We start from the raw sequence: 71562 nt of genomic DNA, 5'->3' as shown, positions 1-71562 counted from the left end.
TGTGTTCTGCGCTCACACACATGATTGACTGGGTGGGACCGCCTCACACACACTTGCATACACTTATGCAAGTACACTCACGCGCATAACTTTTAGCACATACATGCAGACGAATACTTGCACATATAAATGCAAGCATGTAGACTGTACATTCCCTCATGGCACACTCACAAGCTACAGCACACAAATACAGAGAACAGGAAGAGGGTGCCTGCTTTTGCCAGTTGACTGCTGGATACACAAGAAGCAAAGAAAAGGCGAGTGCAACATGCTCACTGCATGGATGCTGCTGAGCGCCAAACTCTACTGAAGTTTCACTTTTCCATGTGCAGACAAGCTCAAAAGCTAGTTTGTTGGAGACGTTTGTCTTCATATTCTGTCTGTTTCTCTTTTCCCCTTTCCCACACTCTTTCACCCCGTCGCTCTTTACACCTCCCTCCATTTAATTTCTTTATTCACCGCCCCCCTTCTGGTGCTAGAGCCGTTTCTGTTTCAATCTTGTACACATGGATTTCGCTGGTACAACGCAGTGTAACAGGAAACGTGGGTGAAAAAAAATGGGAATCTCCAGTTACCAATCAAAGGATGACGTGCACCTGAAATGACCCCAAAAACCTGCACCACTATCTACTGTACCTATTATTTACTTCTTCTCTCTTCCCAACTTTGTTTTCTCCCCAAAGCCTCTCACATAAGCATAAAGAGGGAGGGAAAGATAAATAAGCTGAGGGATCAGATGCTGGGGGGAGAAAGGATGGAGGGCTGCGGAAATTAAAGAGAAGAACTGAGAGAACAGGCAGCTACAGAAATATTGGCAGAAATAACAGGAGAACAGGTGGCAAGCTGGTTGTGAAGGTCAGTAGACGATGAGAGTTGTGTGTGTTACAAGACCACTTGCAATCTAAGCCAAGGCTTGTGTTAAACAAACAGCCAGCCAGACCCAGACACAGACACGCACACACACACACACACACACACACACACACACACACACACTAAAATCCCTCTTGTGCAGTGAGTTCAGAATGAGTTTAACTCACTCTGTGATAAAAACACACTTCAGGCTGATTCAACTAACCCGCTAATCAAAAGCAACAAAAAGCAGCTATCCGTCACTGACTGGACAGGCTACAAATTAGTGGTCACCAGGGATTGACAGGTTGTCAAATCATTTTATTTTCAAGCTACTTTATGCTGACACTCTATTTCGGCGGGAAACGTATTTTAGCTGCAGAGCTCTAGAGATTCCAATGTCGGCTGTTGGACCGCCACTTTGGCCCCCCTCGGATGACTTGTAGTAACTTTGGTGATTCTTTAACTTTCTTATAAAATGTACTGTAAAACTATTGACATTATAATCAGCTTCAACACTACTTTGTTTACTACTAATTAGCAAATGTTAGCATGCTAACCCACTATACTAAGATGGTGAACAGCATGTTAGCAGTGTTGTTGTGAACATGTTTAGTAGTAGAATTGTTAATCTTACAGCTATAGTTAGCAGTTACAGATTTACTTTCTATCGACATTAATGGATACATTATTGAAAACAGCTGTATGTCTGTCTAGACTAACAAGCAACAATTCAGGGCATTCAAATGTAGGGAAGTTGTTACACATCAGACAATGGACTTTGTGGGAAGATATGTGGTTCCAGTGCAGATCCCTGTGGAACACCGTATGTAACTTTAGGAGCATGCAACACAAAACTTTGTGTTCTGCCATTCCGATATGAGCAGAACCCGCTAAGCGCCAGCCCCTTGACACCCGTAATGTTCTTAAGATGCTCCACGAGGATGCCACGGTCCACAGTGACAAAGGTTGCACTCAGATCTAGTAACAAGACACATGTGAGAGTTCAGAATAACACAAGGCTTATTCCCGATAAAGTGATGATCAAGTAGAAATGAAATCACTTACTAAGAAAATAAAAGTATGACTAGCTGAACTGAATAAATGGTGTTATTTTTCTTTGCATGGAAACAGGAAGCAGCCTAAGGTCAGTGTTCAAAGGAAACTTCAGACCATGACTGAAAACAGGAGTGCAATTGAAAGTCACTGACGCATCACAGTGTGAAGAAGGTGAGGCTCATGTGCTGTTGTTGTTGTCGGGCAGACTGAACTCTCTGTCCAGTTGTGTATGTAGGCAGCCTCGGGGCCTGGGGTCGAGGGTTTGGGATCTAAGAGCTGTCTGCAGGTTGTCAACATATGCCAGTCGAAGTATAGCATGTGTGAAATATCAGGAACAGTTAAAACAAATAGAGGGACTAGCTGTGACGGGGGCGAGGGCTGGGAAATGTACACTTTAACGTACAGACACACACATATAAATACATGGAGGAGAGGAGAGGAGAGGAAGACAAGTGCACAGGAAAAGGAGGAGTCCAAACTTTACACATGTGCACATTCCCACTTTCACTGTAAATGGCTCAATGACATAACTATGGATTTAACACACGTGTGCAGGAAATGGACTGTGTCTAGATACATGCTGTGTCTACATCAGTGTGTATCTTACATCAATCATCATTACATAAGGGACTTCTCGATGTTCCTGAAAACTATTTACACACTGAAACTGCATTTCATCAGCAAATAAGACTCAGGATTTGTTGAAATGTCTGGTATTTGGGCCAATTATAAGGCTTAAAGGTAGTATAATCACCTGAAAATAATAGTGGTCATGTTTTGTGACTTTAGACTGAGACGTTGTTATGCTGTGGGTCGCTATGTTGAACTGCTATGTTTCTACAGTAGCTCAGAACAGACAAACCAAAGCCTGGCTCTAGATAGGGCAGTTTGCTTCTTTTTTTTTGCGTGTTTCAGAGCCACCGTAGCTTTTACCTCCCACTTGGACAGAGAGGGTCAAATAAGTGAGTTGCGATCTGCAACTACACTGCCAGATGCCACTGAATCCTCCACACTTAATGCTACTTATTCATTTTGGTAAAAATAACAAAACAAGTACCTGCTAGCAATGTCTATCCAAAGATTTGAGCTATTGCTGCAAAAAACTAAAAAAGAAATGCATGAACACACATGTACGTCAACATCTTCCCAGCTCTGCAGCTCCCTCCGGGCCACCTTACAGTAGGGCTTTGTCTACTGTCCAATCTCACACACAACAAGGGAACACAGCCATGCATAACACTTAACGTTCCCATATACACGAATACACCCTCAGAATAGCCCCGAGTCCCCTCAATGTGCCCGTTGTTTAGTTCTGGTGCTGGTATGTGTGGAACAGGGTGACACCGCCACACGGGTCAGCTCACTGCGGGGACGGGGTGTTGGAGTAATTGGACCTGACCACAAAGGGACAAGTTCCCTCAAACCCTGTGCACTCCTGCTGCTGCCCCCCCTCCCATCAGGGAACAATGGATTGGTCTGACTTCACAGTCACAAAGTCTTCAGTGAGCTTCAGTTTAGCGGGCTACAATACTCAGGCCTTCGTAACACACAAACAAAAAAGGTTATATCTTTTCACACACAAGCTTCTATTTGGTTACTTGACACCTCTGACATTCAGTACAATGGAGCACATAGCAGACTATTTCCTATAACACATCTGAAGGAAATCAACAGCATATCCGTGTTTGTCTTTTCCTGCTAACTTTCCTCTGGGATTACAACCAAAGTTATTTTCCCGAGAAAGTCCTGAGAAAATAGCTAAAACATTGCCTGCTGTGCCTCGTGTGTCCAACTTCTTTTCTAATTTTTCAACGCAGAATGCAGCAAGGTACGAGGCACCTGAGCCAAAAGTGCTTATCTCCTGACTGGCATTCTGTCAGTGGAAACTCTAATGGCCATATCCCCCAAAATGAAAGTGTGGCTCTCATAAAGAGGAGGTCAAAATGAGCTTACTTTTTTTCTCAAGATGTCACATTTTGCCCTTTGTCACACCTTAGCTGCAGTAAAAGTGGATGCACGTAAATTCCTCAGGTCTCGCACAGGAACATTTCAGAGTTGTTTTCCTACAGTGTTTGGATGTAAACAAACCTCAGGCCTGCTCGTCTGTCTGTGATAGTGATCGACAAGGTGAAATTACAGCAATTTAAGCACTTAGCCAAAACACAGACTCCTGAAAATGACTTTAAATAGCCAAAGAGATCAAAGGTCAAAGTTAAAGTAAGGCGGTGGCTGCTTTCTTTGGCATATTAAGGTCACGACCCCGAAGTCAAGTCATGCATTCGCGATATGCTTATTCTGCGTGGTGAAAGGATTTCCGCTCACTCGTCCTGCAGAGGTGTTACGGCCGGTCCTAGCAGAGGATTATACAACAGAGCGGGGTCGCCTGCTTCTGCTGCAGACAGGTAGGTGAAGGTGAGACGTGTGTGAATGAAGGCCAGGAGACAGGTTTATGAATAATGCAAGTGCTGCGACAGGTGAGACAGAAATGAAGTGCTCACTATAAATGCCAATATGAGGCTGATATTGGCTGTCTGCAAAAGCTGTATTTTTCTTTGCACTGTATATTCATTTCACATATCATTTGTTGTTTTCTAACTTACTTTAATTTGTCATCTTAATGACGATTTATATCCTGTGTCTACATACAGTTTCAGGGGCTTAAACTACTTTGAAGACCCCTCCCAGATATGTATTAAGACATATATACAATTTTCCACTTCTAGCAGATGAATGTGAAAACATCCTTCTAGTGTCAAACTCTGCACATACATCATTGTGTACAGTGAAGATCAAACATCCAGCTGTAGGAACAAGAGGAACAACAGATTTTGACTGAAGGGGGGCTTTAAAGTTTTGGTACATGTGAAAGAGGTCTAATATAATGATATCAGTCGGAGATATTGTCTGAAACATGGACTTCTTGGAGAAGAAAAGGCATTTTAAATCAGTGGAAACATACCAAGAGTGGATGGGTTTTGCCAGGATGAGCATGGGTATTTTAATAGGATCAAAGGCCAAGCAGAATGGAGAAGAATCCACTGTAAACCACCTGTCATGTTTCATTAGTTTACTGACTCTCTGCCTTCCTGTCCCGAGGCTGCCTTAGAGGCATCTGGATAACTGTTTCTATGCCCGCCTGACCCAGCCTGCCCTGCCAAAACCCAACCACCGGAGGATGGCACCGTCTTCTGCCTGGCCTCTTCCAGTCATACCCTACAGGTGTAGAGGCAACAGGGTCAGTAAGATGCCTGGCACACGGGAACTGTGCCACTTTGCCAGCTCGCTGACCTCAGGTATGCGCTACCGCAGTCTTGCCAATGCATGACGGCGCCAACTTCGAAGCCGTTGCCAGGAGATCCGAGGTAATACCCCCCCCACGCTCGCTTTTCCCGTCCAAGCCTCGACAAGACCCTGCATGAGCACCGCAATCCAAGGCGAGCTCTATCTGACACGCCAAGTGGAGCTAACCACCATGAAGCCACACCCGGAGAGGTGAAAAATGCTTGTAGATCTGCTGCTGCCCTGCGGCTTCCGACCGGGGCGGGGAGAGGGAGGGAGGGAGGAGAGAGAAAGGGATGGTGAGAGGAGGGATAAATGAGTGTGGTCTCGGTAAACGTACGGCTCCTCACAGGGTGGATGTGTTTGTTTTTCTGACAGCTCCCAGCCCCAGCTGACAGAGCTGGAAAAGTAACTGGGAAAAAATGTGACTGGAGTGATGAGAGAGAGAGAGAGAGAGAGAGAGAGAGAGAGAGAGAGGGGAAGGGAGGAATTGCATGGCTGGGATGACTACCTAATTAACTGCAGTTTCAAGGGAGTTTTAGGGATATTTCTGCACTGCACCCAGCAGCTGATTTCAAACATACCCTGGGAAGAATTTGTGCGTGCACGGGGCCGGGCGGGTGCGCGCCTCACATCACACAGACTCTGAGGCTTTTTTGGGCTGTCAGGGGACTGGGAGGGGGGCAGGAGACAGAATAGAAAAACACCAGCCGCAGGAAATACAGTTTTTACAGCCACTGCACGCCAGATCCAGCAAAAAGGGAAACAGAAGGATAAAGGCAGCATATACATCAGGGTTGGATTTAAGCAGGGAGATGTGGGAAGCAGCTTTAATCTCTGATTCACAACACCCCCACTGTATGTGTCACTTATCTGAGACAAACAACGCGCAATTAGACTGTTAGAAACTATATATATAACTATATATATATATATATATATATATATATATATATAAAAAAAAAAAAAGGTGTTGTGTGTCAGTTATTTTTATTACAGGGTGTGTTTTTGGAGTTTATAGGTTATTTGCAATAAGCCACCCAAGTCTTAATCTGCCAGCTGCCACCGCGTGCACACTCAAAACAAAAACAAACCGTGGCGTCACTCCGCTGCCTTGGCATCACACCGGGGAGCTAAAGCCGCCTCTCCTCCGCCGCGTGGGGCGGGAGACCGGGCGGGAGGAGAGGACAGGTGGAGGTACGGAGGAACACAGAGAGAGAGAGAGGGGGGGGTTTGTTTACCTGCCTGGTGAAGAGGATGGCGGCGTCGTGGTGGTGCTGGTGGTCGTCGTCCAGCGGGTTCTGCTGGTTCTGCCACTTGCAGAAGCTCTTCAGCGTCGCCGCCGCGTTCTTGGTCACCTCGAGCCCTTTCTCCCTCTCGCCGAGCGTGGTCACCCTCACCACCGACAGCCGGATGGGGTTCTCGATGCTCGCGTGCCCGTACAGCTTGGAGGCGACGGAGGCCAGTGTGAGCAGGTAGTGGTTCAAGTCCTTGCCGTATTTCTTGCTCATGGTGTCGTCGGCCACCAGGAGCAGCTCCACATGCCGGGCGCGAGAGACAGACCTCTTGCGCCGCGCGCCGGGCTCCGGAGCAGCCGCTCTCGAGAGCTGGCTCCACCATCTCCGCCCGCGCGCGCCGTGCTCACCTGTGTCCCGTCTACCTTTCCCGCGACCTCTGTGCCGGCGTTTCCGCGCCGCATCCCTGCGTCCTCTGCGCCCGTCGCGCGTCCCGCAGCTCTCGTGCCCCTCGCGCATGGCCTCGAAGCTGAAACTCTCGCGCGTGAACACGTGGAGCGCGCTCTCCGCGTCCTTGTCCTGCAGGGCGCGCACGTCGTGTTCGTGTCCCTTCGCCCTAATGATAGGCGTGATGGTGTAGCGCGCGTGGCTCACGGCGAAGAAGCCCTCGAGACCCCCTCCGCAGAGGTTGAAGACGGCCAGGGACTCCGGGTTGGAGTCCACAGTCCCGCGGTACACGCATTCCCGATGCAAAGGCGCGGGACTGTCCCCCATCATAGCGAGCACATACTGGGGGCTGAAGTGATGCGACAGCACGGTCTCGTCCCGCTCCATGTCCAGTTGAAACCGGCTCCCATCCAGGTACACCAGGTAGCCCACCTTCCCTCCTCCGTGGTAAATCCGGTCAATGGTCCGCACGACCCCGTCTGTCCTCCGGGCAGGTGCGAGAAGCGACCCGTTCGCAGGTGGAAGATAGAAACCCTGGAAAGTGGAGAGCCCGGCTCCCAGCTCCAACTCCACGACGCACAGCAACAGTAGCCGAAACCACAGCATGCCCTCAGCCAGAGCACCAAGGAGCCGCACCATTGTTCATTCCAGCCCGAAAAACATCTATGTATCCACTAAAACAACCCCGGGGTGGCCGAAGAGACAACTTTGAGTGTTTGTTCCTGCCAAAAGCGCATCCTCCCGGTGTCCAAATCCCCCATGAAAACACACACACAGGAGTAACCAACAGGCGAGCAAACAAAAACCATTGAGGGAGAAACAAAAAATGGGAAAAGAAAAAGAGCTGCAGAGGAACTGTGTGCAGGCAGGAGGGCACTGAGCTGAACTTGGAGAACAAAAACACAAAGTTTGCTCTTAATAGGACCCGGAGAGAAAAAGTCCTGCCCCCTTTGCTCAATCACCACTCCTCCACCACCCCCTCTCTCTCTTCTCTCTCCCTCTCTCTCTCTCTCCCTCAAATCAGAGTAAAGTCAAGTGCTGGAGGAGAGGAGAGGGAGAGGAGAGAAGAGAACCTGAACAATGCTGTTCACTGGAGGCTCAGTGAAAGGCAGAGCCGAGCAGGAGGTCAGGAGTCACTCCTGGTTGGGAATAAATCAGAGGATCTGCCTCATGATGAGTGACAGTTTTTATGTTTTCAGCAGGTTCAGGATGTCAACATCACTAACCAGCAACAGCCAGGACCACGGCCACTCGTCTCAACTCCAAAACCATTAAACACCAGCCTGTTATTTTTACACTTTTACCACTTTGACTCCTTTAATAATTGAAGGCTAAAAGTCTAACAGGGATTGACTGGAGAGTTTGGGCAAACTAGAGGGGGAATAGATAATTTATAGCAGTTCCCGAATAAGAGTTCTGGGAGTTTGCTGCTCCCGTGTGAGACGTTTAATGGTTGGTGTGTGTGTGTGTGTGTGTGTGTGTGTGTGTGTGTGTGTGTGTGTGTGTGTGTGTGTGTGTGTGTGTGAGAGAGAGAGAGAGAAAGAGAGCAGGGGAAGGAGATGGAGGAAAATCTGTGAGCATGCATACAGTAGGTGCACTTGGGTGTGTGAAAGCGAAGAAAAAGAAGTGTGTGTGTGTGTGTGTGTGTGTGTGTGAGTCTGCAGGTGTGTGACTGGGCCTGGAACTGCCCTGGGACCTGTCTTGGTTATTTATTGTACCTTTAGGGGAAGTGTGTGTGGTGTTGCCAATGGGATGTCATACTTGTGCGCTGAGAGGGATTTAGCCATGCATACCTCACTGGAGCTGAAGTCACTGTGTCTCTCTCTCTCTCTCTCTCTCTCTCACTCACACACACACACACACACTCAAGAGGGCAGCCAACAAGAGAGTGGCTTTTCTGAAGTCTTAAGAGGTCCAAGACACTGCTCATTTGCTGAGTCACCTAACAGCTATTACCTTTGCACACTACAGAGTGTGTGTCTGCAGGCCAAGAGGGAGGTCTTTGTACACACACAACCCCCCCCCCCACGCAGAACCTGAGAACAGTATATTACGTTTCAATTTTGCGTCAGAAAAACGGCGAGAGCCCGTGTCGGCTCTCCCAAAGCGCCACGCTAATCCAAAGCCCCCTTCTACGTGACTGAGCGGTGTGGGTAGCGAAGGCCTGGTGCATGCAGGGATGCAGCCAGGGAGTGGGCGTGAGAGAGTGTGGGCTGGCGGCGGAAGCCAGAAAACGGAACACGGTGTGCTGCCACCGTAAGCCTCGCCGCCCCCCCTGTCAAATCCCACCGTGGTACGATCCACACCAAGGATACACAGTTCCTCAACACTCAGAATGTTTGAATCTGACTGCCTTTAGGCCTGCAGAGGGACATTTTGCACTTTCTGTGTCTCGTCAAAATTTTCCTTGGGGGGGGCGGCAGTGTTGCGTGGGGGGGCTTGTTGGTTCTAAAATCTCTGCTACGGCCCTGCTGCCAAATATCGAACATGAGAATACTGTGCCCCTCATCTCCGGCAACTTCAAGACGGTGACCACTGCAGTGGATCCGGTATCGAGCTGAACTTCATGTCCAAATCAACCGTTATGCAATGCGCCTCCCACCCCCACCTCCCTGCCTCTTTTTCCTCTCTGTCCTCGAGTCTCCAGCCACCACCCCCCGCTGCCGCCTGCGTCTCCTTTACACCCAACTGTCAAGTGTATTACCTGCAGTAAAAAAAAAAAAAAGAAAAAAGAACGGCCATAAAGAGAGAGAGGGAACCAGAGCTGTGTGTGTGAGAGAGAGAGAGAGGAATGTTTGATCAGGACAGTGTGATGTCAAGACAGCCCTTCGAGTGTGTGTGTGCGTGTGTGTCTGTCTTTGAAAGTGTTTTTCCTGCTTTTTGCAAGAGTTCCTGACATTATTCAGACACATGAACATGAAGTATGTGAAGTTTATGTACACAAAAAGGATTTTAATACATGTGGTGAAATGTATTGCAGCTGCAAACTAGTGGCACCGAGCCTGAGCAGAACATAGGCAACTTTCCACAGCATCTTTCAGTGCTATACTGACACAACACACACACACAGGCTCATACCCCTACAATGTCCTCCTCTCCCTCCCTCTTCCTCTCTCCCCTTTGAGTCTCACACACTCAGCCCATTGGATCATTTTTAATCCCCATCATCTGAAACAGAGATGTATGCCAAAGCAACCATATGGACATAAACCGCCCCCGTTATCCACACACACACACACACACACACAATTACACAGTAACCCGGATCACACGTGCAAAGCGGGCCGCGTACAATATCGAGCGTCACCACAACAACAAGTTGTGTGCGTGAACCCGCGTGCCGAGCCACGTGTGTGCGAGGGGGGACCAGCCCACTTCCTACGGTGGCTGGGAGGGGAGGGAATCCAATATGGTTAATTGACAAGCCGAGCCTTTTACATAACCGCCAGCCTCTATCTAAGTGGTGGTGTCAGAATTCACCCCCCGCCAGCGCTGCCTGCAACCCTCCCTCCCTCTTTTAGTCTCCATGACTCCATCTCCTCCCCTGCGCACGCACACACACACACCATCCTCCTCTTCCATCCCTTCATGGATGTTAAACCAGTAATTCCCACCAGGATGAAAACGCTTCAGATGAAGGCAATCACAGCGCTTGTTCTTGTGATGGTTGAATGGCTGATGGTGTGTGTGTGTGTGTGTGTGTGTCTGTGTGTGTGTGTGTGCTCCCACTACTCTCTCTCCTCCATCTCTTCTGCCTTTCCTCTCGTTCTCTCTTCCTAGAAGCCAGGTGTGTTCTTAGCATCTGTTACCATGGCGCCGAGGGAGAGCGCAACATCTCCCGTGTGACAGCTAGCCTCAACCACAGGTATACTCTGTTCTGCGGAACAAAAACACACACCTGCACACACACACCTTCTCACTCAACTTCTTTTTGAGAAAAACAACAACACAAATAAACAATGTATATATATATATATTTAAAAATTAGAAAAGAAAAGAATGATACACACACAAAAGCCAATTCTAAAATAAAAAGGCACATCTATACAGCTGTAAACAGATTATAACACACTTGGATCAACTGGAAGTGAATGAAAGCCCGTTATAAAGACACCAGATGGGTTTAAATTAATCTCAGAGGAGCGTTTGAAAGATTTTCAATCAAAAACTCCATCCGGGTTTGGATGACGGTGCAAGGAAAAACAGCAGTTTGAAGTTTGCATTATTAAACACATCACACTCACTCAAGAAATATTCCTTATCCCCCTGGTTCTGGAGTTTTCCCAGCGAAGAGTACATTGTGTCCTAGACTTAAAGTACAGTAGGTTAACGGTGATTGCACAACGTGAACCACACTGAGACTGCGAAGACCTCATGATGAAAAAAGCAAAGTCAGATATTCAAAACACCTTTTTCTCCTATATGAAAAGGAACATTATGAATTTAAATTTTACTGCTAGAGAAAAAGACTAATCTCTAGCTGCCTTTTATTTTGATAAAACAGCAGTGGTCATTTTGACTAGCTTCCTGCATCAGGAGGTCATTGAAGGAAAAAGACAAACGAGATATTTCTATAAAACTGACATGACTCTTCACATTCATGAACTGCATTTTCCTCTGAACAATATAAACATCCCTACAGTGCATAGAGGTAATTTATTCATTTGCTAAGATCTACTGCATGTCACCATTCGCATACTACAGTTAAGAGACGCTGTAATGTCCTCTACAAAGAGAATCACACTGGAGTGGCACCAGTTATTTTGCAGTTATTTTCTTATTTAAAAACGTTCATTTTGTCGACACAGCAGCGACATTGTGATATTGTATTCATACATGCTAATTCGGGTACCATGATTGCATGATTCCCAGCTTGACAGTTACTTTTGGTACAGTGCAAAGACATGCTTGTAATGCCTCTTTTATTTTGCAGCATCTTCACCTTGCGCAGCAACTAAACAAAGAGTCTAAATAACTTTCCTGCCCGCTTTCTGAAAAAAATAAACGTGTAGAATGCATGAAAACAGTTACTGCACATATCAAGCATTAAAGTTGTAAAGTTAAGCTCTTGATATATTGGCAGTAAAAAGTATTTGGCTAACGCAACCTTTGCATTAGAACCCCTTGGTCTGGGTGTTAAGGCATGTTATGAACCATTCGAGCTCCATGATATGGCAATAACCGAGAGCGCAGCACATACAAAAGACAAATCGTATAAAACACATCCGATTCATAGTCATTTCAGATGATAACAGAAATCAGCCGGAAGCTGCAGAAGTAGCAATCTCTCATAGAGAGTTAAGTGGTGGACTAAGTTACTCCTAAGTGCTGGCCCAAAAAAAAAACAAAAAAAATCAACCGAGAACATCATTGTTATCAGAACGGCTGTAAGGGCCGTTATTAAATTGTCCAAAATACAGTGATTCCACTAGTGAATAACAGAAAGGTTTAGGATAAAAGCAGATGATGACAGGAGTGTGCATTGTTTTACAATAACTAACTCTGGCAGCCGGTAACAGGAGGTGGGGCAGGGCTTAAAGGTAAAGTGAGCTGCGTCCCAATTCAGGGACCTGTATCACCTTTATGAATTGATGAGGACTGTCTAAACAATAGACCACTGGAGGATCTTTTGAGTTAAAACAGGCCTCTGTGGTCTGTTACGACATATCTGTGTCTAGAAATGTGGAGTAACGAGGATCCAGCCCCTTATTTGGGATCCAGCAGCGTTAACTCTACCCTCGACCCTCCCCTTCACCACGCCTGATTGGCTGACCAGCATTATATCGTCGCTGACCATTATTAGGCCGTGTGATCCTGGATGACGTTTGTGATCGGCTCCTTTGGCTTCTCAGTCAGGGGCAGTGCAGGGCTGTAGGTGAGCGCCGAGTTGTTGGTGGGGAAGTGGCGGAGGGCCAGTGACGATTTTTTGGCAGGGCTGCACAGAAGCTGGATGCGCTGGGGGGGGGGCAAAAAGTCACAGTTAATTGATTGTTTCAACATCATTACATCCTTGTCACTCTGAACATTTATTCTACCTTCAGTTTTAAAATCATGTTTCTTTATCTGACAAAAAAGAATGGATTTTTTAACCTGTCTGGGTTAATAATATATTATCAGCAGCACAACCTGTGGCAGAGTTCCCGGGGTGGTGACCAGGGCGTAGATGGCCCAGATGGGAAGCAGGGAGACGGAGGAGAGTGTAAGGAGCCAGCCCAGCGTGGTGGCCCAGGCTGGAGCCACCAGGCCTTTCCCCAGGCTCAGTGGAGTCCAGTGCACCAGGGAAAACATAAAGGTAGCCTGCAGGAGACAGACAGGAGGGGGACCGGGTCAGTTCTGTCTTTGCAAATAGGAATCAGTTTGACACAACATGGGCTCAGGTTTTACGCCAGAGAGGTGAAACAATTCAGTATTTCACAATTAAACATGCTTACTCGCTTTCTTCGAGTTATACGAGAAGATCGATATCACTTGGACGGACGCCTGTGTGGTAAATATGAAGCTGAGATAGCAGCCAGTTAGCTTAGCTTAGCACAAAGACTGGAAAAAAGGGGCAAAGATCTAGCCTGGCTCTGTCCTAAGGTAACAAAATCCACCTAGCAGCACCTCTAAAGCTTGCCAATTAACACGTTACACCTTGTTTGTGTAAGTGTAAAAACCTGGTTGCTTGGCAACTGGTCTCGCCCAAGAAATAGTCTGGCACACTTCAGTTTTGGAGGCTAGCCGCAGCCAGGCTAGTTGTTTTTCAGGGTAATAAATCTTCTCACGTAACTCTCTCAAGAAAATAAATAACCGTAGTTCCCAGAATGTTGAACTATTTCTTTAAAGAGACACTTAAACTCTCCTGGACTATTCAAACTTCATAAAGAACACATAAAATAGAAGAGAAGATATGACTGAAACATAAGAATTACATATAACACAACATATTCAATGTATTAGATTCCATGTATGTAATATTACATATAACAACATATATAGATAATAAATAGATAATAAAATAACTTCTGAATAACATTCATATTGTGATGCACTGAAAGGCAGTGAAAATCTATTAGATATCTAAAGATATTATCATTATACTTTTACATTACAACAGAACGCAGGATACATTCTGGTGGGGGGGGGGTGTCAGTACTCTGGATTTGCCTTCCAGATACAGAAGTGCAAACAGTTATGGATTGAGTATGACATAAATATTCAGACACATGGAAAGGCCGCATAGGAGGTTGACCGATTGTCAGGCACGAGTAGGAAGTGGTATGATACCCCAAACATGCGTTTATGAGTATACTATTTCACAGCAAGCAGACACTAAACAGTGTGAAAGCAGGTCAGCTGGGAGGGGGTCACTCACAGTGCATACAGCCGGGGTCAAGTATTTCCAACACAGCTTGAAGACGGGCAGGGGGCTGTAGCCGGTCATATCCCTGATGTTGGCACTGAAGCGCTCGGCTCCTGTGGGCAACAACAACTTCACCATGACTGCTTGTGGTTTGCTTCAACATCACGGTTTAGAACTTGTTGTTTTTGGTGGCGGTGGCTAACTTTGGTTTCTTTTACCAGTATCCACCACCATAGAGGAAGGTAGTAGAAAGAAAGGTCTTCAGAAAGAAAACATGACTTTAATCTGACATTGGTTTGTACTATGTAGCAGCAGGAGGAGCAATGGCAGCAGTAGAGACAAGTAGTAGTGGTTGTAATTGTAACAAGTACAAGCACTGACAGGAGACGATAGTACAGTCCCTCCAGGAAGTTACAAATTCAACCAATCCCCATGAATTCTGCACGAGAATTTACTAAGATAAACTGACTTATATAAAAATCAGTTATATTCCACTTTTCATCGATATGTACTGTATGTACAGTATGTGGACATACGAGTAACAACCCGTCCTGTATGTATTATCTGTGAGTAGGTTTCAACATCTTAATGACTCACTCCTAAAAGTAAAGTAGGTGTCCCTTTTCTAAGACAGCAGTACCTGTGGAGGGAAATTCCTTCAGCCCTACATAACCAGCAGCAGAGGAGTGTCAGCGTATGTTAGAGTCCTTAAAAAACTGTAAAATCCCACAGTCATAAAGAAGGGGGGAAAGGTGCACTGGAGTCCTGACCGCTGTGTTACCTAGTCCACTTTAACCTCCTCTCCTCAACTCTGCTGCCCCACTCACCTACTGCTGGGAGAGCCATAAAAACAGGCTTCCTTCTCATTCATATTTACACACACGCACAGTAACACACACACACACACACACACACACACACACACACACACACACACACACACACACACACACACACACACACACACACACACACACACACACACACACACACACACACACACACGCTGTGCTAATCTACTCGACTTATTGGTTATCACCTGCGATGGCACTACCATTTTTACATTTCTGGTCTTAATTCTTCACCAGATACAAAGTTAACTGTCTAAATGCTCGAGCACTCAGTGTATTGTCCTGAGGAGCGTACATGGCACATTCCACCCATCTCACACTTTAAACAAACAACGGTTTTGTAAATGCTCTAGAGCCCCAGGTCTGGCTGGGATAGGGGCTCCCTGGGGCCACCAGACTGAGACTAAGAGGCGACGGGGGTCCAGGGGCTGATTTAGGGTCTGGAGGAGACAGACAGGGGCCTGGCTAGGAGCCAGTCTCCTTACAACAGTGGGTAGCAGCAGCCATGTTAATATACTGTCTACTGACTCCAACTGGAATTCAGAAGGAGGGGAGGAAGCGGACCAGTTGAGTGTGTTTATCAGATTTTAGGAACTACTTTCATTAGTGGAGTGATACAAAGTGTTTTACTCTTTCCACTGCTGTTTCATTTATTTTTCTATAAATGAAAGGAGAAGAGAGGAGGAAAAGAAATGGGAAAGGAAAAGAGATGAGAGGGGAGGAGAGAAGGAAAGCAAATGTAATGTTAGAAGAGAGGAAATGAGAGGAAAGAGGATGAGATGTTAGAGAGAGGAGAGAAGAAAAAGAGACGGGGCGGGGGGGAATGAAATGAAACAAAAGGAGAGGACAGAGAATATATGAAAGGAGGAAAGGAAAAGGAGAGGAGAGAAGGAAATTAAATGAAATTAAAGGAGAGGGCAGGGCAAAAGGAAATGAAAGGTAAGGTAAGAAGAGGAGAGATGGCGGGGAAGCAAAAGAAAGATAAATGAGAAAAGGAAAGGCAGGCAGGGGAGAGTTGGGATTTGTACCGTAGACCCAGCCGATGGCCAGAGACTGGAAGATGGAGAGGAGCAGCAGGCTGGCTCCGCTGCAGGAGAAGTGGTCGTAGATCTGGAACACATACAGACCACCCTGCGAACGAGAGAAAACTCCATCACCCTTCAACATAAAAAGCAAACAGGGTAAAGATCACGGCCTTGTACACACGCCCATCCACTTACCGGTGTGACCATGACGAGTCCGACCAGGAAGCAGACGACGCAGACGAACAGCAGCAGCAGCTCTCTGCGGTGGCCCCGTCGGATCAGATGAGGGTAAAGGTCACTCACCGACGTCATCAGGGCCTCCAGACTCACAAACTGAGTGACAGAGGGGAGACAGGGTCGAGCGCGTACGCCGTCAGTTTTACTAGTGATACTCCATCAATGCCATCAATAGTAATCCATCATCGGCGTGTGCGGCGTTCTCTACCTGCGTGTCCAGCCCCAGCATGATGATCATGAGGAAGAAGCAGACGGCCCAGAGTTGGGGAAACGGCATCATGGCTACAGCTCTCGGGTAGGCAATGAAGGCGAGGCCAGGCCCTGAGAGGACAAACCACCACAGGAGAAATATGAGGAACAAAGTAAATACAGGTCATTCAAACATAAAGTCTCTCTGCATTATATAAGAATTTAAAAAACACAACAATGAAGCTCGTGTTGGTCTTAAAATTTGTTGAATCAAAAACATGGAGAATCATCAGATTTATCTGTTAAGTGCCTGGTCACATCACAAAGTGGCACAGCGAAATTCATTTGCCTGCCCTCATCAATTACGTGGTGCTAAGCTTTTGGGGGGGGAAGGGGTGATTACTGTTGGTTGTGTCTAGTTGTATTAATAACAAAATGAACATTCAGTAGAAAACTTTACTTGAGTTGCTTTTCCTTCGGCAGGACAGAATTATATAAAACTGGACAAAGCTAATATGTTAGCTTCTCCCATTTTGGATTTGTTCTGATCCCTCGATGCATCAAAACCGTTTGCAATTAGCCAATAGCATAAATTGTGTGTCAAAGTTCACAGAAGTTGACCTAATAAAATGACTTACTAAAATTATTACTACTACTCTAGAACGGGGAGGAGAGCATTAGTTTAGCTGAGTCCTGTGTTTGTAAGTAGCCGTTCAAACAAATCATTTGCATTTAGACATTCGGTAGGCGCTCAGATCTCTGATTGTCTGGTGCGAATATCTGGAGACTAACCTGACTGGGCCACGGTGGCTATGTCCACGCCCTGCTCCTCCGCCATGAAGCCCAGCACAGAGAAGATGGCGAAACCTGCCAGGAAACTGGTGCTGCTGTTCAGGAGGCACAGGAGGAAAGAGTCCCTGGAAAGACACACACACACAACACAATTAATTTAGCATTACAGCGAGACCCAACTTGAAGGAATACATGCAGAATTAGGAGAAACAATTCAAACAATGCGACACAAAAGCCAAAACTAATGAAAGTGGCTTTAGTAAAACTGGCAACGTAACAGAATTCAGTGAGGTCTTGATCTTGGTCTTTGGCCCTGTATTGCAGAGTTCTGGCCAGTTACTGTAAATACAGTCGCCAGGAGTTGGCTGTTTCTGTGTGTGTGGGAGTCCTGGAGTGTGGGAAACATGGCAGCGAGGGCTTTTCTTTAAGGTGTGGCTGTATCAGTGTGTTTTCTCTGTCCATTCCAGCCATTCCTTCTGGAAGCCATCTTACATTTCGGTGACTACGGTTTGTCTGAGGAGTGTAAGGAGGCCCTGTGTGGCCAGAAAGCTGCTGTTTGTATGTTTTGTGTGTTTTGTGTGTCTCACTTATAGCAGTCATTGTTGTATTTGTTGTAACTGCCAAGCGCTGTGAGACTTCCCAAACAGATTCCATATGAGAAAAATATCTGGGTACCTGCATCCATCCATACCTAGAGAGAGAGAGAGAGAGAGGAGAGAGAGAGAGAGAGAGGGAGAGAGAGAGGCAGGGAGAGGGGAGAAAATGAAAATGACATGTTATACAGATGTGATATTCTGTCTTTACCTGATACACACACTCAATCCAGTATAATACAGCCATGGGTTAAAAGATATTTTTGTTCTTTTGTCCTTGTAGCATTGGTTGTATATAATTGCTCCAAATCTAGTACATTTTTATTTTCCTTTACAACTTATCTGACACTTAGTTAAAAGTTAAAAAAAAACTAAAAAAGTTAAAAATAAACTAAAAAAATCCCTTGCAGGCCAAAAGATACAACCAATGTGTGTTTGGTGGTGACATATTAACTGTTCTGTTCCTGTGTGCACATGATATATTAAACATGTCCTTAAACTGCAAAAAAAAAAAAGTGTGCAGACTTATGTAAAGCTTGTGTATAAAGATTCTATTGTTTCTCAGTGTCTAAGCTGCACTGACCTAACAATATGACTTTATGTGTGTATGTTTGGTAGGCACCTGTTTGGTATTTTTTTTTTTTCCTTTTCATTTTTAATTTTAAAGTTAACGATTGGCCATCCTAATGAGACAATGTTGTGTCTTTCATGAACTCCAGTTACTTAAAATAGGACACAAGCTGGTTTTTTTTTGACAAATAATTGCTGAGACCAAACACTTCATTTTAGGAGGATAAACTCTTGCAGCTGCAGATGTAAAACAAAAATATGAAGGAAAAAAAAGTCTACTGGACTGCACATCTCACCTGATGGGGCCCCATACCTGTAGGAGCTGCTGTACCAGGGACTTTTGTAATGTAGTATATCCTACACACATCTCTAGTGTGCGTGTGTGTGCGTGTGTGTCTGTTTGTCTGTTTGCACCTGTGGGTCTGCCAGGCGGGTGTGGTTGGGTTTGAGGTAGTAGATGATGCCCTGGGTCGCTCCAGGCAGGGTGGCACCGCGCACCAGCAGCACAAACAGCATGACATATGGGAAGGTGGCTGTCAGGTACACCACCTAGAATGTACACAGCGCGCGGGGATGTGGTCAGGACGGCATGGAGAGCGAGAAAACAGGAGGGACACGTCTGTCTGTGATGTCCTCAGACAGAGCTGAAATACTGAAAGAGGGAACCCTGGAAAATTGGAGTCTTAAAACCTGTTGACGGATGGTGGCCGTGACACAACAAACAAGACCTCCAAAATGACTGCAGTGCCCAGTCCCTTATTTCATTTGCTAGCCATATAAAAGATTTATGTTCTGTTTCTAACTTTGAGGGTTTTGTTGTCTCTAAAAAAGACTGCTACTGATGTGGCCTGGTTTGTAGAAAATTAAATGATTTCTTGGTATCTAATAGTAAAGCCTCCAAAACGGAATGATTCAGTCAGACGAAGGAAGGAACATGCAGCCCTGTATGCACTCTCTCTTTAATTAATTAAACATACATTCAAAAATAGAAACTGAAAAAAAAAAATTTCCACAGACTTTTCAGGAAGCCATTAACCTTTTTTTTTGAGGAACTCTAGCAACTTTACATTGCATTTCGACCAGAAGAAGAGGAGTTTACATTTAGTTCCGGGACCATGCTTTAAGTAAAGTTCTTGTGTTCCTAAAAAAAATTCCTGGAAAACTTCCTGCTGTGGAAAAATGTGCATTGGGGTCACAAATCAGCATCTGCTCTTCTCAAAAAGCCCTTGAGCAAGACACTGAAATACTACCGGCTTCATTGACAATGCTATTTATCTGACCTTGTGCTCTCTGCTCTGAGAGGAGCCAGGCAAACAAAACGAAGCCTAGAGCCCCCAGTTCTGTCAAACAAGCACCATATTGAATTTGCCGAATTATTAGCAGTTCAGTCCAGCCTTACTACAATAAATAACTTCCAGCAGTCACTTTCAACTGCACCTGCTTCTCACCAACGTTCTTGCTGCCACTACTTGATGTCTGTGAATTGCTCATGTAAGAAACAAATCTATTACCTAGACACTAGACACTCTAGAGCTTCTAATGTCCTCACACATGGACTGCAATGATGTTGGTGTGTTCTGCTCACCTTTCCCGTGGACTTGACTCCCTTCCAGACACAGAAGTAACAGACCAGCCAGACGATGGCCAGACACAGAGCCAGCTTCCAGCTGATGGGGCCCAGCTCGTCTAAACTGCTGGAGAGACGGAGCACCTCTCGCCTAGAACACACACACAGTTGTTAATGTGTGATCAATACAAAACACTCATGGGGGACCAAGAAAGCTACACTCACTCCCAAAACTCCATTACAGGGGAAGTGGCATTCTCAGGCAGGCTGCTCCCATTGGCTGACTGGTTGTGGTGGTCAAACAGGACACACGCCGCTGCAGCAGAACACACACACACACACAAAATAGACCCTAGTTACCCCTTAAAGTTTTACACAGCGGCCTCACAATGCAATGACAGAAGCTTCTAATTTCCTGTCCTTACTGACCAGTGTTCCATGTGTTGTTACAGTGCGACCAGGGCAGCTCTGCCTGGAAGCTGTAGGACAGGTAGAAGAGGGCCCAGGCCAGGATGACGATGTAGTACACGCAGCCGTGCAGGATCATCACCTGACTGGCATAGCCGAGACCTGCAGGGACAGGAGAAGGTGCGGACGGACTGACATTCAGGGTGTGGTGATTTACACAAGCAGGCTATCATTGGCTGATGTGCAGCAGGATTACAGTGTCTCAGTAACACAAACAAATGAGCTTCAAAGCATTCATGCACACACATTCTGTTATCACATCCAAGTCACTTGAGTTTCAGATGAAAGCATCCATTTATTGTGACACTCGACTCGCAGCCCACATCGAGTTTATCTTCATTAAGAATGAATAAGGGTCTTATGAGGCCTTGAGTGGGTTGGAGAGTGTAGGCTGCAGACAAATAGCTGTTTGTGGTGTCCTCTAATGAAATTCAGTCCTTTCTGATGATGGCATATTAAATGTGCAAACCAGTGAGGAATTCCTTACAGAAGCATTTCTTTGTTAGGGTGAGTTTGACTGTATACAAGCACATGTGCCCTAGGAAATGCTGCGTATTCTCTGCCACAGCACAGTTAGACCCCGTGCTCAACACATGGCCTTCACACGGCAAGCTGTCAGCAAAATACTGGTGACCCTGTGAGGAGCATGAGGAAATGTGTGTGTGCATCTGCAGGCCATATGGACCAAGGGGCAGAACAGCACATGCTGGCACACTCATAAATATTTGTCATTGAGCAGAGTAAAAAAAAGAAAAGAAAAAAGAAAAGCAATATGGCGCAGCGCTCACACACATTCTGTTTACAGTGCGTCTCCCAGGTGGTCCAGATAGCATGCTACTGGCCTTAACTACACCTGCACATGAGAATGTAAAGACCTGCTTTACAAAAGTGAGCTTAAGTGGAACATTTTGTCTCTATAACCTCTTTGAGCCTCCTGAGTAGCTCAACCTTGGCCGAGAGGCAAAAAGGAGTTCTGTGTACGCGGCCTGAGAACAAAAAGCTACCCTGCTGAAGTGTCATTGAGTGAAACTGAAACTGCTCCAGGGACGTTCTTGAAGAAGATCCATGTCTTAAAATTTTGATCCAAGAAAAAAACTTCACTGCAAGGTCCCTTTAGTAGCTGCTTTGGATAAAGATGCACCAATCCACTTTAATCTGATTCCGATCTGCATTTGATTGGTACTGTAGTGTGACAACTTCCACCGCTCAGAATGTTTGCTGTATACAAGTTGCTGTCTTACCTTTCTGTGTTTCAAGACTAAAATATCTCCAAACTAAGAACATGTTGAGGCTGCCAACTGTTACTAGCTCACTCAGTTGCTGACTGTCTCATTTTTCATTATGGAATGTTTATGGTCCAGTGCAAGCTACGCCTGTACGTCTAACTCTTCTGGAAGAGGTAGATATATGGCCACTACTGGATATCTTTTTGGAATTGTTTACTAAATACTACTGCTACTATTTCTAATCAATTATTAATTTGCACTACATAATTTTGTCACCCGATATCAATGTTGGATCAGATCGGTCCGACCTCTAGAAGGACCAGAAAATGTATTCTTTGTTTACTGCAGAAAGGAGGGACTGGAAGACAGAAAAATATCGCTTACAGCACCTTTAAGGCAAAGTAGCATTCCAGTATAGTAAAAACTGTCCACAGTGCACATGGAGAGGGAGGAAGAAGAGGGTTAATAGGGGTCCAACACCGCGTACAGCCATGTCTGACCCCTTGAAGGCAAAAATAGAATTTCCTTTTTAAAATAATATCAATAATTAGCTTTGGCAACGTGCTGTGTGGAACTAAGTTACTCTTAAACATCAACCAATCACAGCTCAGTCAGTCGTTTCTGTGTGTGTTGCTCAATGACAGGGTAGCATGGATGTTGACTGCTGCGGTTTAAATTCGTATCATTTATCCACCAATTAATCATTGTACTGCTCCTGGACCAAAGGTGGACCAAAGTCCTCCTTTACTGTATGACATCCAGAGGAAGACTGCAAACAGCTTGAGTCTGTTCTCCAGGTCTAGGCCTTTGATACTTCAATGCATCCCTGCCATACAAATGTTTAATTGTCTAGAACAGCTTCCATTCCTGAAGGCTTGGGATCATCCAGGATCATGTGTACAACTTCAGTAACTCCACACAGTGTTTTATTTCTCTTCTGTTTCGCTGATGTTGTGTTTTGAGTTAATGCTTAACTGTAATCTTTTGTTGGGATAAAGAGATACCACGCAAAACAAGACAGTCAACCTCAAGTGTGTGTTTTTATTGGCAGACGGGGAGTGTGTTGCCTTCTGCACCCTTGAACTGTGTTGATACATGAGCTGAGATTCAATATGAAGAGCAGACACACGCTGCTGCCAGGGCATGCCAAATCTTCTGATTTCAGTCAGATTGTTATTATGTGTTTTGTATTGACGTGGGGATAGGAATGCTTTGAATGTAGAAGAACGTGAAAAGACAGTGAGAATAAGAACATGAAGGAGGGAAAAGAAAACAGTGGTTGCGGACTGGTTTCAATGTATATTTCAGTTTTTCCTTATCGATGTGTTTGAACTTATTCTTACTAATTCAGCTGCTTTGCAAATATATGTGCCAGCATGCATATCATTCAAGTTCTTATCCTGTGTCCCTATGTTAATCATCCTGGTATCTCGTTATATGTCAACTACCTGTCGGTTTTTAACATATCTATATATGAAAATACACTAAACACTAAAATATTATATATATATATTTTATATTTTATATATATTTTAGTTTCTGTCAACTTGTTAAAGTTACAATGTTACGCAAAGTAAAATGACCACTTTTTTCTAAGGAGTCTGGTGGTGAGCGATTGCGATATTATGGCTGTTTCTGGTTAAACAAAAGTTCTATCTCTGTAAGGATCCTTTCCACAATGTTTTCAGGCACTTGGAATAACAATTTGAGCCTGTCAGTGGCAAAAAGCAAGCACTTTTGGAGGCTGTACTTTTTGGGCAAATTTGTCCCAAACCATTAGCTATGGTTACATGGCAGCCTGCTTCTCTATTTTCTCATCCAACTTTGTGAATTGAGGGTTTATTTGGACAAAACCAGCGTTGGTGATTTTGTTGGAAAGACTGTGGAAAGGCTAACAAAGACGGTTTTGTTGAGTTATATTTTGTGTCTGTCCAGTTTGAAGTGTGTTTTACGATTATCTGCTAGGTAAAATTATTAGGTTTTGTCAATGGAGTCTGGTTGGTCGTAGCAGAACAGCACAAACTGCAGTCTACTGATAACATAATTAGATAAGATTACCTCCAAATAACGGGCAGATAGTCCTCCAGGCGCTGACCCCTCCCAGGCTTGTGTACTGTCCCAGTGAGGTCTCCAGGAGGAACAGGGGGATGCCGCACAGCACCAGGAACAACAGGTAAGGTACAAAGAACACACCTGGACAAACACATAAGGTGCTATTATTAATAATACTACTATAAGGACCTTCACTGATTACAATCAGCCCAATATCTTACCCTAAATTAACTTTTTCCACAGTTGTAACTGTATTCTAAACCCTACAACCAAGTAATAATGCATAATTAACCCTTACATTGTTATAAAACTTTAATCATTTTGATATTAACCCTAAATTAAATTCCTGGTCACCAATATGACCTGGAAAAATAGTAGTGCTTTGTATTATATAATAGATATATTTTGGAATCTTTCTTCATCTGTCCATCTTTAAGCTGTAACAAATACGTTGCAAATTTCAGCACTACTTTCAGAGAATCATTAAAAGATGGCAAGAGAGGAAAAGAGGAAACCAGAGAGAGACAAAGACAAACGATAATTTCAGCTGAAACTTTGTCTCTTGCCCTCCCCTCCTTTGCTATCCACCACGCTTTACCTCCTCCGTTCTTGTAGCAGAGGTACGGGAACCTCCAGACGTTGCCCAGGCCGATGATCTGCCCCGCCACGGCCAGGAGGAACTCAGCCTTGCTAGCCCACTGACCCCTGGCATGCAGGCCGTCGCCTTTGGTGACCTCTATCCCGTTGTGGAGGCTCCCTTGGTGGAACTTATCCAGCAGCGCGTCTCCTTGCTCTGGAGGCATTTTATCGGCCATTATCGGTTCCGGCAAAGACACACACACCCCCCTGAGGAAAGAAAAACAAGAAATGAAAAGAGAAGTTGGAAGGAGAGAAACCAAAGAGGATGCATGTTCTGTGTCAAAGAGGGTAACTACACAATGCAAACAAAAATAATGCCGGACAGTAAACGTATTCTAGAGAGAAGAAAGAACAGGTTCACTCACATCTTCGCAGTCGGGCTTGAATAGTGACAGTTGACTGCCTCACTTATCTTTTGTGTGTGTCTCAAGGATGGACTTGTGTGGGTGTGTGTGCTTTATCTGTACTGCACAGCACACTCAAGGACTACATTTGTCAGTTCATGCATGAACATGTGGATCTTTCTGGGGACTATTTTTCTCACAAGATCACTCAAATGACCTCACTTTTGCTATTTAGGACTTTACTTGTGTACAACATACTTTTATTATGGAGGAGACATTACAAGTAACTGAAATATTGAGTTGACACTGCATAACACATCTACATCCACATTGTTTTTGTATTGTATTTTTTTTATGGTGTATTTTGAACAGAACACTCGTTTATGTAGTCTTTTATCCGGTCTTTCAGATCCATATATTTGAATTATGAAAGGTTGGGGGGGGGTTGCATTTGCTGCGACCTCCGTTGCCACTCTTCCTTTTCTTTCACATTGTCCCCCTCTTGTGCCATGTGACCACATAACGTAACGCGCGCCAGCGAGCCTTTCATAAGCCACCTTTCACTATCACTGGCACACCGGAGGGGGGGAAAATAACGGAAATGATACTGTAGCAACCTGTACTGTCAGTGGTAGCAACACACGGGCTGCTGTGAAGGCTCAGTTATCACCGTATTGAAGGCAACACGTCTTCATACAACAGTTTTTTAACAGTTTCACGAGAACAGGCGGTATTGAGCAGCACAGGTGGCGCAATTAAAGTCTCACACGATGCTCTGTAAATGATGCTTTAAATAAAAACGGTGAAAATGTGCATTATTCCTCGCCAGGTGTGTCGTGTAAGAGGATAAATCGCAGACATTTCGACATAACGTTGCCTACCTCCACGTTGCCTGCCGGTCTCCACACCGCGACCACCCCCGTGTCCGGCTGGTGAAATGGTTTGTTCCGGCCACTGTACAGCTGCCGGCCGGTGCAGCGCGCGCCTCACACACACACACACACACACACACACACACACACACACACACACACACACACACACAGGGACTATGTTTGGACTGAGAGTGGCGCGTGAATATATACCAACAACGAAGGGGTTACACAACTACTGTTTAAATGGCTATTTAATTTGAGCACTTAGCTCTGATATTGACATTATATATTATTAATGTTATTAATGAGTAGTTATATTCCAAATGCAGGTCTTTATTGGCAACACCTTTACCTTAAAGTAGCGGTGCGATTGCACTTACGTTATTTTAAGATTTCATAATGCTGTAATGCTAAATTATGACGTCATCAGCGAAAGGTCCTCCCCTTCCTCTCTTACTTAATGTATTATGAAGAGAAGCATGAAAACATTGCCCTCTGTGTATATTTATATACGGTTCCTTACACCCCTTCAAATCAAGAAGTGATTGATTCCCCCTGTGAGGCTTTGGCGATCCCTCATGGGGGTCCTGACCCCCGGGTTGGAAGTGTCAAGCAAGTTGCAAGAAATGTTTTCTTGGGCAGGCCAAGTCGAGTCGCAGGTTAAATCAAGTCAAGTTGAGTCCTTAGTTCCACATTAAAATCCTTAAAAAGGCATCTGCTCCTTCTACTGAGAATTACAATTACTGGCCCGGCTGTAGGCCTCCTCCAACCAGTCATGTTGCAGTTTATATCTATGTCTGTCCAGACTCATATAATATGTGTGACAACCCAAAAACATAATGGAGGCGCTGAGTTGAGGAGTGACTTGAACACTGGTCACACCACAACTCATCTGCATGGTTTAACCAGATTCAAAATCACTATTTGTTTTCATCCACATACATTAGATTGCTGAAACATGAGAGAACCACCAGCCTCCGAGCTCCCAATTGTGGACTCTGTCCTGTAAATGGTCTCGGCGTCTTAACCATTTAGGCCACCTCAAGCAGCTCTCAGCACATTTAATGGGCTGTGTCATTGCCTGTGCTCATTCAGCTGAGCATTTATAGCCACAGTAAAAAGTCCAGGCTCCAGCTAACACTCTGCTCCAAGGACTTCATTCAGAAAATTGCATTCCACTGTATAGACATATTAGGTTAACTTACTAGGTGTATAAATCACAAGCAAACGTGGAGACTGACACATGCATACCTGTGTCTCAGCTAGAAGGATTATGCTATAAATGAATCATACTGCCTCAAACTTTCTAAAAGCCCTCAACCTTCCAAAACCAAACCAATCTGCCACTCGAAACACTCATCCAAGTAGTTGAACAGTTCAGCCTTTTTCTGTTGTCTTGGCAGGTCCAATGTGATGTGCTCACAGACTTTATGAGAAGTTGGTTTAACTGCTAAAGGACTCCCTATCGTTGGAGTCAGTTCGATACAGCATGTTCAGTACATCTGAATGTCGTGTCTCCTGGTTACTCTACATTTGAGTAGAGGGAGTACTGCTGCCAATTGTACAGAACGGACAAATTAAACAAAACAAAGGAGAATGATTCAACACTTTTGTGTTCATGCGGTTCATTCAAGGATAGCGCGGACTGTGGCCCTTTATGGTTATGTTGATAAAGGCATGAACCTTTACATAGATTAGATAACGTTCAAGTGCTCAATGTGAATTGCAGTACAGTAGCAAAGCCAATAATGGCACAAAAGCGTCTATACATACACACTCCCACACTGCAACCACACACAGACACACATATATATGCACATACCTAACAAAACACAACCTATTACCTACATCCCCGGGTGCATATCCCAGTCTCCACAGCTAGTGAAATGCAAACGTCTGGTGGTGATAACAGTCGATTCCAGCTGCTAACTACAGCACAAAAGCAGTTCATTTCAACAAAGCTTTGGAACTCATCTGCCATACTGTATTATTTATATTGTTAAATGCCTTCTTAATGAAGTGAATCATTTTTGTGTTAAAAAATTAAGATGTGTTCTTCAGCCTTAAACTATTTAAAATTCTAATGATATAATCAAATATTCAGAAATATAAAAAATTACTGTAAATTCTTTCAAAAGTAATAAAATCATAAAATACACAATGATACCTGAGTACAATGCTGACATTCATCAAGCTAAAGATATACTGACTCGTTCAAATTACACTATTTCCATGGGTCGGTCCTTATATGAATTTATGTCAGAAATTACTTTAGCCTCCCTCATTAGTAGAGACTCCCCCCACCCCCCAGAAAAAAAATCTAAAAGTCAAGGGGTCAAGAGTCAGGAAGTGGTAAAAAGTCTTGCAATCATATACAATGCACAAATTCCTCAACCGCACGTGTGCACTCCACTGCATATCCTCTCTTCAAATGCAGACTCTGCTCTGCTTCCCAGGGGCCAAATAAAACCCCAGCGTTAAGGGTCCTTCTATACAGTCGCCATTGTTCTGCCCTGACAAACCTGTAGCCCCTGTAAACGTGGTGCCACGGGGTGTAACTCAGACCAGCCGTGGCAATTTCTGCATGCTTTATGGCAGCTTTTATTGGTGTCTGGCATCCAGGACAAGGGCAGTGGGTCACTGATATACAGCGGTATGCATTGTGAAACTCCTCCAGCCTCCGTCTATCCTGTTGTATAACTGCAAGGTTTTCAAAACTTTTAATAGGAAGTGACACTGTGGGGGAAAGAAAAAATCTGCTTTGGTTATGATATCTGCTGAGTTCTTCCAATGAGCACAAGCTGAGCTACAGTACAGCACACAGTAAAATACTTATCTACATATTACACACATGCAGCACAGACAAGGGCTCAATATACACAAAAACATTGTAGTTTTATGACACTGTAAATTTAGCCAACAATATCTGAGCCAAAAACAAGTTCAGGTGTTAAATATCAAAACTTAAAACTGAAATTTAAAGTGATCTGAACTGTGTTGGTAAGCAAGACCATGCCTTGTGTGTAATTGTGTCATGATAAAGAAATTGTTAGTATCGAAATCCTTAAATTACATTACCTCCTTACGCCGGTGTGAAACTAATGTCTGCAAGTTTTGGGATTGGTTACAGAGATCATCCGACAAGCAGAAGGTCTCAGGTTGACTATGGCGTCCAACGCTCAAGTCTCTAAACGTAGGGTCAGCACAACAGATACCTGACACCTGCCGGCTCATTCATTGTAACCCAACCTGGTTGCTAGCCACATGTCTACGGCTGTACATACACACTCCTGCTTACTGGCCACAAACATTCCCGCTTAGTGCGACAAGAGCTGCCTTAATCACTTCTGTTCTTTGAATAGGTCGCCTCACAAAAGCTATTGTGTAGCACAAAGGATGGTAAGATAAAGACAGCACAACAGGTTTGCTACCAGTGACTGGTATTTTGTACTACGACATTGTTGAGATAACATGAAGATGTAAGGGGGTTTGGTAGGTTTGACTTAAGGAAACTATAACAGAGAAGATACTAGCTATCTATCTGTATCTATCTGCACACGGTACCCTTTAAACGCAGGACTTTGAACCAAGAGACCGGTGTTTTTGTCCCGTGTGAAATCGAGTCATTTAAAGGTCCAGTGTTTAAAATTTTGAAGTGGCAAAAATTGCCTTTTACATCTACAGACGTCACGTGTCGCCTTTCACTGGAGCCATGTTGAACAGCCATGTTTCTACGATAGCCCAGAAGAAACAAACCAAACGCTGGCTCTAGTTAGTGGTGTTTTTGTTTTTTGTGTGTTTCACAGCCACTGTAGTCCCTCCTACGCGCTTGGAAGGCGAGGGTGAAACGAGGGAGTTGCAATCTCACTCTCAGGAAGAAGATAAATAAGTGGAATTCCTTTTACACAACATCAGCATCACTTGCTCTTTCTGTGGTACCAACTGGATAGTTGAAGCCAAGTCAGTTCTTTTTGAATTAACAAAATGAATAAAATGGGTTAGGGTAACATAAAGTTTGACAGCTTAACAAAGGATTTAATGATTTAAACCAAGTGAAATAAATGGGTTACTTGGCAGATTTTCTTTTTCCCCTTTGAGGGAGGTCGGAGGTTAGGGTCAGTACAGTGTAGCAACCCCGCAGCTCAAAAGCAACTCAACGGCGTGGATGTTTGACAACACAAGGCCATCCATTTGATTATAGTCGGCCAACTATCAGACCAGAAAGGTGAATACAATTAAATATTTGGAGGATGATTCTAATTTTTTGAGCAGAAAGACCAGACCCATTAATCTGCTGCCTTCAACCTTCAGGTCAAACACACTCAAAGTGGTCTTCTTGCCTCGTTTGAACCATTTAAAAGTGGAGGTCCTGATGTGGTCAACATCAGACCTCTAACTCCCCATCTCCTAAATAGGTAAACATTCCTGTGGCTTAACCCCTTCCCTCTTCAACCTGTGTGAAAAATATACCCTGTAAAAGAGGAGTCACTTAAATGTAACCTCTGGCCTTATGTCCACACTGTACAGGGCTCTCCTGAGGCTTGTGGTAGGCCAGATATTTGATGCTGATAATCTTTCCTTGAGGTTTTATGGGAATGTTTTGAGGGGCAATCCCCTACATGAGTCTTTTAACTATAGTGAGTTGTCCCGTGATGTGTATGTGCTGCTTTCAGAGTTTTATGGGGCGTCACTGGAAATTTAAGGTACTTTATCCTGATCCCAGTCTATGCTCATTTGTTGTTAGTTTTTTTGTCTTAATTCATATTTTCTTTTGCTTCTTTCCCCATTGATTTCCAATTAGAATATACTAACTGTGAGATGAAACTGCTCATCATTTAGGGTGGAAAGTTTGCTCAGCAGAGTTCGTCAGTCTGCACCAGTGGTGAAATGCTTCAACAAATAGGTCAACGTGTCTATGAACATTTCTTTGTGTTAGTGTAACCTAAGCCGTCTTTACATTTCTTACAGTCAACCATGTGAGCGTTGATGAATGGAACAACGACCATTTTACATTCTCTCACGTATTTATAAAGGCATCTGCTCTCCATGCTGCTCAGAAGGACCAATAAGTGACTGCAGCACTGTGCCTGTGCAAATGTACGGTAACAATTAGCAAAATAGTGCAAATCAGAAAAATCACCAGTCGCCTAACGCTCAGTTAGCTCCGTTTAGTCTGGAAGCAGTGGGAGAAAGAAGTCCGCTTACCAATACTAAAGCTAACTTAATTTATTAAACTGTACAAAAATTTAGATTTTTTTTAAACCTTTGGACAGAGCCAGGCTAGCTGTTTTCCCCAAGTTCGCCGAGCTTTAAGGCCAGTTTGTCATAGTGGTATCCAGTTCTCCTTTACACTGTCTGCTGGCTCCAGCTGTACAGTTAGCCTACAGACATGAAAATGCTATACATTTCCTCATCTAACTCTTGGCAACAAAGCAAATCATTTTCCAAATGCCTAGCTATTCCTTTAATATTTTAGCTAACACATTGTCAAAAACAAAGAAAATACACCAAGAATGCGATTTATAATCCCGCTCCTGTCTACATAGCAAATGCAGCACTTTAAATCCCCTTGATGGATCCAGATTTTTGTGGTTTCATTAGTGTCATAATCAAGAAACCAACTGCCTTTAAGCACAGTATATAAAGCTGCTTATGTCATCATTTGACCACCATAATTCTGCTTGAATTGATGCGTAGTTGGATCTAAGGACCTGACTTCCTAGAATGGCCAATTAATCGGTCATATTGAAATGAAACTTGAATTGTTTCTAGACAACAATGCGCAAAATTAATGCAGTAATAGTTACACATATTATTTGGTTAAGTGGTACAAAATAGATAAAAACATACAAAAAGAAGGATGTAAAAGATATTTTGAGAATGTGAGTCTCGAGGAACACTCCTGTCCTTATGCTGAACTTACCTCTGTTTGTGTGGATTCTCACTAAGCCTTCAATGTAGCCCCTTAATGAGATTAATCAAGACTGTTCGTCCGGATCATTTTACAGAAAAGTGAGTACGACCTTGCCTCTCCCTCGCCCATCCAGTCTTTGCCTGCAATGAACTGCTTTCAGTTAAATCTAGTGAAGCTAGATTCCTGTTGCTCACTGAGCCTGAAGTCACAATATGGGGATTTTGTGGGGTTGTTGGACTAGTCTCATTTCACACAACCCTTAAGCAACACGAACAGTGGTCAATTTGTGTAAACCATACAATGTTAACAATGTTTAACATCTTGGTTTGCCAGTGTGAACGCCTGGAAGGTAATTTTAACACTGCTGTAACAATGATAGCCAATATTGTACATTATAGTTTACAGTATATTACACAGGATAGCAGTATAATATTTGATAGAGTTGAACTTGTTTCAAGCGGTGCTGTGTACACTCTTGGATACACTGATGTAGTGAAAGAGGGATAAAAGTGAGTGTGGAAGTCAAGCCTCCAGCCAGCAAGTCAGCTGTACAGTGATAATGTGGTTGAGGCTCCCAGACATTCACACTCTGGGCTGAGGTTGTCCCAGGGTGGAATGCAGCGCTGGATTATCTCAAAACATCAAATAATAAGCCCCCCTTCCGCTACAACTGACAGAAAATAGAAAGACTCCTGTTTTTCATCCCCGTGGAGAATTAAAGTCATGAAGAAAACTCTGCGGGAGTCTAACTAAGTCCACAGAAATAATAATTTGATTAATTTTCAGTGATTAGTACCCCACATGTCTCCATTGTTGTGCACATGACAACGTTGTGGGGTACCTGCGAGGTAATTATATCATCACAGGCCATCGCTTCCATTATAACCTGATTATTCAATTATCGGGTTCTTTGCTGACTCGGCAGCTCTTTCTGGCGAGGGTTTGCATTCCATAGAGAGCCTTTACATACGCCTGGACGCAGAGAGACTTATTAGAGGTTAAGCACCTCAATCAAGGGGCTCTGAGGGCCACACTGGTCCACTGGGAATTTGTGGAGGGGCCTCTTGATTGTCTGACCAGCGAGGTTACAGAAAAACATGGCAGAGAAAGGAAGTGAGTTGCATGAAAAGTGGTCAGATAGGAAAATAATTACCATGCTCTGTTGGTATCTTAAAGAATTTTGATGCATTTTCAGAGAGAAACCGAGCAACAGCTGAAGAGAGGGATTGGTTATCACCACTGTAACTACCAAAGAAGACACCAAGGTCATGTCCTCTGTACACTTATTGGCGTCAAAATTCCTAAATTTGACTGTTTTAGGCCAAAAACATACATAAAATGAAGAAATGTTGCATTTGTCCAGCAGGGTTATATTCCTGGCATTGTGGGGAAGGCTTTAAAACAACATTCAGATTATCAAGTAGGGAGAGTAGGGAGTGATTTACAATCTAATTTTGCTGTATGAATCAGGTACCAATAAAATACTTCTACAATAAATGATTGACAAGACCCTCATCATTCTAAAATTTGTTTTGTTTAGTTTTTTTGTTTCCCTGTACTGTACCCGATATATAGTATTTACAAAACTACTAGTATATCCGATTTCCTCTAAAGGCCCATTGTAACTTCACTATTCCCTTTAGTCTTGTTTTCTTCCACGTCTCAGTACGTCTCAGAAAATGGAAAGAATTTTGTTGGCACCTGGTTCAAATGACAAAATTACACTGATATGTAAATCTGTAAATAAAGTCTTGCTGAAATGTTTACAGACTGTTTTTGGTTTTGGCTGCTCAAGAAAATGTCTTGGGTGTGGTTGGACTGACTGACTCTGGACTCCTGATTTCTAACATTCTGGCTACGTCCCCGACTAAGCTGCAGCTGATTGTTGGCAATGGTGATTTGATCATCTGTTATTCTGCCCAGATACTGCAAAAACACAAGCAAAAATATGACTGTTATGGAGATAATCCATCTGATTTTTGCTGAGATATGAATGAGTGTCGGCCAGGATACTGATTCACAAGCACACTGACGAAAGCTAGCAAGTAGATAGCATCTTTGACACACATGTTTCCAATGAAGTGATCACATACTATTTCCATAATGGGAGGATGACACAGACCAATAAATGATCTAATATAGAACTCTTCACCCAGCCGCCTGCTGTTATATTGGCTACATTGTGCACAGCTACGGTTCATGAACACACCAAAGCATCAAGGCCTTCCTTATCCCATTGACATACAGTGGGTCTATGAGGATCTTGGCGACTGCTCAATGCTGTTGGGGGGGAAGGAAACTGGGCCCATATTACTGGTTTTGGTTATTCTGTTAAATTCTCCTGCCAACCACCCATCAAAAAGGGCAGACTGCTCAACATAGGCCACTCAGCGATGACAGAAATCTGCATTTGCCAAATCCAAGTAGCTGCCTCAGCACTGCGGTCGGATCACACGAAAGGGTTGGAAACATCCGTGGTCAACTTTGGCAAGCGTTACGAAGTCCATGCAGCCAAATAGGGACCACAAAAAAAACACGTACTGTAACACAAATGACATCACACTATAGTAGTACAGAGAGGTGAAGTATAGGTGAAGAAATTCCTTATATATGTATTTATATATACTGTAGGTAGAGTAGTAAAAGTGGCTTGTAGCTACTACTAGCAAATGCAACAGAAAAACGCAGCAACAGAAAAATGCTGCAATCACAGAAACGAAGCAGAAGCAAAAACTTACAAACCCACAAAACAAATGCCAAAGAAAAATGCTGCAAATACCAAAAACACACAAAACCACAAAACAACTGCAAGAGAAACACTGCAAATTCACGCCACAAAACCAATGTAGCTAGAAAGAATTTCCCCAATGTCTTCTAGTCAAGTAACCATTTAATGGCCAAAAATGACATACAGACCATCAAAGTGTGGCAGGAAACATTCAAATTTTTCTCTACGATCAGAGTTGGATTCACTTCATAGCCAAAGCCTTTGTCACGTCTGTGGGGATAAGCTGCTGTATGCTTATCCCATAAACCGCCAGCCAAAATGAGCAACCTTCAGGTAGAATTTTAAATGATTTACAGAACTGTACGACATTATAAGCTGATGATTGACAGAAATCATAACATTATTAAATCACTGCTGAACTACGAATGAACTCTGTACAGTATCTGACTGCTTTCAACCTGCATTATTCTTCTTCTTAAAATATTTTACATTGACTCTATAGTCAGTAAAACAGGTTTGTTTTGTTCTTATTTCAGGTATTACAAACCCTCTGCAGAGCTAGTTTCCAGAACATATTTCATGCAAAAACAAGAGATTAACATAATAATGCTGTAAAATCACAACTGACTTTGATCTGTTTTCAGTTGTAGTCTATAGGAAACAACAATGAGGGACTCTGGTGTAAAAGTTTTTTGGATTTATTGACACAATTCTCTACAAAGCCACCGTCTTAGAGGCTTTTTCGCATTTTTTAAGTGGTCAGTATACTTCAAATGGACTGCATGTGTCATATCATTGAACTCATAACTGTGCTACATGGGTGCCTAACACTACTGCATTTATTAACCCACTGTGTGTAACTGTATCACATTCATGTTGTTGACCTCACATTTTGCTGTGTCATGCCGGTGTGTGGTTGTGGTTCACGGACCACACGGAAGTCATACCCTCATAACAACAGGGCAGTGAGACACAGGACAGTGCAGTGGCTGGAGGTGCTGGGAAACAAGCCTGCTTAAGCTGTAGTCAAGCTTATAAAAGATTATTAATTGAAGGGTCACATGTATTTGATTTATGTGTTAACTCACTATAGGCTTGATGAAAGCACAAGACATTCCATAAACACCTCAGGATCCAAAAGTTGGTTTTAAAGTACTGTAACAAACCAGCTTTAGCATCAGTTTTCTACGTTTGGATTAGGAATCTTCACATCTTGTATCTGGACTGTTAATCATGCTTAAAATTATTACATTATATTCCATCATAGTAAATTACTTGACAAACAGAGGTATACAAACATAAAACTTGGCACTGTGTAAACACAATATTTCACTTACTTGTTGTGAAATTCAATACATTTCCGTCACAATTTTATACTTAATACAGACACACTTACACAGATGCTTGCATGCACATATAAATATATTGCACCTACCTGTGGAAACTCACTGTCCTGTGTGTAGTCCTCTCACGTGTTGGCTCTTAGAAACCAGTGCAGGAGCTGCAATAAAAACATGCACACACAGTTGAGGTGGATGGAGCAGATAAGCTTCAAGCATTCAGGTGTGTGATAGATGACTGTTAAAAAGAAAAGAAAAAAAAAGAATATGTAAAGACAGTGACAAAGCAAAAATAAATCTCCCTCACTCACCTATTGGGCTTGCAGGCTCCCAGTTTCACAGCTATTGTCCTGTCCCGCAGCAGGGCTGAACTGAAGACATCACAGGTGTATTGGATGGAGGAGGAGGAGGAGGAGGAGGAGGAGGAGGAGGAGGAGTTGACCAAATGTGTCTCTTGTCAAAGTAATTTAGAATGAGCTTGTTCAGTGATGATTTTCATAACCGAGGAACGCTGCAAAATGAAGTTCTCCATGAATTTTCAGCAATTTCAGGTTTATATATTTATTCCAGTCCATAATGGCATATACTTTAATTTCTTATCGTGCCTGTTACTCCAATCCATCCTGTTACAGAAGGCCCAATAAAGGAAGGCAGTTGAGCTCATTTGCATTTGGGAAGTCTGCCTCCATTTCTCTGACAAAAAGTCAGATTGAGGAATCAGAAGCTGTTTGGTCTCTTAGTCCAGTTTGAATGTTCTTCTATTCACTACAATGGTAATTTAAATTCTGCTGCGTTTTGTGGCACTAAATCTTTAATTAACAACACTGAAATTGAGTTCATACACTAAAATATTCAGCTCAATTTGGACATTCTGGCTTCTGTTCCGATTTCTGATATCTTTTCTTTTAACTTTTGATATTCCTAAATATTTCCGGTTTTCCAGCAAATATTCAATTTTCAACTCTTTTCAACTCATTCTTACTTTCAGCTAATCTTTTCAAAATATTCAACTTTTTTTAAGCTTAGTTTCAATGAAACCCGCTAGTTTTCAACCTCTTCCCATTCATACATTCACATAGAAACTCCACTCCATCCTGTTATGTGACTCAGTGTATCAGTATCAAGTGGTGATCCATTTGAAGCAAAACATTTTTTTAATTAATTAGTTTACCGTAGGTGAGTGGGTGGTGATATACAAGCAAATGCTGTGACTTTTTACATATAAGGCAAGGGGTGAAGGGGTCCTCCCCCAGGACATTTCCAGTGTTAAACCCTTAATTTCTCGCATTCTGCTGAATTTTTAAGGCTGGAAAAGATTGTGAGATTGGATAACTGTGTACTAACGCTAATGTTACCGGCACCAGACCTAGGGGAAATCTGGACCAGCAGCAAGGGTTACACAGGCTAGGGAGCACTGTGTAGCCAATACATAAACTGTGGATTGACAGAGAGATGACATGCTCATGCCAGAGCTTGTTTATTTCTGAGCTGCGCATGTGCAGAGCTTGTAACATCCGCAATCTAACATGCTAACAACAACAACAATGGTGACAAACTGGTTATGTTCACCATGTTTACCATCTACGTTAATTATATAACCCAAAGCACACTGTTTTTTAGCCTCGTCAGCTACAGTCATATACCCATACCCTCTGCCAAGAGGCTGTTTGCAATCATCTCTCATATAGGTCAGCCGGCCAGAAGGCCAAAGCCAAAACCAAAAACCTGAAATTGTTAATGTGCTGCTGTCTGGCATTTAGAGAAGAAACCTGTTATTTTTGAGTGCTGTCAGGACCTCTAAACAATTACTTGTAGTCATGATGAGCACTGTCCAGCAACACTTCATGGAATAATAGTGCATCATTCTGTCAGAGGACGGGAAGAAACAGGTTTAGTGTGTTAAAAGAATAAAAAGAAGTGAGGTCTACAGCGGGAGCTACACATAACATTCCATCGTCTCTGTTTATTAAGATATCCACATTTATCTGTTGTTGGTCCTCTGTCATTTAATGGCCTGTCATCCCAGACTATTGTGGCATGTTAATGACCCCCCTACAGCGTTATAATCTCAACACATACTGGCTCATGTAAACACAGGTTTGCAACACTTCTGTGTGTCTAGAGCTTTGAGTGTAATAACAGAAGGCAGGTAGAAATATACTTCAAGCATTTTCAGTAATATAACCTATCACTGATTTTTAAGTGTGGAAAAATTGTTCTGATACTGGATCAGTGATTCTATTGGCAGTACAAGCAGTCCTTTGAACATATAAATCAGTCTGACCGATGAAACAAGTGTTTTGTCAGCTAAACCTTTTGGCTCTTCTGGCTGCGGTGCAATGTGGAACTCCGTGTGTGTGCATGCCTACTGCACACTGTGTACGTGATTGTAAAACCCCAATTAGGCCTATATCTGTTTCACCTCACTGGTTTTCTGGGAAAGCCAGAGAGAGAGAGAGAGAGAGAGAGATGCCGACTGATAGAAGCCAAGGCAGTCTGTCATTAAGAGTGCAGGGCCCCATCAAAACAAAACCAACTTGCTCTAATAACCAGCTTTCCACTGTGCTCTGTCTCCGTCCTTCCCTCTGCATCTCTCACTGGTTATTTAGTCAATTTTCCCCTATCTTACTCCTTTTGTAGCTCTGTTTCTATTTTAATTCTATCAGTAGAGGTAATCTAGTACAGTTAAAATTAAGAAACACATTTTAAATCTACATGTATGTGTTAATGAAGGTCATGAGAATGTGCCAAAAAATGTGTATTTAATGTAGTTGCATCTAGCAAATCTATATGTATTACCACGAATGGCAAAAAGGTACATATTAGATGAGGACAAAAGACCAAGAGTAAAACTCTACAGCCATGCTAGCAGCTGTGTGAGGCTGTACTGAGGCGCAGTGGTGCTTTGAGCAAAATGCTAACATCAGTGCTTGGCAGGTGATATTTTCCAGATACACCATCTTAGTTTAGCATTTAAACATTTGCAAATTAGCACTAAACATGATGCACAGCTGAGGATAATAGGAAAATTGTATAATGTGTATCTATTGTAGGCTTATTAGGTCATGAAACAAGCATTGGGAAACTGATGTTTAATGGATGAAGTCCTGATGATGGCGTGAGATGAAAAGGGGATCGCCAAAGTCATTAAAATCATCCAAATTTAGGACAAAACTTGTGATTGTTCAGATGTTTCACTCCACAAAACACAAATGCCAATGTCATGGAGGCGCAAATAAATACCCAAGGAATCACCAAACTCAGTATACTTCATCCTCTTTGGACCAGGAATATCTGTGCAAAATCGAATGGTAAGCGGCCCAATAGTTGCCGGCAAACCAATGACAATATTTGAAATCTGTTGCCGTAGAACTGGTTGTTTGAAGATGCTCTCCTTCTGAAATGCTTCCAGGGGACGTTAGAACCTCAACAGACTGCCTATTTCTCCTTCTGTCTGCTTTACGTATATCTGTGTCTCATTCCTGTACATCATTTAACCTCTGCTCAGAGTTGGTATCTTAAATATCTGGCTATGTTTTGTCTCAACTTTCAGTTATTTGGGACTTTCCCAGTCACTGAACCAGACATTAGACATTTGCAACACAGACGCATGTCCTTGAGGGAGGTCTGTCCTAAACTTGCCGAAATAGCTCTAATTTTTCACATGACAGGTTCTTGCTAAATGGCTGCAGATGGAATAACCTGTTAGCTGTGCTAATTGCTCTAATCTGTCTATACTGTGGTATCTGAGGCTGTCATTTGTACTTGTATTGTCTTTTCAGGCAACTAAATCATGTTAGTTACACCAAGGGTTAAACATATTTGGGTGCCATACATCCTGATGGCAATTTGTATCATTTGCTCAACATGCATGTCTGTCTGAGTGAATTTCAATAGGTTTGTTTCACAAGGGAAAAGAAGTGAATGTGAATGAGAAGCTATGGTGACCATGAAACTCAGCCTCAGTACATGGGTCGCCAGCTCTACCCACTGAGCTATCCAGGCGCCCTGGTTTGTCTAGTCTAGGCTACTGTAGAAATATGGCAGTTGAACATGGCTTCAACTCGATGGAAGGTGAGATAAAGTAGATATAAAGGCTCATTCTAAGGTAACAAAAACATGATGGTTCCTATATTCAGGTGATTATACACTAATAAAAATATACTTAAGAATATTATATTTAATTTCTGCCAATAGATCCTCCTAAATGTTATACACTGGACCTTTAATGTATTGGGGCTTTTGGTTCCACCATAGCTCCCCAAAATGGGAAAGCCAACATCCTACTGCGTCAGCCTCCTGTTCCTTTCAGTCTGATTATTTAGGGTCATGGATCTGGAATGAGGATGGACAGACAGTGATGCAGAAACCTATTTGGCACAGCACTGTGGTTACAGAGGCAGAGAAAAGGGCAAATATGCAGAGAAACTGGGTTGGTCCACAAAAAGGCAAAGATACAGCAAGAAAAGGGGAAAAACAGACGTGGTAGTATGTGGTTAAATTGTTTGTTTCATATAATAGCCTTCAATACTGTCAAGTATATATTACACACACTGCTTGAAATCCCATCTCTCCCAAACAAAACAATGTCAAGCCTTGCCACACCACATAGAGACACTGCCAAAGTAGATCTTGAGGCCTGCGATTATGAATAATCGTCCCGGTTTAGCTAGATATTGCTGCTTACTGTTTTCAGATGAACTAGAAGAATAGAAGTCAGATTTACTGTCAAGGCTTTTCAGAAAGACAATAGCAAACATGTGGGCCTCTGAATAATCAGTAACACACAATGTTTGTCATCCATGTGCAGCGCTCTCCCTTCGTATAATAAATTACTTCCAAAATCTGCCCAGCAGTGTCTCCGATAACTCGTTTGACACTCGAACATATGAAACAAATTATCGGCAAAGTCCTCCCTTAAGCCAGTGTGTGTACTTTAGAAAATAAAACCAGGGTTGAGAGACATCATTCTTCTACATTTTCTTAAAATTGAATTAGTGGCACTGATGTCATGCATGATGGATGGACAGAATGAACACAAAAACTGACTCATATTCTTCTTTGCAATTTCACTGGCGCCAACAAACTATAGTTTTATTTTCCGTTTTAATCCGCGGGTCAAATTAAGATTTAAAAAACAGATACATATTAAACAAATCCAGTGCTGAAGGACAATGAAAATCCCCTCATGGAACATGTATCTATGCCGAACTGTCAGCTGTAATTACTGTATTATTAAAGTGTGATACAGAGTCATTTTTGGTGTAATTATACCCACACCCTCTTCCCTTCTGACAAGGGGAAATGCATTCCAGGCATCTTTGCTCCAAGCGTTTACTACAGTCTATCACATTTCTCTTTATCTGACAGCTTAATCTGACCATGTCAGTCAAAGTGTGACCAAGAACCTAAGGGGTTACAGGTGCTCTGTTGAGTTACAGCTAAGTCCAACACACGCACAGCTGTAAGCATACAAACACATACATACAAAGGTAATGGCAGAATGCACGAAGTACGGGCCTTTAGCTAGCAGTCGGCATAAAGTAATAGATGGTATTTATAACCCTTAACCCTAACCCAAGCCTTAACCCATGTCAACTTCAACATACAGAGAGTGAGCAGCTGTAAAGCTCGGTTTAGCTCAGTATATTCCAGTATCAAGGTATTGCAGCCCACATTGCCAGTAGGCAAATGCCGAAGGATGAAAGTTCAGCTTTTGGTGGATGGCTAGTTAAAGCAGCAACAAGAAAACCATCATTTTGTGTTGATTTTGGCGGCCCCTTTGGACAAAATCGGTTTCATAAGGGAATTTGACCGCATCCGACCCGGTGGCAGGCATTAAGAATTAGCATATGGAAATAGCCAATCTTCTTGCTGATGGTCTTGTTTGTTTATGTAGGTCATATAGAGGCATCAGTATAAAATTTAGCTCAGTAGCTGGACCGGACCAGGATCGAACACAGCCTCCGAGACCTACAGTTATTACCAAGGTTATTTACAGAGTTTCCTGATGGAGAGATTGCTAAGCAGCGAACCGGAGGCCTTGCTCCCGTTAAAACACAACTGTCATGAGTGGACACCTGTAAACATGTAATGTAAGTAATTTGTTCACGGTGAAACATTCACAGGCTCTCATCCGAAGAAACAAGCGCCAGGATTCCTTTATTACACCCGTCACCTTTCAACAACCACTTATTTAATAGAGTAGGTGGAGAGGAGTCTGTCAGCGTATAGGGTTCCTGTGAGAAACAGAGTCTTGTCTTGTAATGACACATTTGGATTTCTGTGTAGTAAACAAAAGGACCGTGCTCAACAAAAGCAGCCCCGCTGTCAGGACACGACTCCAGTCTGTTAGCATTCTTTAGGAAAAATCTGCGGATTGTAAGGAGAGCCGAGGGGACAGGGGTGGGTAGTGGTGTAATGGAATGATGCATGTGTTTATGGTTTTTTTGGCTTAGGGCTTTTAGTGTGTATGTGTCAATTTTTAATCCCTTGCATAGTTTACTGACTTTGTAGTGCGAAAGTTCTGTCAAGACGTAGCGGAACAGAAGAAGAAAAATAGGATTTGTGACCCACCATGTATTCATAGTACAGTATGTCAAAGCAGCAGAGGAAACATCTCTGAGGACTGGAGGGAGGGTCCGCTGCTCTGGTCCAAATCTAGGCTTATAACCTCACTATCGTCTGCTGGGACCTCATTTATAAAGCCTCTGTGTGGTTTTTGTCCTTTTGCCCTAATCCAAGCCAGAGTTGTGATTCATGAAAAGCCCAAGTGTTTCATTTCAAAAGGACCTACGTAATAAAATTGTAACCTCTTGCACGCTGCATTATAAAACTCTTTGTTGCCGGAGCAACACCTCACTGGACAGATCCTCATCAGGCAATATGGAAAGTGACATACTCTCTATAGCCTGAGTCAGGCTGAAGACACTTCATCATCATCATGTCCTAGTAGAACAGACACCTGGGCAAAACAGAACTTGCTTTGCTTGGTAAATTGCAGTACGTGGGGCTTTATATACCGTCTATCAGAATTTGAATCAGAAATACTTCATTGATCCCTAGGGGGAAATTGGTTGTGTAGATAATGAATGGACTCCCAAGGAAAAAAAGTAACAAACACATAAAAACATACAGTATATTACATGCTTTTGTTTGTTTTTTTAAGTTGCTGAAATGGATTTAATGAAAGCAGAAAGAATAAAGCTCTAGCAGTAAAGGAACTATCTCAAACACACACACACACACACACACACACACACAAAAACACACTTTGACAGACAGGGACATCCGCACTGACTTAGTGCTCTGGCCCGCAGCCCGTTGCGGCTCGGATAGATTTACAGTTGCCCCTCATGTCCCCTCCAGGCTTTTCATTACCTTCCCCGATGTGATGAATTGCCCACAGACACAATAGGCACCCACTGTCCTCTGACTTGTTTCTCTCGCTAAAGTGATGGAACTCTTCAAGGCCAGCAAAACTGGAACTTTTGGGAATGCAAAGTTCACAGCGCAAGTCCATATTTGGCAGTTTTTTGATCAATCTCGATCTTCTTTTGGATTCCCTCTGATGCTGCGACCATAAATCTATTGAACAACGCTGAGAAGTGTCCCTGTGCAGCTGCTTTGTCTTAGTGTGTCTTGATAAAAACATGCTCTCAAAATAAAGTGATACATCAAGAGAATGAACTTGACCCCTCGAGAGGTCAGAGGAATCTTTCTACAAACACTTCGGCGAGTAATCTGGCCATATTCTAGGCTCACAGTTTAAACTTGACCTTGCACGACATCCCGCTGCTCACGTTTTCTATTTGAGAATCTTGTTTTTTTCTTTTCCTAAACTTAAGGGCCTCTTTCCTATCTAAACTCTCAATAGCCGGCCGAATAGCATTCCTCGACATTAGCACGTCATTAAACCAAAAACGGCTTTCCTTGTGAATCTGTGGCTCTCTTGTGCTGGGTGGAGTTAGCGCTGCAGTCCGTATATGAGGAGTTTCACTCCAAATGAAGCTTCTAATTACAGCAATAATGTTGTGATTGGAGGTTCCAAATCTCTGAAATAGTTGATGTCTTATTCTGGATGTTCATTTGTCAGGAGCACATAGCTACTTTGAATATGAACATTTCAAACGTTATTTTCCCAACGCAGTGGCTGAAACAAGTTACTTTGTCTTATTTGTGGCAACCAGTGATTTTGTGGTATGCTGCCCTCGGGGACAAAAAGAAAGGGAAGGAGGATGGGGGGGGCAAAATGTGTGGATGTAAGGAGATCTGTCTGGAATGCCGTGTGAGAGAATGCATGACCGAAAACCACAGAGGAAAACTCTGCCCTGCGTCTCGCCTGGCCCGCACCCAAAAAACATGAGCATAGGAGACAGAGACCCAGACAGCGGTAGGAGATAGTGGAGCATGGCCCACAAAAATGTGGCTTAACCCTGGCAGAAACAAACACGACCCCCTCCCAAGAAAACATCCAGATACGCCTCGGGTTATCAGCAAAGAGGATTTGTGGTGTAATTCTATCTGATAAAGAAGAATTTAGCCCACTGGAACATGAATATACCTGTGGGAAGAACTCTAACGTACGAAAACAACAACAGTAACATAAAAACACTGTATTTACGCTGTCCATTTTCATTTTAACAGACCTTTCTTTCTCACTTCAGCCTTTTTGCAAATATAGTCGTCAATTAAAGACTTGATGTATTCCAAAGATTAATGGGTGTGGTGGAGATTTTGTGTTACATGCTGTAAATTAAAACTCCGATGGTAATGACTTTCATCTATTTCAGTAGAACCCTAGCCTTGCGAAGTAGATGGACTCGAAAGGTCAGGCTTCGAGCTATGCGCTTGTGAACCACAGTGGTTTAACGCTAGGTGTGTGACAATGTGAGAAGAAACTAGGGATGTCCGTTAAATGTGCATTTCCTCTCCCGTCTCTAGCTGCTATAACTTCTGCGTAAAGAGGCAGCCTTCATTATTTGAGCACAAGAGGTCGTAGGTCAGAAAACAGTCAGTTGCAGGAGTGAAGGCCTATTTTTATGTGCAGCTTCTGCACAGGCCCAAAGATCTATGTGATGTAAATGTCGTCATCTGCCCCGTCCACAGGGACCCACTTACATGGGTAATTTTGGAATTTATTATGTTATTTAGATTGCCTCTTGGGGAGTTTTGGGAATTTTTATGGGAACCGGCAAAAGTAAATGTTCCAATCAGGTCAAATGAAACCAAAATGATCTGCATGACTACATACCAGTAGATGTACATGAGTAAATCTATTTTTTTGTAATTTGGGTGAACTTAAACTTTAAATGAACATAGACTGTTTTCGACTGTATTTATATAAGATAAGATGCTGCTGGCTATGAAGTTAAACAAAATGTCTAGTAAGTCCAGTTGTACTGTTTCTCCCACTGTGAGGTTTGTCTCTAATGTCCTGGAGCTCCTTTCCTCTGGGAGGATGTTTGACAGGAAATGGAACTGGCCGGAATCCCTTGCGGGGTTCAGGCAGCCATTTCCTGTGCCAACCCATGCCAAGCCGTGCCAGCTTACCGCTCAGCCCAGACCACCGTGAGAAAAACAGTCTTCGACATCCTCTGGGAAATAAGGGCTGGGCCTTCCCTTCCCTTTGCTGTGGTCCCAAAAAACTCACATACGTAGGGTGGATGCATCAGAAAAGCCAGATCAAACGTTGCTGGAGTGTCTGGCAAAAGTTGATATGGATAGCAGCGATGAATGTAGGTCAGAAGGTGCAAAAAGTTCAAGAGGGAAGTAGTACAAAGAAATGTGCTAAACAGTAAGAGGAGAGGGGATGAAGATTTGAGGTGGGAGGTAGCTGGTTTTGAGGTTCTGGGACTCTGAATTAACATTTGTTGAAAGACAAAAGTGAAAATGTCAGAGAGGAGCGGGTGCTAGAAATCGGACCAGCCACACAGCCAAGAACTGATAAAAAGGGGGAAGAAAAGTGATAGCGTGGAGGCGAGGGGGAAACAGATGGAGGATCGCAGGGGAAAAGAGCCGGTCGGAAAACAGAGCGGTGGAGGAGGAGAGCGGGAGCCCAAGGAGGAAGAAGGGAGGTTTGGCGGTGAGGGTTTCCCTGATGAAGCACAGCTGACGGCGCGAACCTACAGCGCTCTCATGACAGGCCTCACCACATCAACCCGTTGACATTATTATTCAGCCGTCCAGGGCCGGGGCCCACACACACACTCCTGACCTGCTGCACTGCACTGCACCGCCAGCATGAGTGTGTGTGTGTGTGATCTCCGATTCAAAGGCACGCACACGGTGGAGCACATGCACGAAATGCTTATTCATGCTCCTGCAATCAGGTATACACACCGACCCATCACACACACACACTGCTCTCTCCGCACAGTCTGCTGCTGTGTTCTTTGGCCGCGGGCTCGGCTTCTTTTGGACTGAAGTCACACCAGCAGCAGCCGAATGATTCAGGTGCGATTTTGAGCGTGTGTGTGCGAAGGTGTGTGTGCGCACATCCATACAGGCACGCTTATTCTAACTTAAGCTTGGCATGATGCTGCAAAAGGAAACATGTTGCTATTATCTTGGTTGCCAGGTGTGCAGCCCGCCCATCCACTCAATGCTCTTTTCCAAATTGCCACCCTCAGTGTTTCAAGTCGGAGACAAAATACCCACAGATACAATAAACTAAAACTTTTGCTCAATCATTTTGCTGCTGCTATAGTCAAGACCACCTTTGTCGAGTCGGTATCGGTGTGTTTGTGTGTTTATCTGCACTGTATGTGAGCTTTTTGTTGGCCTATTGTTGTATCATGTAACTATCTATAACTATGTTTCATATTCCATGTATATCTAATGTATCATATGGCAAATTAACAAGATTATGTGTATGATTCTGATGTGTGTGTGTGTGTGTGTGTGTGTGTGTGTGAGGTGTGTGTGTGTGTGTGTGTGTGTGTGTTTTTTTTAACTTTCTGGTGATGTGTCTGGGTTCATTCCCCACTCCCCAATATGGGTGTTTTTACCTCGGATTCTGGGGCCAGACTCGCACCACAAAACAGTCTGCAGCTGCACCGCAGGTAGCCGGCAACATACATCACCTGACTGGCCATGTGAAGAGTCAGCCCCCCTTGGTAAACACTGCACACACACACACACACACACACACACACACACACACACACACACAGATCACTCATCAGTCATGTTATCAAAAGACAAGATGGTCAATGGGGAAGTTTTGTTTTAAAGTCTGCGGGGGATTTGCCCTGTTTTTCCATCTGGTGTTGTTATTATGGATGAAAAGCGCATGTGTGTGATGATGTGTGTGTGCTTGACCTTTGACCCCTGCCTGTCTTTGTGTGCAGAACTCAGCAGACGGTTAGGTTGGAGGGCTGATAGAAATATGAAGGGAGGGAGGCTGATGCCCTGGTTTAATGCAGCACAGATGCATAAACACATTAAAAATAATTGATAAAATCTACTGTAAGTAGTTAAAGAATATATATACACTAGAAACTGCCTCTGGATATGATAAATTGCATTACTAAAACAAACAAGAAAAGGCAGAAATGGACATTAAATGAATTTATACACTTTTAAATTCTAAGTTTTGACTTTGCTTTACATGACTTTACATTAAATGTCCTATGTGTGTGGTGTTCATAAAACCTAGAGAAAATAAAGTTTGTCCTTGGTTGCCATGGGCGTGAGAGGTGGAATGTTAAGCAGCTCTGTTTCCCACAGCCTGGAACACACATGCACGCTCACACACGTACGCACGCACACACGGTCCCCCTTAAGGTGGCATGTGTGGTGTGAGGAAGCAGGAGCGAAGGTCTCACAGTGCCTCTATTCCCCCTTTTGGGTTTTTCTGAAAAATGAGTATCTTGAACAACGCATCAGTCCAAAGCCACTGCATCGCTGCTCCAGCCGCCTTCGAGACATGCATCAGACACATGCATGCTGCAAAGAATGTCTTGAATCTTATTTTTGTTACATTAAGGTGAAATAAGTTAAAAGCTAAGCCTTTGTTTGCAGAAAAAAACTTTCAAAGTTGAAAATGTATTGAATGAGTCAGCAGTCACACACACAAACGCACACTATGAAGTCATATCCATATTCCACTTCGTAGAGAAAACACATTGCTGTAGATCAGAGTCTAAAGCCGAACAATAGGAAGGGCCAAGGGTTATTAAATGTGCACGCATTGTGACGAAGACGACGGTCATTTCCTTGTCCTCTTCCTGTCGGTGGGCACTAATGGGAGTCAACACACCCTCCATAAATCGCTGCAAACGCACAAAGGCTCAACACACACACAGCATCGATACATCCAATGCAGTGCTTGCCTTGGCTCTCTCGGAGGAAGAGCTGTGACGGAGTAACACGGGGGAACAATCAGAGAGCTCTGCCCTGGAATGGATGCCCATCCCTGGGCGACAGAGCCAGTGAGGCCTGGGTGGAGGTCTGAAAGGGTGTGGGGTGAGGAAGCGGAAAGCTTGGAAGGGAGGGTCCCCCTGCTGAAGGATCCTTTTAAATGCAGCCAGGGAGATCCTTCTGCGGTCACACACACACACACACACACACACACACACACACACACACACACATATGGAAACACGCATACCGTACACATTGCTCTTCTCCCCCGGTGACAGGAGCAGCTTCCTCTTTCACACACTCACCGGGCCAATATCAATACGCCCACATTGTGTTTGATCTGCGTTGGGTCCACAGGCACGGCCATGGAAGCTAGAATTCTTCCATCTTTCAGGGTAAGAAACCCTCAATTTGTTAGCAGAAACACTGCTGGACGTCACGCCTCATGAAGAACAACTCCCTCAGCTCCAGAGCTCATTTGCTATGTCTCCCATCAACTTTTAAATTTAAAGAAATACAAATCCTGACTTGAATAAATCAGGTACATCAAGACCACTTGGGAAAGTTGATCTTTTAGCCATAGGATTCAGTATAAGCATAACGTGCCATTCAACATTAGTGTTTTTGAAAGAATTAGCAGGGCTCATGCATGAGACATGAGGACGTTATGACATTTAAAATGTCCATTCATCAGTTAAAACCACCTAGAGTCACTCTCATGGGAGACTCAAGCTGACATTTGACTTAATTACATTCTATGTGAACAATTTCACCTATATGACATTTACAGGCGTGTTTGAGCTTGACTCACAGCGCAGATGACAGTGAAAAATGTATGTGCTTCCACAGGGCCGTTTCTTGGAAAAAATTCCCGCCATGTGGTTCTGGTTTGGTCTTCTGGAAGGTTGTGGAAAATATGCCGTGCGCAGTGCCCGCTGGTCCTGACTGCTGGACGGTCCTGAATGCCAAAAGAATGTCTCCCTGCCATCACTGATGATGATGATGGTCCACGGAGATGTCACTCATGGGTACTGTTTCGTGGTTACTGATTGGTCACGGAGTTTGGTCATCGGAGCCGAGATGTAAGACGGTGTAACCAGTGTGATTGAGAACAGGTGGAAGGACTAGTTTTCAGTACTCACACTGTACTGCTTATAGAATATGAAGACAGATGCAAAGGTAGGTTTCATACAAACTAGTGACAAAGTAATTAGTTGGCTAATCAACTTGCAATCAAAGAAAACTGTAAGAATAAATTAATTTATAGAACATACTGATTACGTGTGTAAAAATATGCGTTAAGTATTTGTAAGTGTTTTTTGGAGAAGTCAGTTAACTCACTCCTGGTGGGTTGGAAATGCATAAACTATCAATTACAGCGGTAAATCCCATGATGCCCCTCAGAATTAATACAGACCTTTCAACAAATGCCTCATCATGACTGCTAAAAACGATGGATCACAGTCAACATTTCCTAAGATTGCCAACGCTTTGTGTGGTCAAATGTGTGCTACATTTGAATGGAACCACACTGACTAACTTTGGGTTTTGAACAGAATAACTGATAATGACAATCATTGTTAGCTGTGGTTCTGCTGGCTGCTCTCAGGAAACAAGAGGAGTACCATCATATATACAGTACATGCCATGTGCTGTGCAGTTGGCGTTCACATACATACAACAAACAGGATTTACAAAGCCTGTAGCAGTCATAAGCCTCTCCCACCCCAGCACCTGTTGTCAATAAACGTAGGATTAACTTGGGGGGGTCCCTGTTTTGGAACGCTACCGAAGCTACTTTTATTTAAAGAGGCCATGGTGGTCAGAGGAATGCTTTTCATTCCCATCCACGGAGGATAATGGTGAAACATACATGGATATGTGATAGCGCTCTGTCCTATCCTCTTTCTTCCTCCTCCTTTTATCTCACCTTTTCTTTTTTTCATATCATATCCCTCCTGTCTTCTCCTCTCCTCTCTCATCCTCTTCCCAAACCAGAGTCAGACGCTACCCCACATCTGTCGAGGAGAGACAAAATGTTTTCCAGATGACCTTCAGCTGGCAGGTTGTCCGTCCTCTCATCTCTCACTCTTTTCTATTTGTCTCGCCACGTCAGGGACAAAGCAAGAGGTCTGTCTTCAGCTGTCCTCAACTTCTGTCTTTCTTTCTCTCTCTCCGTCTGCCTGTCAGAAAACATCCTGCTCTCATTACCCCTGTGCCTCTTCGTTATTTCATCCATTCATCATTTCCTCCCACCTCCATGTGCTTGTCAGCTCTCCTCCTGTCTGTTTTTCACCAACACGACCCACATTTAAAAGCGGAGCGGCGTGTTGTTGAGTGCGACATGAAAACACAACAGTCAGGGTTGAAGCTGAGAGGGAAACACAGCTGGAGCGTGTTACTGCAGTTGATTCAGCTCTGTAAACTGAAAATGGTAGGGTGATTCCAACTTCATATGAGGATATGAGATGAGATCTGGCATTGGATGTCACCAACATTTAAACTTCAAAGGTGCTATGAGTAACATTTAAGTTTGAACTGATACCCAGGTAGCCCTGTTCACCTCTCCCTGACACCACTGCTGTTATTCCCCTCATTCAAGTTAAACTTCCAGTTAGTTCTGCCTGCTGTAAAGAGGAAGTTTGGTATTCCCCTTCTTCTCATGTAACGATGACTGTGTGTTTCTTCCTTTTTACCCTTTGGCTTTGACAATAAAAGGCCTCTAAGGGCCCCAAAGCAGAAATTTTACGCAGGGTGCCCCTCTTTTCTTTCTGCAGCTATCACCCTACCAATATTAACATCAAGCATCCTGCAAAGTATCCCACTCAGCAAGTGATTGGATGAACCACCTGTCTATCACCATCAACAAATCATCTATGCTAACCTCTATGGTGTCCTTTATTTTTCCACACTGAACGTGTGCAACCCTAACCTACTGCCACTAATTATCATTCTCTAAAGTGATGGACTTTTAATGCAAGGACTAGCACTAAATGAACTAAATCAAAGTGTTTACTGGCGCTGGTAAAAGATTATATTGAGATCAGTTTAAAAGCACACAAAGTTAGGTTATTTTTCATCATTCAGACATATGACATGGTCTTTAAAAGTATGTTACCAAATTCAATTTAAAATCCATCATTTTCAGCCTTGTTTTACAGATTAATTTGTCTATACCAAATGTTTCCTGTCCATTAAAAAAGGCCCCAGCAGTGCATCGGTAGGCTCACAGCTCAGCCCTATATCAGCTGTGCTTTTGTCTGGCCGATTGTTTTCATAGAAATTTGAATGGGGTGAGGGGGTCTCTGGGAGGGGGCCTTTAAAAGCAGCAACCATTTGCAATCAAGTTTAATAGGAGGGAGTCTGACATGGGCAGAGAAAGTCCAGCCTTGTTGGTCTTTAATGGACAGCACTGGGAGAGTTCATTGTCTCCTGTCCAGATAGGATCTGTGAGAACCTCCCGGCGACGTTAGCCGGCTGGTCGCAGAGATAACCTTTCACACTGAACCCTGCATGATCTTCAACATCACCCACAGGCTGTGTTTCAATGTCTCTGTGTGTGCAATTTTGTAATTTTGTGCAATAGGTATAAGCAACTATAATAATACAAAAAAACATAATAAGGTCGACATAGAGAGGATTGGATTGGTTGGATGTTCGGGTTTACAAAACACAGAGCTTTGGCACTATAGACCAGGTTTTTGTTGTTGTATTGCTATGACTACTTAAATTATATTCACTAATGCAAAACAGTTGCATGTGAACATTTTAGGAGATACAAAAGAGAGAGTAATTCCCAAACATGAATATAAAAGGCTCCATATTCTATCCTGTTTAAAAACGTTTGTGAATACAGTAGGTACAAGCATCCATCCAGTTTTTAAAGGCCCCATGAAGTTAAATTGATGTCTAGCACTATATGTCACCTATCCGCCAATATAATCCAGCAATGACAATAAAGTGCGCTGGTGTAAGTGCCTCACCAGAGACTGCCTCACTGACTACTGTACAAAAACACAACTTTATAATTTCATTCACTGATTTGGGAGAAACTGGATCATGTTTTATGGACAAAATATTTTGTGCTGTGTGTATCTGCCGTTAGCGGGCAACAGAACCGGGCTCAGCAGCCCCCCAGCGAACGCAGCTGGACCGAGACCAACAGGGTATACAGTGTACTTATGTAAAGATTTATCCGGCAGCTCTAGCAAACCTGGTATCTACACCGTTAACTTGGGTAACTGTGCAGCTAAGTTAGTTAGTTTTTTGTATATTTGGTTCTTTCACCCGAGAGATTTCTCTGCTTTTCTCACTAGTTTAAAATGGGCAGGTTAATACGAAGGCCTACATCTGAGCGCCATTCAGAATTTAGCAACGTTTGAATTAGAATCTGATGACAGCGGGTGGGGTTGTTTGGTCACCGTCAGTCATATCTGATAAAACCACACCCACGCAGTCTTGATGAAGCAGATTAGCTGAGTTTCATAGTGTTAATAATGCTAAACAAAAATAATAATCATAATAAACAAGTTTAGTTTTTTTCCCCAACTTTAACTATGACTGTCATGACAATTTAAGATTATAGAGAAATATATTAGATTTGAAGTTTTCAGGAGCATTTACAGTGCATTTTGAGGTAGGCCTACTTTACATGCGCATTTCTATTTCATAAAATCTTCTACTTCACTCCATATATTCGACACTACAGTATACGACTTATCCTCCAATTTCAAAGAGAAACCTTCAACATTCAGCGGCTAATGAAGAGAAAATAAATCTCTTTGCTTTTGATATGGACTATTTCCAGGATTTGATTTGCTCCTACACCACTGATTGTATATAAAATGAAGGACTCGAGCAGATCACAGTGAGCGCGCTTGTGCATTCGTTTGAACGTGTGCGTGTGAGAGTAATCGTTAATCCATACAGACAGACAGCCACGAGCCTCTCATCTGATTCAGCTTGACTTCTCCCCTCCACCATTGTTACCCTATTTATGTCTACTTCCAATTAGACATCTGGAGACGATCTGCGTGTTTGTGTGTCTTTGTGAGTGTGTGTGTGTGTGTGTGTGTCTTTCAGAGTGCTGACAGTGGAGTTTTCAGCGAGGGCAGACGGGGCTAAAAAGCGGGATGCTGGTAACAGAGCGGCAGAGAAAGGGCTTTCCATCTTTAGCGGTTCTTCGATGACTCAGGTCGGTTGCTTTGGTCGCGTTTGAAGAGAACGATGAAAGATGGTTAAATGACTTTGATACTTAGTGGTCAACTGAAGGTGATTTACGCTGCTTTTTCCCATAACAGCCACCTCTTTTTGAGGTATGTGTGTGTGTGCAGTTTCCAGTCGACATTGCACTTGCTTAATCACACAAATTCTTTTCCCATTTCACTGCACTAGCGTGTGGCAATGTCAGCTGCGGGTGCCAAACCAGCGTTCTCACAGCGTTACATTGGGATTGTGTAAGCTGCAGCGGCGAGAGGCCAGAGGACGAGGTCAGCGGCCGCAGCTGTTCGCATGTCCTCATCCTGGAAGCAACCATGACTTCACCGCGAGCGCCGGTTCCGCCTCGCTTCAAGAATGAACTTTGCACCTCGCAGTTTAACGCTCAGCGGTCCACAGAGATATGCTGAAGTGTTTCGCGTTGTGTTTTTTTTATTCTCCTGTTGGATGCTTATTGAGTCTAATGCTCTGGCATGGCTCGGACACAGTCTTTACGGCGTGTTGAGTAATTTGTGTCAATGACTTGGAGCACTTGTGCTAGCCTGTTCTGCCAGATGGGTGGTTCCATTCCCCCACACACGTCAGATTGACTTAAAAATATTATTGAATTCTTTCTGCACCAGTAGCCAAACTGCACTCTGCTCTGAATACTTCTTAAACTTACATTTTCACTTCCAGTGCATCTTTGTCAGATATATCTTCTCTGGTGCAGCGTATCATTGACGATACATCCTTTCTTACCTCCAAAATAACCTCCCCTGTCTTCCCTTCCTCCACCTCAGGACTCACTGTGATACTGTCCAGAGGCTGTGCTCTGTTTTTCCTCACCTCCCTTTAATGGCTTCTGATGCTCCCCAGCTTCCAGGGTCATGTTCCCACCCCGCTAATACCCCCTGGACGAATGGCAGAATTAGCTAAACACACCCATTTGGATTCCTTCTTGGACAAATTGTAATGCTTTACCATTCTACTTCAATTAAGCATCATAGATTTTCAACTTGTGTCACCGCATCAGCCTCTGAATCCGATACATATTTTGGAAAAAGAAAAGGAAAGGGATGTTTGGGTGCTTTCCCTTCGCCTGGATCAGCTCGTGGATCGCCGGTTTAATTTTGCGCTAAGTGGGAATTCCTCTTCTGGTCTTGGCTTCTCCACATGAAAGTCTTGTTATTGGGCTTGAAGGTCAAAAGTCAGTTCGGTTTCAGACATTTGTCATCTGCGGCAGAGCTCTGTGAGGGTCTGGTTGCATTTGTTCAAGCATTCTTTGCATTTTTAAAAGGCAAAAACATGATAAAGATACAGAGAAAAACCTGTTCCTAGTAGGATACTCTTTCCTTCTGACCAAGTTCCCATGGCCACACTAAAAACGAATATTTTGGCTCAACAAAAAAAAAAATTCATGCAACAGTTTAAATCTTTTTGAGTTATGACAACTTCTAATGAAATGATGTTCAGTAAATGTATTACATTAAGTTAGGGGAATTAGCTTTCCCTCTACAATCAAAGGTATTTTTAATTATCACTAACTGTAAAAAAGTTTTTAAGTTGATTCGGCTACTCATAAGAATAAACTGGTTCCAACTAGTTTTTCCGCGTTATTTATGTCAACACAACCCATCAAAATAATGTTTGCAACTTCAATCGATCTTACAACCATGCATTTAATACAGTGGTGGTTCACTTTTTAGAGTGCAGCTGCTGGTGAGGTTGTGTGACTCTTATGATGTCGTGCCGTGGTCACTCGCAGGCCTCGGCTGCATGTGTAGAAGAGCGTGCAGGATCAGCGTCTGTTGGCCTGATTTAGCGGCGAAAAAAGGAGCACTTCCTGTTGTTGTGCGTCTGGGTCACACGGTCAGTGACCTGGGGGTCAGAGGTCGACTTCCTGCGAGAGTCCCGTCTGGCTGAATAACAGTACAGTAGAGAGGACACTTGTAACAAGTGCTCGGGCGGGGAGCTCTCCTTGTTGCATCTGTCAACACACTCTAAGTGTGTGTGCGTACGTGTCTGACAAAGACTGATGACAGGAAGTCGCCAGCCCCTTTGGCGAACAGCAACACCCGCCCCTGCCTGCCAGCAGCACTCTGACACACTGACACACTGACAGACTGACACACTCACGCATAAAGCCCACCAACCCTTGAGCTCCACACATACTCTGGTCACAGATAAATCATTGTGAGCGGCCCAAAAGAACAGCAAGCTTTTTGGAGAAGTAGGTCAGTGCCTAGGGGCAGCGGTCAGCCTGCCAACATAGCACCACAATTATCAGAACAGCCAAAGCATCCTATTTGATAAAACTGGACACAAGGGTGTGCGTTCAAAGGAAGACTCCAGCCTAAAACAGTGTTCAGCAGTCTCTAAAACATGTTGAAACCACAGGATAAGGCTCCTATCAGAACAGTAGATAAGTGCATCCCTTTTGTTCATTCTAGCTCTACGACAGAAGGCATTTCACTTCTAATCAAAATGGCATGACGCAAAAACACAGCAGCATCCTGTCTCCAGTGGAATGGGGCTTATTGAATATCTGGTGTCAGCTGTCATGACTTTTGGCTTTGCTCAGTGTCATCCTTTGACCTTGTCGTGCTGAGTAACTGATCTCCGAGCTGCTGTTTGATTGAAAGCACCACGCTGCTTTGTGTCAGAGAGTGCGAGCTGTATGAAAACACACACACACACAATCTCCATATAGGTGGACAAAAACGCACACAGGGGCCCACATATGTAATCACTATCTCCTTACATACAGTACAAAGCAAACATCAGAGCAGCAACATGGTTCATGTCAGCAAGGCATTTAACCTCTGGCTGTGTACAGTATGTGTGCAGGTTATGCGCTGCACTCTGCACGTCTTTATCAGCTCTCTGTCGTGCCTTGACATTTCTGCATCAGCCCAGTGTATCTTACACTCTTAAACAAGACCTTAAACAACATCAGAATGCATTTGTGGATGGAGCCATGACAAAGTCCTGGTTGTGAAGTTTGCAGCATCGCAACTCCACCGAGGAGGAAAGGGAACGTCCTATAAAATCCTGCTAAACCACAAAAAACAACAAGCTAAAACTTAAAACATTGAACTCTACAGCTGCTGCTGTATGTTTGATGTAATAAGGAAAATCTTAAGGATCATAACTTTAAAGGATGGCATCCAAATTCCAAATTAAGGCCTTAAACATCCTGATAGCCTACATAAGTTAAAGGGGCCAATATTAAAGAAATGTGTACCCAAACAGTCATTCTTCATTTGGGATCTACAATATAAATCCTGTGATATCTGATCTGAAGTAAGGTTGAGGTAAAAGGTGCCAATTAGAGGGAACGGGGGAATCTGCCGCAGCCCACTTTGTGATTTATGCCCTTTTTTAAAAATGAGCCAAGTGAAACTTTAAACCTTCGACAAGATGGATTTATAGAATTTAGCCATGAAAAAGGCCCATATTGATGAGACAAGATGCCTATACTTACACTGAGGAGTTTATGAAGGGTGACAGATTTTTGATGAGGGGGCTTTTAGGATGTTAACCTTGAATACAGTGAATGTGAGCACCCAGACATTTGCACCTGGAGGAGCTCAGTGTCTGGTGTACAGTTTAAGTTCAACAACACATGCTTGGTCAGAGAGGTTAAAAACATACATTACGTCCACCGTACACACACACACACACACACACACACACACACACACACAGTTCAGGCGGAAAATCTGAGAATTCACTGCATGCCGTTGAATCCTCACTGTTGAAATTCCAAGGAAAAACAGAGATGTTATGGACTCTGTCAACCATCCATCATCTGTGCATACTCTGAAGTGATACACTGCGAACCAGAGAGAGTGACTATAAAACAGCAGGAGTCCACATCACTTCTACTCTGGATCTGACACTCCACTGGAGTCAGGTATAATTTATCTAAGCATTACAGTATCTGCTAAAGTAAAAAACCATTGCTCAAAATGATGTTTCAAATGACCTTTTTAATGATTTACTGTCTGCCTTCTTTTCTTCTTATCTTTGCCTGTTCTTGACCTGTCTTCCTGTCTTTTCTCTCCTCTTTTTCTCCCCCCTGCTTTTTGAGTAAAGTGCACTAACTTTCCTCTCCCTTCTCCATCTCATCTGCTTTCACAGCGATCATATGAATGTTCAGGGGCTGGAATGTGTTTTTGTGACCCATATACTTCAACAGAAAGTGTGTGTAAGACGAGCGAAGCTGCTGACTTGAGCGCTCACACTCTTTCCAAAGCTCTCCTACTTTCCCTTCCCTGTCTCTCTCCCTCTACCTTTCCCTTTACCCCTATCCTTTTGACCTGCAGCAGGAAATCTAATCAAGCAGGGAGTGTCCTGACAGATCGTTGAGGGTGAGAGGTTAGTTGTGGCTGGCACTGGTAAAACTTCACAAGACTGAAGAATGTGTTTAGAATGGAAGAGGTGTGGATTTGTGTACACTGGACAGGATGTTTCATTTATTCAAGGAAAGACAGATGATCACATTTGATATTTCTCAGCAACGTCCTGCTCCAACTGCTCCTACAGTTGGGTGCTGGGGTATTTGGCTGTTCAAGATGCAATATGTAAGAATTTCACTTTAAAACAGTCAAAATTTAACTCAAAGTATCAACAGAATGTGAAAAAATAAGTTTTGAAATAAGAGCCAGCAATGTATTTATTAGCTTCTTAGCTAGAAAGGTTACGAACGCAACATACGTTTTATGAACGCAACATTGAGCTTGATAGTTACTCATAGTTTTGTTCTTAACATTAATGCTTAGTTCAATGTTTGTAACATTGATGTGAGAAATTAGTAACTAAGCTGGCTTGGGCAATGACCAACAGCTAGCTAGCATAACCCAAAGACTTGACTGTATGGTGGCTCTCTAGCCCGCGGGAAAGAAAACGGGTTCATGGAAGGTAAGGCGAGTAGAAACAACTCCGAACAAGCACTAGCACCAGCCCAGAGAGGTTTGCTTTGGTGGAGAGGCCTGCATTACAAAACAGTAGCATGGAGTTGGAGAGAATGGGAATTTAACAGGCCAGAAAGGTCTAATGAAAAACACTATCAAGTTGCATTTTGGGAACTGTAGGATCCAGCAATTTTGTTTGATTCATACAGGGAGTAATGATGACCTGAATGCTTGTGCCCTTTTGCATGGGGAGCACTTGATCCCTGGGGAGCACAGTGTTATTGTAGCCAGTGGAAGTGATGACAGAAACTATGAAAATAAGACCAGAAATTGAAAAAAAATGAATTTTCCCTTAAGTGCCTTGCTCAAGTGCACCTTAATAGCACATGATGAAAGATAACAGACAGTCAGTCATGAGCTTCACTTCTGCCATGACCATATGTGTCTCTAATGCATGTATAGATTTATTGCAGGTCTCTTATCTGTGTCCATCTTGTACATGTTTTTCTAATGTATGTGTGGGTGTTTTCAGTCTCTATCTTCCTCACCCATTCAGGCCCTGACAGAGATTCCTCCCCATCTGTCAGCAAAGACCCATTAATTGTTACGACTTACGACTCCCACACACACATTAAAACTCCTCTGTCAGCACCTTTGATTAAGCCTTACATGTTTGGGGGTGGACATAGATTTTAATTCTCTAGAAGTACATCCAACTCAAACATGAACTTCAGTGGATCTCTCCTAATAAACCAGCCACAGAGTAAATGGGAAACATTGTTACATCCTGGTTAAAATGATGTCAGTTAAACACTACACCGATTGTGGTTGGTTATGTTTATATGACACATTCAAATTGTGATACCCCCCCCCGTTACAAACTCTGATCAAACTTGAGAAACATTTGCAGTCATACTGAGGTTGATAATCTTTTCCAGAGTGACTTACGAGTTCAATTTCAGTATTGCCGCATATTGCGATGAGCCACAGCACTTAACTAAAAACAAAAACTCTGTTCAATCTACGTTTCTCGGTTCTATGTTCAATCTGCTCCGTCCGATCCGTCCATGCTGAGCCAAACTGACAGTCAGTGAGGTCAGTTCACACATTGTGAAAGGATGCAGTCAGAAACTGGATATCTCCCCTAAGCAGGAGTCACTACATCAGATACTGAGATGGAAGACGTATTCAGATTATTAACCTGAAGTAAAAATAGAAATACAACTGTAAAATGCTGTTACAAGTAAAAGTCCTGAATTCTTAGCATCTTAGCAGAAGTATTAGCATCAAAATATACTTAAAGTATCAAAAATAAAAGCACTTATTATGCAGAATTTCCCATTTCAGATATTTGATTGCATTATAATTATTGATGCATTAATGTTGACATCACTTCAGTGCACTTAAATGCAACAGCTGGTAAAGGTGGGGCTAGTTTTAATCACTTTATATACTGCTGGGAGCTTATACTATGAAAATATATCTTTTGTATTTTAATCTAAATCTGCAGTGTAACTAATCCCTAAAGCTAGAAGTACAAGTACCTCAAAAGTGTACTTGAGTAAAAATACTTAGTTACATTCCACTAGGTCAGATATTTGTGTTGAGTGGTGGAAAATGGGGGGAGAGGCAGACAAGAAAAGAAAAAGATATGCACACGTGTGACCTCTTTCCACTGGCTCGACTCTCTGCCTCTAATCTGTTCTCCAGACATGACAGATTGACAAAGGAGAAGACAAAAACAGAGAGCTGGAGAGAGGAAAAGTTAGAGTCGAGGGAGATAGAGCCCCCCGACTGAAATTCAAGCTCAGCTGATTACATTTCTGAAAAAATATGTGCACCTACTGGTTGTGTCATCATACTGCTTGAATACTCAGATTCACGTCTGTGGGAGAGGGTGAATGCTTAATCTGGGCCTGAGGGACACAGGAAACACGGTGACTATGACAACCCTGTGGTGAAGCAGAAAATTAAATTGAAATAAAATAAAATCTTTTCTGGACACATTTCTGGCTCTGAATGACTTGCAATCAACATTTGTATTCAATAAGATTAAAGGACCAGTGTGAAGGATTTAGTGGCATCTAGAAGAGTTAATCAAGCTTTATAGGAGAAACTACGGTGGCTGCGAAACACCAAAACTATCTGCATGGCTAGACAGCAGCAGATTTAAGTGAGAAAACCAAAGCAAGAGTATGTAGCTTTTGCTAAACAGCGACCACTGTGGCCATAAATGGTATTGCTTTAAGACATCACCATGTTTACTTACTACATGCTGAAATGTTGCCATAAAGCCATAAAGCCAACCAATTTACTCATAATTTCAGTTAAATAGCATTTAGCTCAAGTTAGCTAACATTAGCCACCATTAGCTAGTGGTCATACCAGACCAAGTAAGGCTGTAGCGGCAAAACCGCTGATGCAAAGATTAAAAAAAGTACATTTTAAAGGTATGTCCCAACCATGAGCATCCCAAAAACTGTACTAGTTAGTTTTCAGTACTTTTCCATTTGGCAAATTTGGACACACAACCTGGTATTTTAGGCACTCTTGATCAACAATGGCTGTGACTCACAGAAGTAACAACCTTTCCACTTACAGGCGGCCTCCCTGACCTTCTCCCTGATGAGAAAACTAACATGAATACGCACAAAAATGTGCTGCACATAAGCTCAGCTCTGCAGACCACCATCTACACACAGACATACAGTTTATATACCATGGCCATGGCTGGCACCAGATGATGTCAATGTGTGTGTGTGTGTGTGTGTGTGTGTGTGTGTGTGGGAAACACCAGACTAATCCTGCGGGACGAGCTGTCTGTCTCAGTGTGTAACATGAGTGATGTCAGACTACCGCTTTATTCCCAGTAAAGGCTGGGAAAAGTGTGTGTTGAAGTACAAAAATGTGTGTTTTCTTGTCTGTGTGTGCGTTCAGGGTGGTGTGGGATTTGAGAATACCTCTCATCAGTCTGTCTGCCGGCTGCAGGGAAACGGCTTTTCACAGCCGGGGAGTCTGAAGACACAACAAAGGTTCAAACTGAGAACTTGCTGACAGTGCTTTTGGTGTCAACCTGTTTGCTCTGGTTTATGTAGGTAGGCCTCCTTATCTCCCTTTATGTGTGTGTGTATATGTATGACTGTGTCTGACTTAATTTTGTTATCTTTATTTGTCCTGTGAAGACATAATAGCTAGTAAAAAGTAAAAAAATAAAATAAAAATCAGGATTGTTTCTGTAACTTACAAAATTGAGTTCATGTTACTTAAGATTTTCAATGTAATCAGTTTCAGCAATTCTTTTGAGTTTAAATAACTTGTTGCGTATTTCCCTATCCTAAACAAGTGCTTTGAGTTGGTACTCATGCCAGTGGCGGATATTGTAGGAAAGAAAAATGACATATGTCAGGGAATGTTTTGTAGATACACACGATATGTTTTTCTTGTTATGTTGATTAAAAACATAACCGTCTGAATTATGTTTCATACAAAAACTATTTGCTAATTCAGTTAAGCAGTATATGAATCACATTTTAAGGAGACAGAGCTCAGGCCTGCTCCATATTATATTTTCTTTCACATTTTTGGGTGTGGGTTTGATTGACAGCCTTGGTATTAATAAGCGGATATTATTTTAGAGTTTTAAGTGGCTCCAATTAAACTTTTTACGTTCCTTGCCTCCCGTGGACTCCCTGGAGTCCCCCAGTGTTAGCTGGAGGAGTTTGGGGGCTTCCATGGGAGTAGCTGGCTATATATCCTTCCTATTGCAGCTGCTCTCTTACTTAATGTCTGGCCTCCCAGTGGACACGCAAAGCTAAGAAGTCCTGGTCTCTTCCAGCTCTCTGTACTCATCATACAGTATCTCCTCCGTATTTCTCTGTATCTCACATACTTTCTTGGATACGTCTCATTAAGGAAGATTTTAACTCTCAGCGGCAGAAACCTTGTCAAATGAAAGCCAAGCAGATAAAAATGTATTTCTCTCTGTTCTCTATCTGTCATATCTATCGCTACCTTTTTCTTTCTCCTTCTCTCTTTATTTCAGTCTCCATTGCTTCCGACATATCTCGGCTGCAAACCACTAAGCCATATGTCTATTCTGCTGGGTGTTGAGCTGTAAATCCCCATCGACGTGGGTGAGTTGAGATTCCGACCTTCCTCTTTCCAACTTTCCCAGAACACACTAAACTGTATGTTTTTTCCTTGCTGGCAGCGGTGCACAGAAACATCTCAAAAGCTTATTGTTTTATATACAGCGTTTGCACATTGTTTATTTTGAATTTCTGGAAGGGAGACAAGGTTGTGACATAGCTTTTAGCTGTAATTTTTTTAACAAACGACTATAAACTGAACTCATTTGGCAATGTAAAAGGGCATGGATTCAAGTCCCAGCCTTATCCTTCTTTCTTTGTGCACCTCCGTTAGATAGCCAGGACAGGAGCAGGGGTCTCTGTCTGAGGCAGCGAGCCAGCAGCTGGATAAACACGACATTAAACAGCCGTGGTCTGCGGAGTGAGAGTAGGAGTGATCCCGCGTTTGATTGATGGCTCCTCTGCTCACGGATCCCTTAATCAGCACGCGGCTGACTCATTCGCCCGCGTAGGACTGACTGTCAGTGTCTTCATTAGCTGCACCCACACTGCCGAAGAAAAAAAAAAAGAAGCAAACTGCACATCAACTTGTTTGAATAAGTAACTCGAATCTGTTGTGATGTGCATACTTTCTGGCAGAATAATGTTGGTGCAGTCGCACTTGCTGTTGACTCTGTTGTTGGTGGTGCAAGTATGGAAAGAAGTTTGAGACATGTTTTGCTCTTAGACGAGGCTGAATCATGAACCAAGCAAAGTGGGTAACTTTCCTGGGGCCCTGAAGGTTTAAGGTTTACTGTGTGATAATTCAACATATCATTATGTTATAAATCAGTCATAGTTTTTTTTAGGTTACAGCACAAAAACTACTTGGGTGGTGCCTGGAGAATCGGGTATACTTTTTTAAAGTAGTCCTTATCCCTTACTCCGTCCACTAATGAAAATTGGATGCCTATGTCATGCCTTTGTCATCCTAGGAAAAACAATTCTTGCAGAACACTACTGAATCATACGCATTAGAGGGGATTTATAAGTGGGTATACCCAATGCTGAGAGCAAAATAAGTGAGTATATTGCTAGTAAGCTCACACAATGGGAGTTATGGGGGCTCAGCCGGGGCACATAACTCATTTCTGTCCCGGGGGCCACCGAGCTGGTTAATCTGCTCCTGCAGTTATGGCACAACAAATATTTATCACTACAGACGTATTTATAGATATAAATATTTACATTTTGTAGTGAGGTACATTAAATGAATTATGGATATCCGAACTAGAAAGCTTCACCACAGCAGTTGGGTAAAGATGGTTGAAGTTCATCGGGAGAATTCCATTTCAGTTCCACTGACAGTAATAAACTTAACTTGGGACACAGATGGCATCTTCAAACTGCGCCAGACCCCATTCTAAACTACACAAATCTCCACATTAAAAACCGCCTATTTGGCTTTACGTGAATCGCTCCACTGTTACTGCGTTCACTTTTTCCTCCCAGAAGCAGCTCGTCCTTTGCCCTCCCTGAAACGTTGTGAAATATTTCCGAGAGGGTGTAAATCCACTCATCATTACATAAGTTTCCACGGCCTGACCTAAACCATTTGTTTAAGCAGATGTCCTTCTTTGGTAAAACTGGAATAATAAAAAAAGAAGCCAGAATGAATGAATGAAAGTGCATTGTGACAGTAAAGAACTAAAGACTTTGATCTTCAGTAGGAGTCGTGGGCTCATCAATGCGCTTTTACAGACACCAGTGTGTGCTTTTATTTTAAAACCTGTATACAAGGCGGACATCCCCCTGAGGTGTGAAGGTTGTCTCACCAGAAGCTCAGGTCTTTACTAGCAAGACAGAATCCTTCAATCGCTACCATTCCTGCAAAGTTTACATTGATGTGATTTGCTACAGACCACCGACGTGACGAGCTCAAATGCAATTAACCGAGGTTGAAATTTGGCTTGTGGTTCTGGCTCGTCTGATAGCATTTTCTGCTAATTTTTACGATCTGTTTACAGCGGGACTCCTGTGTTCCTCTGGCTTGTCAGTGGCAGCTAAGGAATGCAATATTTATCTCCGAAAGCCAGGAGCTGTCGTATTTGACAGTTAGCTCCCGCTGTATTGCGTGTGTGTGTGAATATGTGGTCCACGCTGGCATTACACAACCTCACACTGCTCTGCGTCTCACAGACACTCATGCCGAAGGCGCCACCTGCACCCACACACGCTAATGTGCTGTTTCCATTCTCTCACCCTGGTATTACTGGGAGCTAGTCGGGAGAAAACAGGACCTCGAAACTAGCAAGGTAGGCACAGCAAGGTAACGAGCACCAAGCTTCAACCACGGATTCCCACACCCATTAAACATGCACTACAGCAACTACATACATTGTTTATATTAACTAGAACTGAGCTCTAGATATTTCCTTATTGCACTCAGGTGCCTGGGTATACATTACACACTTACATACAATACAGTATTTAGTAGCCATGTAGAGATTTCCTGACATGAAGGGCTGGGGCTGCTTCTGCCCACCGAGTCTCTTGTGCCCATGACCCTCTTAAGCCACATCCTGTGAGACAGGACGTCCACTCTGCACAGGAAATGGCCCTGATTGATTGTTCCCTGTTAACAGAGAGCGGAGCAAGTCGGAGGGAGCTGGAGGAAGCGGCGGGTGAAAACGAGGCAATTTGCACAATGGGTGTTAGTGTGCGAGGTGTGTGTTGTACATTACTCATGAGAATGTGTGTTTGACTCAATGCAAAAGTACATGCTGGAACTGCGCGCCCATGTGCATTTCTGCTGCATTTTTTGCAGGGCCGTAGCCAAGGAGTCAACACCTGCAGGGCTGTAGATAGACCCCTCTTGTTCACTAGCTTATGCACAGCAAGTTAGCTGTGGTTCTGACAGGAATTTAACATTAACATTTCAGGGCGATAACCACAATTTCCACTTTCTAATACATTTGAAAGTAAGGAACAAGTGAGACAGTACAGTGTTTGACGTCGATCTACCCACAGCAGTCGAGTAATGGCTTCTGCTGGGGTACGGCAAACCACACAGGATGTGTCCCCCCCAATGAATATCATAATTACTGCCCTGTTTTTGTCCATTTGTTAGAGTATAATAGCTCAAAATGACCTAACAAGTGTCAGTGAGGTTTGGTTTGATCATTTGTAAAGTACTTATTTCCCCTGAACTGTGAAGCTTTCATGGATTCCTTGCTTGTACAGATGTGTTTATACCTCCCTGTAAGTGGCGCTATTGCAACATAATTTAAAAGTTCTTACCCTTCTAATATTCCAGGAACTTGGATATTCTCCAAAATGTGTCTCTCACTATTATGATGCAGATCAGATGCAGAAAAACCAACAAACATGTTCTGTTATTACAGCAAGATAACTAATGTTGAAGACTATTTAGCCCTGGCAGACATGCACTCAGACGATGCCAGTTCTCTATTTGATGGTCCAGTTAGATTCATGTCGGTTGCAATGGAATTCAATTAAACCCTCCTGCAGAAAAATCCACCTCTCAGTTGTTCATCTGTATGCTAACATGTCACATTTTCACGAGTAACATACTGCTTTTGTCTCAGTGCTCATGCCCGGAAAGCTCTTGAGGAGCCAAACATGTCGGTCGGCTTAATAAAGGTTTACCATCAGACATTACGGGTTTAGAAAAGTCCACTGTTTCGCTATTACTCTGACATTTCCTCCACATGGGATTAAAGCATTGGGTACTGTTTTGTCCCTAATAATTTTCCACTTTCCCTTGCTGGACTGGGAAGTGTCCAGGATCACTCTGAGAACTGAAAGTGATACTACAGTGACTAATGACTGAAGTTCGCAAGTGTGACCGCATGTGTGTGCGAGTGTGTGTAATCTAATCTGGTCTAATGGGCAGCCTCCCACAGGACAAAGCCAAAACCAGCAGGTGCGTAAAACAGAAAAACAAAAATGTTTATCCCATTAGACCCTGATGGCTGAGTGACTTTGAATGCACAGAGGAAGTAATTAATGATTAAAAAAAAGAGGAAGATTTTGTTACACCACCTCATTCTTCTCTCTATGTCTCTCTGATTCTCAGAAAGCTTCCCAAGTGCTTTTTTCTGCCCCCAGACGCAAAAGATTCCACATTTCATTTGCTTCTTTTTTATACTGTAACAGCCTTTCTCTGTCTTCCATGTTGACTATGTGACGCTGACCAACTCTGGGAGCACAAACAAAAAGTTGACTTAACCTCAGCCGTCAAACTGCTTGGTGCTTGATCTTGACATTAACCCCGACGTTGACATCTGACCTTTGATCTTTATGGTTTGGCTGGAGCTGGCCCGACAGCATCCTGGCCAGGTGACGTGGGTTTCTTTTGAAAGCGTGGGTCGTTTGTTGGCAGGGATGGGTGTTATTAACAGCAGGAAGCCGCTAGGACCAAAGCAGAGTGATTGGACACGGTCTGCTGTCACCTGTCATAAATAAATACCTCGGTGTGGCCTCTTTAAAGGGACAGTTCATCAAAATGGCGGTGTACATTGTGTGCACACTTTTATTACTCCACAATAAATTATCTTCCTTCCTGGTTAACAGTATATTAACATAATTATACAGTATGTGTGAACTGTATGCATGAGTTGTATGTGAATCAGACATCCAGTGGGTGAAGAATATCGACCTTGCTTTTGCATATCTCTTGGGACGCCCACACACTGTGGACACAGCATTAATCTTGTGGCCCACATATGTGGTAAGTTTGTCCCGCTGCTGCAAGTGCAGTAACTTCGGGATGATCTCACTCCCGGTGCATGGCTTTGAAAACACCCAGCTCAAAGCCGGCACTGAAATACCAAGGTGATGTGGAAAATCCGGAGGTGTCAGGGCCTTTAAGGTTTTACTTTATTTCCTGACACCAATTAAATGGGTACAACCCGAAATGTCAACGGAAAGAGCCTTACCCAGGATTACCTTCAGGTTGTTGTGACCAACTTCATAGCAAGGACTCGTACATTGTTTTTCTCTACAACAAACTGCTGCAGTGAATGCTTGTACAAGCTTTCAGGTGGCACTAAAGGAGCAAGCTACTGGCCTCTGTGACATATCGACTGGGTTGTATATATTTAATTGGCACAATCAGTCTGTTATATAAGCCCATTTCTGCCAGGACGAGGAAAAAATAAATAATTTTAGCTGTTCACAAGGTTAACATAGTTGCTGCTGGCATCAGTTATATCAGAACTGGAGAGAATTTCTTCTCTCGACTGGCTTCGGTAAGAGAGTGACTATGTTGTATAGTTTGTTGATCTGATTGGTCGAAATATGCCCATTATAAAAGATGATAGACAGATGGTTCATCCAATCACATGTCAAGTATTTTTTTTTTAAAGTGCCTGCCCTTCACCAAACAGTTTCCAATGACGACGTCTCAGATGGTTATGTCATTCTATTTCTAAGATAAATACTTTAATAAGTCATCCAAAATTAGGATTTACCAAGTCAAAATGATGAGATAGTAAGTCAAACATTTTTTTTGTGAATAGAATTTTTATTTTAATCTTTTATAACTTTTCAATCTTTTTTAATTTTCTCTTTCTGGCAGAACTGGGCTTCCATAGGTGTGTATGTTGCATGGAGTTCATAATAAAAAATCCATTGCTAAAAAACATATCTGTAGATACAAAAACGCCAACTTCAAGTCGCTTTGATCATCTGCAACAAAGCCGCCATTTTTCCATTCTAGTCTTTCCTGTTTTAAAGTCTTTCTAAGAACTTCCATAAAGCTGAAGTAACAGCCAGTGGTTGGAGTTTCTTGCTCATGTTTTTTCCATTTCCATTTTCCATTTTCCTTTCTATGGGACAATGCCTTCTGGACATTTGCAAACTAGAAGGGTGATGATAGCGCATAATGTACTACAAAAATAGACCCATCTGTCAACTTCCCAGCTTGTGCTTAAACATACTCTGGTGTAGAATACATATTTCTAATGAAAACTGAAATCTCTCCCAGGGGGTTCTTTGTAAGGAATACCCCACCAACCCCCCTCCAGCCACATATGATGTATGAGCGATAGAAGGGGAGGCAAAATACAAACCATGTGCTTACTGTACAGTAGGCCTACATATCTTGGTCCTCATGAGTTCAAAGGTCATTGTACAGCCTAATAGAAGACAGACTCTGTCATTAGCTATACCAGTGATCCAGACAAAACTGTTGTATCTGCACTGAATGAGCCATCAAGCAACCACAAGACAAGAGAACAGGGTTTCATAAGTGCTGTCCAGGGCTGTTTCTTCACACCAAAACACTCACACTGTCCTGTAGGTCTCGCTGGTAATAAACTGCAAGAGAAATAAACTGCAATAAACAGTTACTGTAGAGAACTTTAAAGGGCTTGGCATCATCGAATTCAAGATGTATTTGTAATCCATATCCACCAACACACACAAATGACTGTTTTGTTTAAACAAAGATGTTGGCAGAGCTTCTGAGCATCAGGCAGTCACCTTAAAATATATGTACGTGGGATCACCAGCCCCCTGACGGCAAACATTAGTGGACATATAAGTTCCATAAGGCATTGCGAGTCATTTATATCAATATTCACATTCTATGCCTTCCCATATAATATATAGGAAGGCATAGAATGTGAATATCATAACATAACACTGAACACATTAGCTCCACAGACATCTGGAGGAAAAATGGGGTCTGGAGGCAGTTTATACCTTTTAACGGTTTCATTTGAGCGTCTGTTCAGGGCTGGTTAGCAAACATTAGCATAACACACAAAACTAAAACGCATAACGTGGTAAACGCTCTACTTACTAAACATAAGCATGTTGGCATTGTCATTGTGGGCATGTTGGCATGATGCTGTTAGTAGTTTCTAAGTCGTCTTTCAGTGGGTTTTTCCTTCATCTTTTTTCACATTGCTTCCCTTATCTGTCATTTTTGTAGTCCATATATGGCATAAGACTACAATACCCTTGAGTATGATCTTGTGTAAGTAGATGTAAAGATGTTTTGCATTGAGGCTCATAATAGGTCTATATAGCATACAGCTTCAGTTAGCTTTATCTGGATTTACTTTGATGTTTATGTTATTTCCCAAGAAACTGAATACAAACTGGATGTTTGTCTATAATTTGGGATGAATTTGGTAATAATCATCCAACTTCCATTTAAAGGTGACGAAAATGGATCAAATGGGATCATCTAAGACCTGGTTGTAATAGTATTTTTATGCCAGTCTTAGTTTTAGGACAGTTCAGTAAAGTCTTAGGCTCTGTGTCCTCACCTGTTTGGTTTCATCCAATAAACCCCACCAGTGAAATACCTGTCTCTGCACCAGCTCCTCCCTCTGTTCCATTATACAAAAAACTGACTCTGCGAGACCCTCACCTACACCACTAACCCGGAGCATTTCTGAGGTTTATTTCTGACATCCACAGGACATTCCCTGGCAGTAAGAAACTGGCTCATCTGAGGGGAAATTACACCCAGTGGTTTGTTGTGTTAATAGATCTTATAGCCCAGTTTCTCAGGGCGCAAACTGTGTGGTCCGTCCTTTCAGCTCCTCTTGTCAGGTGTGGCTTGTGGCGTTATTTGTTAACTTTTCTAACCCTTTCACTCTCATGTTTCCCAGAGGAATGTAGCAGGTTCCCAGGGATTTTTCATGAAACAGTGAGTTTTATCCACTATTTGTACCACTGATGAGCAATATTCCCATAATGACAATGTAAAAGGAAAAATGCTTTAAAGTGTAATTACTGCTATTAATGATGTCAGCCCTTCCCGTGTTTTGTGAGATTCTCCAGAGATCATGAACAGCCGTGTTGAAACTGAACAGAATTTGATATATAAAAATGAACCATAATCTACAGTGGATAATGAATTAATGCACCGGAGGAATGTCAGAGGTGCTAATGTTACCAGATTTTAGAAAACCCACCCTTACTGGGTATTTATGTCCCCTTAATTAAAGATCTAATATGACCCCACATCAAATAATAACTTCATCTAACAGCACCAGCAGGTCAAAATTTTAAATTATTAAATGGAATATCTCCACATTAGCACAGAATTTGGTACACGCGTTCATGTAACAAGAGGGCTCTATCTACAGCCCTGCAGGTGTTGACTCCTTGGCTACAGCCCTGCAAAAAATGCAGCAGAAATGCAGGGCCGCAGTTCCAGTATGTACTTTTGCATCGATTCAAACACACATTCCCATGAGTACATTCTTACATTTAAAATTAAATTAAAAAGTATCACATCAAATGTACTCCATGCTCTAATTTTTTAACTAGGGCTTGCTGCCCTATCAGTATGAATTTTGCATCAAGCGGCTTTAATTTTGTTCTTTACCATGACCCTTCCTTATACTGGGATTTAAAATTACTAAGAGGGAATTTTTAATTCATCATTTCAGTTGTTGAAGACGAGTGACAGAAAACAAGCAGGGTGTTTGAATTTGGGTTGTGTGAACATTTTCTTTTCATGTTTACTCTCTGTGTTTCTTTTATTTTCGGCCCAGGAAACAAGGCTTGTTAACTGAGTTATAGGTATCACCTCTGGCCACCTCAGTGACTTGCGTTCGAGTCAAGAGCTCTTAATGCAAGTTTTAAAATAACAGAAAACTCATCTTTGCATGGTGCCGTTTTTTTTCTTCAGTATGAAGAATGATGCAGTGGCAAAAGTCCCCCTTCGTTGGGTTCCAGTGGCTGTTGGTGCAGCATAAAGGTGGCTCTGTAAGTCAGGGTTGTTTTTAAGCTACTGCACTATGGCAGTGGTGGCATGTTTAACCCCAGAGGCCTATGGAATAAATATCTCTTTTCATGGTGACATGTCAACCAAAACAGAAAAAGTCTTTTTTTAGTAAATTACTTTCCTTCACGATGGCCAAAGCAGTCTAAACACGTTGTAATGTCATTTTGCATTTTTTACAGGTGAGTCAGTGGTACAGTTTTTGGACCTTGATATCTATGAAGTTAATTATTTGTACTTGGGGTCTTTATGACGGGATGATTCTCCATGTTTAAATGCTCCGTGGACATGGCTCACCTCTGTGAAATGAGCTGCATAAAATTGGAAATTGTGTTAAAATCCACACCAGCAGCTATGACAAACTTATCTCTAAGGTATTTCCATTTGGCCCTGTGGTGTGACAATTTAGTGTGTGTGTGTGTGTGTGTGTGTGTGTGTGTGAGATTGTCTGACAGGAGGGGAAGGGGTCGCACGGAAGTACCAGGAGGAGCAATTAGACTTTTATGAGAGGAACTGAATTTCCAGTCGCCACGTTATTATCGTAGAACATTTCATGGGAACAGACCCTCAGAGGACAAAATGCTGCTCAATAAGGGAGAGGGACACAAACAGAGAGTAAG

At 43.0% G+C, this 71562-nt stretch overlaps 2 protein-coding genes across 4 annotated transcripts in view; both read right to left on the bottom strand.

Annotated features, from left to right (window-relative positions):
- Nucleotides 1-7838, bottom strand: part of LOC127378884 (A disintegrin and metalloproteinase with thrombospondin motifs 5) — a 16866-nt gene extending 9028 nt beyond the window's left edge. The window contains exon 1 of the mRNA XM_051428226.1: nt 6432-7838. Within this exon, the coding sequence (XP_051284186.1) occupies nt 6432-7511 (1080 nt within the window). The 5' untranslated portion in view covers nt 7512-7838. The remainder of the gene's footprint in view (nt 1-6431) is intronic.
- A 2989-nt stretch (nt 7839-10827) lies between these two features.
- Nucleotides 10828-35769, bottom strand: LOC127378890 (sodium- and chloride-dependent GABA transporter 2-like). Of its 3 annotated transcripts, none has more exons than XM_051428237.1 (15): nt 35720-35769; nt 24383-24630; nt 23791-23925; nt 20468-20608; nt 20264-20354; nt 20057-20189; nt 18886-19020; nt 17896-17999; nt 17309-17433; nt 16536-16648; nt 16286-16423; nt 16094-16196; nt 14227-14327; nt 12999-13169; nt 10828-12827 (listed from the first exon to the last, which is right to left on the bottom strand). In XM_051428237.1, the coding sequence occupies exons 2-15, from the start codon at nt 24597-24599 to the stop codon at nt 12672-12674; spliced, it is 1863 nt and encodes a 620-aa protein (XP_051284197.1). In that variant the 5' UTR covers nt 24600-24630; nt 35720-35769; the 3' UTR covers nt 10828-12671. The 3 variants fall into 3 exon arrangements, with proteins under 3 accessions (XP_051284197.1, XP_051284196.1, XP_051284195.1); XM_051428236.1 differs by lacking the exon at nt 35720-35769 and adding an exon at nt 28721-28806; XM_051428235.1 differs by lacking the exon at nt 35720-35769 and adding an exon at nt 24789-24855.
- Nucleotides 35770-71562: the final 35793 nt, after the last annotated feature.

Source organism: Dicentrarchus labrax, unplaced genomic scaffold (assembly GCF_905237075.1).
Source record: "Dicentrarchus labrax unplaced genomic scaffold, dlabrax2021, whole genome shotgun sequence".
Classification (NCBI taxonomy): Eukaryota; Metazoa; Chordata; class Actinopteri; family Moronidae; genus Dicentrarchus; species Dicentrarchus labrax.
The sequence above is the reverse complement of the archived record's forward strand: the minus strand, read 5'-3'. Positions and strand labels throughout refer to the sequence as shown.

Excerpts from the sequence above, each read along its gene's own strand:
- LOC127378890 (XM_051428235.1), bottom strand. Across the intron at positions 20,609-23,790 it reads TATCTGCCCGTTATTTGGAG|GTCTCGGCTATGCCAGTCAG; the intron begins GTAATCTTATCT and ends CTGTCCCTGCAG. Across the intron at positions 14,328-16,093 it reads GGCCATCGGCTGGGTCTACG|GAGCCGAGCGCTTCAGTGCC; the intron begins GTACAAATCCCA and ends TGTTGCCCACAG.